The sequence below is a fragment of the Coregonus lavaretus genome (assembly GCF_964263955.1).
Source record: "Coregonus lavaretus genome assembly, chromosome: 8".
NCBI classification, from domain to species: domain Eukaryota; kingdom Metazoa; phylum Chordata; class Actinopteri; order Salmoniformes; family Salmonidae; genus Coregonus; species Coregonus lavaretus.
In genome coordinates, this window is record NC_139995.1 from 59,998,011 (window position 1) to 60,063,673 (window position 65,663).

The 65,663-nt window shown below is 44.2% G+C and overlaps 2 protein-coding genes across 2 annotated transcripts in view; one reads left to right on the forward strand and one right to left on the reverse strand.

Annotated features, from left to right (window-relative positions):
• LOC311134186 (deoxyribonuclease gamma-like) overlaps positions 1-9,018 on the forward strand; it is a 27,798-nt gene extending 18,780 nt beyond the window's left edge. Inside the window, exons 6-8 of the mRNA XM_084167798.1 lie at positions 743-900; positions 1,189-1,285; positions 5,302-9,018. Of these exons, the coding sequence (XP_084023924.1) occupies positions 743-900; positions 1,189-1,285; positions 5,302-5,379 (333 nt within the window). The 3' untranslated portion in view covers positions 5,380-9,018. The remainder of the gene's footprint in view (positions 1-742; positions 901-1,188; positions 1,286-5,301) is intronic.
• A 21,373-nt stretch (positions 9,019-30,391) lies between these two features.
• Positions 30,392-58,851, reverse strand: LOC311134117 (filamin-B-like; the record flags this gene model as incomplete). The annotated part of the gene is made up of 13 exons (XM_084167702.1): positions 30,392-31,561; positions 32,439-32,642; positions 34,677-34,895; positions 38,326-38,502; positions 40,511-40,643; positions 44,168-44,283; positions 47,715-47,852; positions 48,013-48,279; positions 52,695-52,817; positions 55,142-55,294; positions 57,547-57,750; positions 57,909-58,064; positions 58,845-58,851. 13 exons carry the CDS (start codon positions 58,849-58,851, stop codon positions 31,374-31,376), a joined length of 2,085 nt encoding a protein of 694 aa, XP_084023828.1. The 3' UTR covers positions 30,392-31,373.
• Positions 58,852-65,663: the final 6,812 nt, after the last annotated feature.

Below are 65,663 nucleotides of genomic sequence, written 5' to 3' on the forward strand. Positions count from 1 at the left end.
TTTGTAACAATGGGATATTTGTAACAGTGGGATATTTGTAACAGTGGGATATTTGTAACAGTGGGATATTTGTAACAATGGGATATTTGTAACAGTGAGATATTTGTAACAATGGGATATTTGTAACAATGGGATATTTGTAACAGTGGGATATTTGTAACAGTGGGATATTTGTAACAATGGGATATTTGTAACAGTGAGATATTTGTAACAATGGGATATTTGTAACAATGGGATATTTGTAACAGTGGGATATTTGTAACAGTGGGATATTTGTAACAATGGGATATTTGTAACAGTGAGATATTTGTAACAATGGGATATTTGTAACAATGGGATATTTGTAACAGTGGGATATTTGTAACAGTGGGATATTTGTAACAATGGGATATTTGTAACAGTGGGATATTTGTAACAGTGGGATATTTGTAACAATGGGATATTTGTAACAATGGGATATTTGTAACAGTGAGATATTTGTAACAATGGGATATTTGTAACAATGGGATATTTGTAACACTATGGGTCTTGGCAGATATCATTTCTATAAATGGTGAATAAAAAAGGCCCTAAAATGGAACCTTACAAAACCCATTTTCTGTGTAAACTGTAATCGGTACAAGATTAAGACAGATTATTCTGGAGGAAAAAAATCTCAGTTGAGCATAAAAAATTTTTGGTCCACTGTACTTTGCACACCTGTGGTAGTTTCCATGCTCAATCTCACATCTCCTTTCTTTAGAATGTGATCATCATGGGGGACTTCAATGCGGACTGCGGCTACGTACCCAAGAAGCAGTGGAGCAGCATCCGCCTGCGGTCCGACAGCAGCTTCCTGTGGCTGACGGGCGACACCATTGACACCACCGTGAAGGAGTCCACAGACTGTGCCTATGACAGGTCAGGGGGTCAGAGGGCATCGCCATAGAAACATGCATCAGGGCTCGTACAATCATGTGCACATCCTATGGCTTCCCTTGAGTGTAACAAACGTGGTTAAGCTTTAGCTCAGCAGGTTAAAACAGTCTTGTGATGTGACCTAGGATCCAACCCGTTCAGTAAATTGAGCAGGTGCTGAATGTCAAAGTAACTGTTCATCAGCCAGAATGTCAACTTTAGGATTTATCTTTCTGCTGTATGGTTCTTCTGCTTCTGTCTGACCCCTCCTTGTTCCTCTGTCTGTCATAGGGTTGTCCTCCACGGGGACAAGATGATTCAGGCAGTCAACCCAACCTCTCTGGATGTGTTCAACTTCAGACTGGCCTTTGGACTCACCGAGCTACAGGTATAGCATAAAGACTAAACAGTATCAGTGTTAAAGACTCTAAACAGTATCAGTGTTAAAGACTCTAAACAGTATCAGTGATAAAGACTCTAAACAGTATCCGTGATAAAGACTCTAAACAGTATCAGTGATAAAGACTCTAAACAGTATCAGTGTTAAAGACTCTAAACAGTATCAGTGATAAAGACTCTAAACAGTATCAGTGTTAAAGACTCTAAACAGTTTCAGTGATAAAGACTCTAAACAGTATCAGTGTTAAAGACTCTAAACAGTATCAGTGATAAAGACTCTAAACAGTATCAGTGTTAAAGACTCTAAACAGTATCAGTGTTAAAGACTCTAAACGGTATCAGTGATAAAGACTCTAAACAGTATCAGTGATAAAGCCTCTAAACAGTATCAGTGTTAAAGACTCTAAACAGTATCAGTGATAAAGACTCTAAACAGTATCAGTGATAAAGCCTCTAAACAGTATCAGTGATAAAGACTCTAAACAGTATCAGTGATAAAGCCTCTAAACAGTATCAGTGATAAAGACTCTAAACAGTATCAGTGATAAAGCCTCTAATGGGTATCAGTGATAAAGACTCTAAACAGTATCAGTGATAAAGACTCTAAACGGTATCAGTGATAAAGACTCTAAACAGTATCAGTGATAAAGCCTCTAAACAGTATCAGTGTTAAAGACTCTAAACAGTATCAGTGTTAAAGACTCTAAACAGTATCAGTGATAAAGACTCTAAACAGTATCAGTGATAAAGACTCTAAACAGTATCAGTGTTAAAGACTCTAAACAGTATCAGTGTTAAAGACTCTAAACAGTATCAGTGATAAAGACTCTAAACAGTATCAGTGATAAAGACTCTAAACAGTATCAGTGTTAAAGACTCTAAACAGTATCAGTGTTAAAGACTCTAAACAGTATCAGTGTTAAAGACTCTAAACAGTATCAGTGTTAAAGACTCTAAACAGTATCAGTGATAAAGACTCTAAACAGTAACAGTGTTAAAGACTCTAAACAGTATCAGTGTTAAAGACTCTAAACAGTATCAGTGTTAAAGACTCTAAACAGTATCAGTGTTAAAGACTCTAAACAGTATCAGTGATAAAGCCTCTAAACAGTATCAGTGATAAAGCCTCTAAACAGTATCAGTGATAAAGACTCTAAACAGTATCAGTGATAAAGGCTCTAAACAGTATCAGTGATAAAGACTCTAAACAGTATCAGTGTTAAAGACTCTAAACAGTATCAGTGATAAAGACTCTAAACAGTATCAGTGATAAAGACTCTAAACAGTATCAGTGTTAAAGACTCTAAACAGTATCAGTGATAAAGACTCTAAACAGTATCAGTGATAAAGACTCTAAATAGTATCAGTGTTAAAGACTCTAAACAGTATCAGTGTTAAAGACTCTAAACAGTATCAGTGTTAAAGACTCTAAACAGTATCAGTGATAAAGACTCTAAACAGTAACAGTGTTAAAGACTCTAAACAGTATCAGTGTTAAAGACTCTAAACAGTATCAGTGTTAAAGACTCTAAACAGTATCAGTGTTAAAGACTCTAAACAGTATCAGTGATAAAGACTCTAAACAGTATCAGTGATAAAGACTCTAAACAGTATCAGTGATAAAGCCTCTAAACGGTATCAGTGATAAAGACTCTAAACAGTATCAGTGATAAAGACTCTAAACAGTATCCGTGATAAAGACTCTAAACAGTATCAGTGATAAAGACTCTAAACAGTATCCGTGATAAAGACTCTAAACAGTATCAGTGATAAAGACTCTAAACAGTATCAGTGATAAAGACTCTAAACAGTATCAGTGTTAAAGACTCTAAACAGTATCAGTGATAAAGACTCTAAACAGTATCAGTGATAAAGACTCTAAACAGTATCCGTGATAAAGACTCTAAACAGTATCAGTGATAAAGACTCTAAACAGTATCAGTGATAAAGACTCTAAACAGTATCAGTGATAAAGACTCTAAACAGTATCAGTGTTAAAGACTCTAAACAGTATCAGTGTTAAAGACTCTAAACAGTATCAGTGTTAAAGACTCTAAACAGTATCAGTGATAAAGACTCTAAACAGTAACAGTGTTAAAGACTCTAAACAGAATCAGTGTTAAAGACTCTAAACAGTATCAGTGTTAAAGACTCTAAACAGTATCAGTGTTAAAGACTCTAAACAGTATCAGTGATAAAGACTCTAAACAGTATCAGTGATAAAGACTCTAAACAGTATCAGTGATAAAGCCTCTAAACGGTATCAGTGATAAAGACTCTAAACAGTATCAGTGATAAAGACTCTAAACAGTATCCGTGATAAAGACTCTAAACAGTATCAGTGATAAAGACTCTAAACAGTATCCGTGATAAAGACTCTAAACAGTATCAGTGATAAAGACTCTAAACAGTATCAGTGATAAAGACTCTAAACAGTATCAGTGTTAAAGACTCTAAACAGTATCAGTGATAAAGACTCTAAACAGTATCAGTGATAAAGACTCTAAACAGTATCCGTGATAAAGACTCTAAACAGTATCAGTGATAAAGACTCTAAACAGTATCAGTGATAAAGACTCTAAACAGTATCAGTGTTAAAGACTCTAAACAGTATCAGTGATAAAGACTCTAAACAGTATCCGTGATAAAGACTCTAAACAGTATCAGTGTTAAAGACTCTAAACGGTATCAGTGATAAAGACTCTAAACAGTATCAGTGATAAAGACTCTAAACAGTATCAGTGATAAAGCCTCTAAACAGTATCAGTGATAAAGACTCTAAACAGTATCAGTGATAAAGACTCTAAACAGTATCAGTGATAAAGACTCTAAACAGTATCAGTGTTAAAGACTCTAAACAGTATCAGTGATAAAGACTCTAAACAGTATCAGTGATAAAGCCTCTAAACAGTATCAGTGTTAAAGACTCTAAACAGTATCAGTGATAAAGACTCTAAACAGTATCAGTGTTAAAGACTCTAAACAGTATCAGTGATAAAGACTCTAAACAGTATCAGTGTTAAAGACTCTAAACAGTATCAGTGATAAAGACTCTAAACAGTATCAGTGATAAAGCCTCTAAACGGTATCAGTGATAAAGACTCTAAACAGTATCAGTGATAAAGACTCTAAACAGTATCCGTGATAAAGACTCTAAACAGTATCAGTGATAAAGACTCTAAACAGTATCCGTGATAAAGACTCTAAACAGTATCAGTGATAAAGACTCTAAACAGTATCAGTGATAAAGACTCTAAACAGTATCAGTGTTAAAGACTCTAAACAGTATCAGTGATAAAGACTCTAAACAGTATCAGTGATAAAGACTCTAAACAGTATCCGTGATAAAGACTCTAAACAGTATCAGTGATAAAGACTCTAAACAGTATCAGTGATAAAGACTCTAAACAGTATCAGTGTTAAAGACTCTAAACAGTATCAGTGATAAAGACTCTAAACAGTATCCGTGATAAAGACTCTAAACAGTATCAGTGTTAAAGACTCTAAACGGTATCAGTGATAAAGACTCTAAACAGTATCAGTGATAAAGACTCTAAACAGTATCAGTGATAAAGCCTCTAAACAGTATCAGTGATAAAGACTCTAAACAGTATCAGTGATAAAGACTCTAAACAGTATCAGTGATAAAGACTCTAAACAGTATCAGTGTTAAAGACTCTAAACAGTATCAGTGATAAAGACTCTAAACAGTATCAGTGATAAAGCCTCTAAACAGTATCAGTGTTAAAGACTCTAAACAGTATCAGTGATAAAGACTCTAAACAGTATCAGTGTTAAAGACTCTAAACAGTATCAGTGATAAAGACTCTAAACAGTATCAGTGTTAAAGACTCTAAACAGTATCAGTGATAAAGACTCTAAACAGTATCAGTGATAAAGACTCTAAACAGTATCAGTGATAAAGACTCTAAACAGTATCAGTGATAAAGACTCTAAACAGTATCAGTGATAAAGCCTCTGATGGTGTGTGTTTCTCTGTTTCAGGCCCTGGCGGTGAGCGACCACTACCCAGTGTGCATCACTGTGAAGGCCGCTCCGAGGAAAGGGGGCAGAGGGGGTTAAAGTCTTGTCCTACTCCCGGTGTCACCCTGGTGGTGTGTGTGCGTACTGCAGTGTGTGCTTTGCTCCATTAGGCCCCCTGTAAGCCCAATGAATCACTCGGGACTTCAAGGACTCCACACAATCATGGTCACTGAGCTGCAGTGTGTGCTTCAAGGTTATTATAGTTTAGTGGTTTTATTTTTATTAGTTTAAAAAAAAAACTTGATTTAGTTCGTTTTTATTCAGTTTTAGTTTTATAAAAACATTTCTATTTCTATTTCAGTTTTAGTGTTAGGGACAGAAAGTCGCCTATTCATGGGTGGCTAGTAGCTAGGAGGCAAGAATGTGTTGTAGGTTGTATTTATAGTAGTCTCAGAAATCCCAGACCTAGAGCAACAGACCTAGACCTAGAGCAACAGACCTAGACCTAGAGCAACAGACCTAGAGCAACAGGCTTAGAGCAACAGACCTAGACCTAGAGCAACAGACCTAGACCAACAGGCTTAGAGCAACAGACCTAGAGCAACAGACCTAGAGCAACAGGCTTAGAGCAACAGACCTAGAGCAACAGACCTAGAGCAACAGACCTAGAGGCACAGGCCTAGAGCAACAGACCTAGACCTAGAGCAACAGACCTAGAGCAACAGACCTAGAGCAACAGACCTAGAGCAACAGACCTAGAGCAACAGACCTAGACCTAGAGACCTAGACCTAGAGCAACAGACCTAGAGCAACAGACCTAGACCTAGAGCAACAGACCTAGAGCAACATACCTAGACCTAGAGCAACAGACCTAGAGCAACAGACCTAGACCTAGAGCAACAGACCTAGAGCAACAGACCTAGACCTAGAGCAACAGACCTAGACCTAGAGCAACAGACCTAGAGCAACAGACCTAGAGCAACAGACCTAGACCTAGAACAACAGACCTAGAGCAACAGACCTAGAGTAACAGACCTAGAGCATCAGGCCTAGAGCAACAGACCTAGAGTAACAGACCTAGACCTAGAGCAACAGACCTAGAGCAACAGACCTAGAGCAACATACCTAGACCTAGAGCAACAGACCTAGAGCAACAGACCTAGAGGCACAGGCCTAGATCAACAGACCTAGACCTAGAGCAACAGACCTAGAGCAACAGGCTTAGAGCAACAGACCTAGAGCAACAGACCTAGAGCAACAGGCTTAGAGCAACAGACCTAGAGCAACAGACCTAGAGACCTAGACCTAGAGCAACAGACCTAGAGCAACAGACCTAGACCTAGAGCAACAGACCTAGAGCAACAGACCTAGACCTAGAGCAACAGACCTAGAGCAACAGACCTAGACCTAGAGCAACAGACCTAGACCTAGAGCAACAGACCTAGAGCAACAGACCTAGAGCAACAGACCCAGAGCAACAGACCTAGACATAGAGCAACAGACCTAGAGCAACAGACCTAGACCTAGAGCAACAGACCTAGAGCAACAGACCTAGACCTAGAGCAACAGGCCTAGAGCAACAGACCTAGACCTAGCGCAACAGACCTAGAGCAACAGACCTAGACCTAGAGCAACAGACCTAGAGCAACAGACCTAGACCTAGAGCAACAGACCTAGAGCAACAGACCTAGAGCAACAGACCTAGAGCAACAGACCTAGAGTAACAGACCTAGAGCATCAGGCCTAGAGCAACAGACCTAGAGCAACAGACCTAGAGCAACAGACCTAGACCTAGAGCAACAGACCTAGAGCAACAGACCTAGGCCTAGAGCAACAGACCTAGACCTAGAGCAACAGACCTAGAGCAACAGACCTAGAGCAACAGACCTAGAGCAACAGACCTAGACCTAGAGCAACAGACCTAGAGCAACAGACCTAGACCTAGAGCAACAGACCTAGACCTAGAGCAACAGACCTACAGCAATAGACCTAGACCTAGAGCAACAGACCTAGACCTAGAGCAACAGACCTAGACCTAGAGCAACAGACCTAGAGCAACAGACCTAGACCTAGAGCAACAGACCTAGAGCAACAGACCTAGACCTAGAGCAACAGACCTAGAGCAACAGACCTAGAGCAACAGACCTAGAGCAACAGACCTAGAGTAACAGACCTAGAGTAACAGACCTAGAGCATCAGGCCTAGAGCAACAGACCTAGAGCAACAGACCTAGAGCAACAGACCTAGACCTAGAGCAACAGACCTAGAGCAACAGACCTAGGCCTAGAGCAACAGACCTAGACCTAGAGCAACAGACCTAGAGCAACAGACCTAGAGCAACATACCTAGAGCAACAGACCTAGAGCAACAGACCTAGAGTAACAGACCTAGAGCAACAGGCCTAGAGCAACAGACCTAGAGCAACAGACCTAGACCTAGAGCAACAGACCTAGAGCAACAGACCTAGACCTAGAACAACAGACCTAGAGCAACAGACCTAGACCTAGAGCAACAGACCTAGAGCAACAGACCTAGAGCAACAGACCTAGACCTAGAGCAACAGACCTAGAGCAACAGACCTAGAACAACAGACCTAGAGCAACAGACCTAGAGCAACAGACCTAGACCTAGAGCAACAGACCTAGAGCAACAGACCTAGAGCAACAGCACTACGTCTGGGGAGGATGTCAGATTCTCTTGGACATAAAAAAAAATAAAAATTCCAGGGAGGGTCCTCTTCAGACAGACAACTCTCCCAACAAATCACGGGTTTGGGTAGGCGGGCCAAGCCTGAAAAATCTAATTCTTTCCATAGCATGTAGGCAGACATCTCAGAACATAATGTTTCAAAACCAACATTTTTATTTAGTTTAATTTTGGATTTAAGATTATAGTTTCAATATAGTTTTAGTTTTTAAAAAGGCTTTCTTAATTATTTTATTTTTGTTTACTAAATCGTTTTTTTTCATGATTAGTTTTAGTTTACCATAATAACCTTGGCTCCAGCCAGCACTCAGAGGTTAATGTGTGGGTTTCCTTGTTGCTAGGAGACCAGCTATGCATGTGACCAGCTCATTTGGAGCATCTTGCTTCCTCCTTCTGCTGCTGCTTTGTTTACTGCATCACATGGCAGCTTTTTCCTACTAGGTGATAGGACGCCAGGAAAAAGCTGCCATGTGATGCTATAAACAAAGCAGGCCCCTATGTGGGCCCTGGTCAAAAGTAGTGCACTATATAGGGAATAGGGTGCCATTTGGGACACAAACGGTGTATTTTCGCAGAGTCGTGTTAAAAACACCTGGCAGGACATACAAATGGCCTATCCAAATATAACTGATTATTTTCTCCAACAGTTGTAACAGTTTGTAATATGTAGTGTGTGCAGTGTTCTTTTAAGGAACATTATTTACAGCTAACGTACTGTACGTCTTGTATGTCCCATATCAGAGAATGTATTTGGTATAAATCAAACACAGATAGCATACTCATACAGTAATAGATCATGAAAGTTGTTGTTTTATTAATATCAAGAGAATTGTAATAATAAAGGGAAAATTAAAGATTCCATTCCTCACAACTCCTGATCTACCATTGGCCGCTGGACTGTATTCTCTTTTATGGTCACCATGGAGACACACAGAATGTTGATCATCCAAATTAATGCACACTGTATTTGAAAGTATGTCTTTTGCTATGCATTGCTTTGTGATAAACATGCTCAAACAAACATAAAGCTAGCATGGTGTGTAGTTTCCATTTGTAATCTTTTCAAAACGTATGTTTACAAATGTTATTCTATTCTACAATTGAAAGCCCAAATTCAAGAACATTGGGAAACTGCGCCACTGCAAAATGTTTTTAACAAAAAGGACAAAAAGACGTCACCTCATTTCACCTTTTTTTATTTTCGGCAGGGCAGGCTAACGCGTTTCATCAGTTATGCCTTCATCAGACCATCAAGAGATGTGCCAAAGACTAGGTGATAATTACAGTTGCCCGTAACTGTGTGAGGGCGGTGCATAGTGGTTTTCAAAACATTAGTCAACAAATAATTGTTACAGTATACAGTCGAAGTCGGAAGTTTACATACACCTTAGCCAAATACATTTAAACTCAGTTTTTCACAATTCCTGACATTTAATCCTACAAAAAATTCCCTGTCTTAGATCAGTTAGGATCACCACTTTATTTTAAGAATGTGAAATGTCAGAATAATAGTAGAGAGAATTATTTATTTCAGCTTTTATTTCTTTCATCACATTCCCAGTGGGTCAGAAGTTTACATACACTCAATTAGTATTTGGTAGCATTGCCTTTAATTGTTTAACTTGGGTCAAACGTTTCGGGTAGCCTTCCACAAGCTTCCCACAATAAGTTGGGTGAATTTTGGCCCATTCCTCCTGACAGAGCTGGTGTAACTGAGTCAGGTTTGTAGGCCTCCTTGCTCGCACATGCTTTTTCAGTTCTGCCCACATATTTTCTATAGGATTGAGGTCAGGGCTTTGTGATGGCCACTCCAATACCTTGACTTTGTTGTCCTTAAGCCATTTTGCCACAACTTTGGAAGTATGCTTGGGGTCATTGTCCATTTGGAAGACCCATTTGCGATTCGACCAAGCTTTAACTTCCTGACTGATGTCTTGAGATGTTGCTTCAATATATTCACATAATTTTCCTTCCTCATGATGCCATCTATTTTGTGAAGTGCACCAGTCCCTCCTGCGGCAAAGCACCCCCACAGCATGATGCTGCCACCCCCGTGCTTCACGGTTGGGATGGTGTTCTTCGGCTTGCAAGCCATCCCCTTTTTCCACCAAACATAACGATGGTCATTATGGCCAAACAGTTCTATTTTTGTTTCATCAGACCAGAGGACATTTCTCCAAAAAGTACGATCTTTGTCCCCATGTGCAGTTGCAAACCGTAGTCTGGCTTTTTTATGGTGGTTTTGGAGCAGTGGCTTCTTCCTTGCTGAGCGGCCTTTCAGGTTATGTCGATATAGGACTTGTTTTACTGTGGATATAGATACTTTTGTACCTGTTTCCTCCAGCATCTTCACAAGGTCATTTGCTGTTGTTCTGGGATTGATTTGCACTTTTCGCACCAAAGTACGTTCATCTCTAGGAGACAGAACGCGTCTCCTTCCTGAGCGGTATGACGTTTATACTTGCGTACTATTGTTTGTACAGATGAACCTGGTACCTTCAGGCGTTTGGAAATTGCTCCCAAGGATGAACCAGACTTGTGGAGGTCTACAATTTTCTTTCTGAAGTCTTGGCTGATTTCTTTTGATTTTCCCATGATGTCAAACAAAGAAGCACTGAGTTTGAAGGTAGGCCTTGAAATACATCCACAGGTACACCTCCAATTGACTCAAATGTTGTCAATTAGCCTATCAGAAGCTTCTAAAGCCATGACTTCATTTTCTGGAACTTTCCAAGCTGTTTAAAGGCACAGTCAACTTAGTGTATGTAAACTTCTGACCCACTGGAATTGTGATACAGTGAATTATAAGTGAAATAATCTGTCTGTAAACAATTGTTGGAAAAATTACTTGTGTCATACACAAAGTAGATGTCCTAACCGACTTGCCAAAACTATAGTCCTTGGGCTCCCGAGTGGCGCAGCGGTCTAAGGCACTGCATCTCAGTGCTTAAGGCGTCACTACAAACCCCCTGGTTCGATTCCAGGCTGTATCACAACCGGCCGTCCCATAGGGCAACGCACAATTGGCCCAGCGTCGTCCGGGTTTGGCCGGTGTAGGCCGTCATTGTAAATAAGAATTTGTTCTTAACTGACTTGCCTAGTTAAATAAAGGTTAAATAACAAAATAAAAATAGTTTGTTAACAAGAAATGTGTAGAGTGGTTGAAAAACGAGTTTTAATGACTCCAACCTAATTGTATGTAAACTTCCGACTTCAACTGTTCATACACACAGATCAGCAGAATAAACTCGACAAATAGCACTTCGGTATCATGATTGCATGTAGGAAATTTGAGACATTTTGGCGCAATTAGTTACTTCCTAGTGCACAATAAAGCCAGCAAAAATAGATGCTTTGAGGTATGAAAAATAGACGTCTGGATAGAAAGATTGTGATTGAATGTCGGCAAATATAGCCAACATGAGCATACAAATGACAGCGCAGCCAAATAGGCCTAGTATACAAACATGGTCTGAATGAGAAATCATCGTTTAGACCTCGAGGATGCATGTATTTGATATTGCCAGGGTGGATCGTTTCTTTTTTGTTCAGATATTATTTTTTTAAACATATTTTTGTTTAGCCCGCATAGGCTTTACCACATTGGAACGTAAACATATACAATCTAATCAAACGTTTATTGGTTGCGTACACATGTTCTAGCCGGGGCAGCGAAACCTACTAACGTTGTGTGAAGTATTTACAGTTTGCTGTGTTGCTAAATTGAGCACATCTTCCACACTTATAGTTCCCCTTGTAGAGATAGCAAGTTTGATTGTTTGGTTTGTAGGTAGAATTTGTCATCATACTTGAAATAGTTATTTGTAAGCACCATGTTCAAGAGCTATAACAGAAAGTCATCAGGGGGATACACTGAACCGTCACGTGACTTTGGGAGTTTGGCAATCGATAGAAGGCCTTCAGCAGGTCTACAGACTGACCACATCTAGCTTAATGAGGAGTGCACCTGAATCCATTGGACAGTCGTTTAGGCAGTTGAATAGATATTTATAAAAAGGATGGCGACTTAACATTTACATTACATTTAAAAAGCATATCTTTCAGAAAAAATAATATGAATTTGGAAAGGGATCTGTGACTGATCCTGTACCACTGATAATAGGACTGGTAGAGGCTGAGTAGACACTGATAATAGGACTGGTAGAGGCTGAGTAGACACTGATAATAGGACTGGTAGAGGCTGAGTAGACTGATAATAGGACTGGTAGAGGCTGAGTAGACACTGATAATAGGACTGGTAGAGGCTGAGTAGACACTGATAATAGGACTGGTAGAGGCTGAGTAGACACTGATAATAGGACTGGTAGAGGCTGAGTAGACTGATAATAGGACTGGTAGAGGATGAGTAGACACTGATAATAGGACTGGTAGAGGCTGAGTAGACTGATAATAGGACTGGTAGAGGCTGAGTAGACACTGATAATAGGACTGGTAGAGGCTGAGTAGACACTGATAATAGGACTGGTAGAGGCTGAGTAGACACTGATAATAGGACTGGTAGAGGCTGAGTAGACACTGATAATAGGACTGGTAGAGGCTGAGTAGACACTGATAATAGGACTGGTAGAGGCTGAGTAGACTGATAATAGGACTGGTAGAGGCTGAGTAGACACTGATAATAGGACTGGTAGAGGCTGAGTAGACACTGATAATAGGACTGGTAGAGGCTGAGTAGACACTGATAATAGGACTGGTAGAGGCTGAGTAGACACTGATAATAGGACTGGTAGAGGCTGAGTAGACACTGATAATAGGACTGATAGAGGCTGAGTAGACTGATAATAGGACTGGTAGAGGCTGAGTAGACACTGATAATAGGACTGGTAGAGGCTGAGTAGACACTGATAATAGGACTGGTAGAGGCTGAGTAGACACTGATAATAGGACTGGTAGAGGCTGAGTAGACACTGATAATAGGACTGGTAGAGGCTGAGTAGACACTGATAATAGGACTGGTAGAGGCTGAGTAGACACTGATAATAGGACTGGTAGAGGCTGAGTAGACACTGATAATAGGACTGGTAGAGGCTGAGTAAACACTGATAATAGGACTGGTAGAGGCTGAGTAGACACTGATAATAGGACTGGTAGAGGCTGAGTAGACACTGATAATAGGACTGGTAGAGGCTGAGTAGACACTGATAATAGGACTGGTAGAGACTGAGTAGACACTGATAATAGGACTGGTAGAGGCTGAGTAGACACTGATAATAGGACTGGTAGAGGCTGAGTAGACACTGATAATAGGACTGGTAGAGGCTGAGTAGACACTGATAATAGGACTGGTAGAGGCTGAGTAGACACTGATAATAGGACTGGTAGAGGCTGAGTAGACACTGATAATAGGACTGGTAGAGGCTGAGTAGACACTGATAATAGGACTGGTAGAGGCTGAGTAGACACTGATAATAGGACTGGTAGAGGCTGAGTAGACACTGATAATAGGACTGGTAGAGGCTCAGTAGACACTGATAATAGGACTGGTAGAGGCTGAGTAGACACTGATAATAGGACTGGTAGGGGCTGAGTAGACACTGATAATAGGACTGGTGGTTCTTATGCTCTTTCTGAAGGGAATAGGGTCCTTTTAGGAACTCGTTTTCTCGCTTGGTGATTCCGTTTTGGTCAAACGCATGTTGTAACAAGCTATCAATTGGCTCACTTTGCAAGGGTCGATAGGAGCGAGACAGCTTGTACTGGATCTGTTCAGAGGGGAAAGTAAACATTTCAAGTGCAATTGTCGCCTGAATTTGTAGGTATCCACTTTCAATGTTAAGGCATTCATGTTTTGAGTGGTGGAGAAAGACTTACTTAACATTGACTCCTGCATCGGTGTCAGAGATGTTTTGGAGAGGTTCAGGACAGGAACTTGCACGTCCTTGGTGACCGCCTTGGGGGACCCCTATCACATTGATATCGACATCCCTATTCTAGTCTATTTATTATTTAACCAGGGAAATCACATTGATATCGACATCCATATTCTATTCTATTCTATTTATTATTTAACCAGGGAAATCACATTGAGATCGACATCCCTATTCTATTCTATTCATTATTTAACCAAGGAAATCACATTGAGATCGACATCTCTATTCTTTTCTATTCATTATTTAACCAGGGAAATCACATTGATATCGACATCCCTATTCTATTCTATTCATTATTTAACCAGGGAAATCACATTGATATCAACATCCTTATTCTATTATATTCATTATTTAACCAGGGAAATCACATTGAGATCAACATCCCTATTCTATTCTATTCATTATTTAACCAGGGAAATCACATTGAGATCAACATCCCTATTCTATTCATTATTTAACCAGGGAAATCACATTGAGATCGACATCCCTATTCTATTCTATTCATTATTTAACCAGGGAAATCACATTGATATCGACATCCCTATTCTATTCTATTTATTATTTAACCAGGGAAATCACGTTGAGATCGACATCCCTATTCTATTCTATTCTATTCTTTTCATTATTTAACCAGGGAAATCACATTGAGATCGACATCCCTATTCTATTCTATTCATTATTTAACCAAGGAAATCACATTGAGATCGACATCCCTATTCTATTCTATTCTATTTATTATTTAACCAGGCAAATCACATTGAGATCGACATCCCTATTCTATTCTATTCATTATTTAACCAGGGAAATCACATTGATATCGACATCCCTATTCTATTCTATTTATTATTTAACCAGGGAAATCACGTTGAGATCGACATCCCTATTCTATTCTATTCTATTCTTTTCATTATTTAACCAGGGAAATCACATTGAGATCGACATCCCTATTCTATTCTATTCATTATTTAACCAAGGAAATCACATTGAGATCGACATCCCTATTCTATTCTATTCTATTTATTATTTAACCAGGCAAATCACATTGAGATCGACATCCCTATTCTATTCTATTCTATTCTACTTATTATTTAACCAGGGAAATCACATTGAGATCGACATCCCTATTCTATTCTAGTATATTCATTATTTAACCAGGGAAATCACATTGAGATCAACATCCCTATTCTATTTATTATTTAACCAGGGAAATCACATTGAGTCCTCTGTAGCTCAGCTGGTAGAGCACGGCGCTTGTAACGCCAAGGTAGTGGGTTCGATCCCCGGGACCACCCCATACACACAAAAAAATGTATGCACGCATGACTAAGTCGCTTTGGATAAAAGCGTCTGCTAAATGGCATATTATTAATATTAATTTAACCAGGGAAATCACATTGAGATCGACATCCCTATTCTATTATATTCATTATTTAACCAGGGAAATCACATTGATATTGACATCCCTATTCTATTCTATTTATTATTTAACCAGGAAAATCACATTGAGATCGACATCCCTATTCTATTCTATAATAATAATAATAATATGCCATTTAGCAGACGCTTTTATCCAAAGCGACTTACAGTCATGTGTGCATACATTTTTGCGTATGGGTGGTTCCGGGGATCGAACCCACTATCCTGGCGTTACAAGCGCCGTGCTCTACCAATTGAGCTACAGAGAACCACATATTCTATTCTATTCATTATTTAACCAAGGAAATCACATTGATATCGACACCCCTATTCTATTCTAGTCTATTCATTATTTAACCAGGGAAATCACATTGAGATCAACATCCCTATTCTATTCTATTTATTATTTAACCAGGGAAATCACATTGATAACGACATCCCTATTCTATTCTATTCATTTATTATTTAACAAGGGAAATCACATTGATATCGACATCGCTATTCTATTTTAATCTATTTATTATTTAACCAGGGAAATCACATTGAGATCGACATCCCTATTCTATTCTATTCATTATTTAACCAGGGAAATCACATTGATATCGACATCCCTATTCTATTCTATTCATTATTTAACCAGGGAAATGACATTGAGATCGACATCCCTATTCTATTCTATTCATTATTTAACCAGAGAAATCACATTGAGCTCGACATCCCTATTCTATTCTAGTCTATTCATTATTTAACCAGGGAAATCACATTGATATCGACATCCCTATTCTATTCTATTCTATTTATTATTTAACCAGGCAAATCACATTGAGATCGACATCCCTATTCTATTCTATTCTACTTATTTTTTAACCAGGGAAATCACATTGAGATCGACATCCCTATTCTATTATATTCATTATTTAACCAGGGAAATCACATTGAGATCGACATCCCTATTCTAGTCTATTCTATTTATTATTTAACCAGGGAAATCACATTGAGATCGACATCCCTATTCTTTTCTATTCTATTTATTATTTAACCAGGGAGATCGACATCCCTATTATATTCTATTATATTCATTATTTATCCAGGGAAATCACATTGAGATCGACATCCCTATTCTATTCTATTCATTATTTAACCAGGGAAATCACATTGAGATCGACATCCCTATTCTAGTCTATTCTATTCATTATTTAACCAGGGAAATCACATTGAGATCGACATCCCTATTCTAGTCTATTCTATTCATTATTTAACCAGGGAAATCACATTGAGATCGACATCCCTATTCTATTCTATTCATTATTTAACCAGGGAAATCACATTGAGATCGACATCCCTATTCTAGTCTATTCTATTTATTATTTAACCAGGGAAATCACATTGAGATCGACATCCCTATTCTTTTCTATTCTATTTATTATTTAACCAGGGAGATCGACGTCCCTATTATATTCTATTATATTCATTATTTATCCAGGGAAATCACATTGAGATCGACATCCCTATTCTATTCTATTCTATTCATTATTTAACCAGGGAAATCACATTGAGATCGACATCCCTATTCTATTCTATTCTATTTATTATTTAACCAGGGAAATCACATTGAGATCAACATCCCTATTCTATTCTATTCATTATTTAACCAGGGAAATCACATTGATATTGATATCCCTATTCTATTCTATTCTATTTATTATTTAACCAGGCAAATCACATTGAGATCGACATCCCTATTCTATTCATTATTTATCCAGGGAAATCACATTGAGATCGACATCCCTATTCTATTCTATTCTATTCTATTTATTATTTAACCAGGGAAATCACATTGATATTGACATCCCTATTCTATTCTATTCATTATTTAACCAGGGAAATCACATTGATATCGACATCCCTATTCTATTCTATTCATTATTTAACCAGGGAAATCACATTGATATCAACATCCTTATTCTATTATATTCACTATTTAACCAGGGAAATCACATTGAGATCAACATCCCTATTCTATTCTATTCATTATTTCACCAGGGAAATCACATTGATATCAACATCCCTATTCTATTTATTATTTAACCAGGGAAATCACATTGAGATCAACATCCCTATTCTATTCATTATTTAACCAGGGAAATCACATTGAGATCGACATCCCTATTCTATTCTATTCATTATTTAACCAGGGAAATCACATTGAGATCGACATCCCTATTCTATTCTATTCTATTTATTATTTAACCAGGGAAATCACATTGAGATTGACATCCCTATTTTATTCTATTCTATTCTATTCATTATTTAACCAGGGAAATCACATTGAGATCGACATCCCTATTCTATTCTATTCATTATTTAACCAGGGAAATCACATTGAGATCGACATCCCTATTCTAGTCTATTCTATTTATTATTTAACCAGGGAAATCACATTGAGATCGACTTCCCTATTCTTTTCTATTCTATTTATTATTTAACCAGGGAGATCGACATCCCTATTATATTCTATTATATTCATTATTTATCCAGGGAAATCACATTGAGATCGACATCCCTATTCTATTCTATTCATTATTTAACCAGGGAAATCACATTGATATCGACATCCCTATTCTATTCTATTCTATTTATTATTTAACCAGGGAAATCACATTGAGATCGACATCCCTATTCTATTCTAGTCTATTCATTATTTAACCAGGGAAATCACATTGAGATCGACATCCCTATTCTTTTCTATTCTATTTATTATTTAACCAGGGAGATCGACATCCCTATTATATTCATTATTTATCCAGGGAAATCACATTGAGATCGACATCCCTATTCTATTCTATTCTATTCATTATTTAACCAGGGAAATCACATTGATATCGACATCCATATATTTTTTCAATGAGCCCTGCCCAGTGTGCAAAACCTCTGAAGATCAGGCTGTAAAAGTATCTTACCCGGTCTCCATCCATAGCCAGGAAGACAGTAACGTCCCAGGAAGACAGTAACATCCCAGGAAGACAGTAACGTCCCAGGAAGACAGTAACATCCCATGAAGACAGTAACATCCCAGGAAGAAAGTAACGGATAATCAAACTTCTCCTCTTGTCCTTTTTGAGGGACCTGGGACAGGGGTAACAAGGACCACCATGTCGCTAAACTTTCATTTTTAATCCTCAATTATTTTTTTATATGAAATTGTACTGTATATTGTTCTAAAACATCCTCATCTGGTGATTTCTGAGCCTGTGTAGGGGAAACTGGCCCATCTTAAAAGTTGACTTCCTTCTCCTCACTAAACAGAAGGTGGCGTAGTCTAGTCTGGTGGTCCTATAGCTTTAGGTTACCACACATTTTGGTGTAGTCGGCAGGATCAAGTGTTGTTGTACTCCAACGGATGTATTTCAAATGTGTCAAATATATTCATTCATTCATTCATTTATTCACTCACCTGTCCATGGGCACCGCACCCTATCTCCTCCTCTCCAGGGTGGATAACACAGGAGGCAGGACAGTCTTGTTGGTGAAGGTGGAGCTGGTGGTCAGGGGGAGTTTAGGAAGAGGCCCAGCCTTAGCTGCTCTTGGTCCTGCGAGGGTACGAAGCTGGTGGGGTAGTCTCGTCCTTAATGGCTCTTCCAGGCCATTCTCGATCTGCTACCAGAACAGTTCTGGTTCTGGGTGGTCAGGAGGTTCCTCATCCTCAGGCCTGCGGTTCTAGAATGCCCTTTACTGTTCTAGACTGTTCTGTCCTGTTCTAGAATGTTCTGTCCTTTTCTAGAATGTTGTCCTATTCTAGAATGCCCAGTATTGTTCTAGAATGCCCAGTACTGTTCTAGACTGTCTGTAGAACAGGCTGTTCCTGCACTGGTTGGCTGGTTCTGCTGTTCTAGACTGTCTGTAGAACAGGCTGTTCCTGCACTGGTTGGCTGGTTCTGCTGTTCTAGACTGTCCTGTACTGGGTGGCTGGCTTCAGAGTGGAGAGACTGACTGAAAGAGCAGTATAACCTCTCTCTCAATTCAATTTCAATTCAAGGGGCTTTATCGGCATGGGAAACATATGTTAACGTTGCCAAAGCAAGTGAAATAGATAATAAATAAAAGTGAAATAAACAATAACAAATTAACAGTAAACATTACACTCACAATAGTTCCAAAAGAATAAAGATATTTCAAATGTCATATTATGTCTATATACAGTGTTGTAACGATGTGCAAATAGTTAAAGTACAAAAAGGAAAATAAATAAACATAAATATGGGTTGTATTTAAAATGGTGTTTGTTCTTCACTGGTTGCCCTTTTCTTGTGGCAACAGGTCACACATCTTGCTGCTGTGATGGCACACTGGGGTATTTCACCCAATAGATATGGGAGTTTATCCAAATTGGATTTGTTTTTTAATTATTTGTGGGTCTGTGTAATCTGAGGGAAGTATGTGTCTCTAATATGGTCATACATTTGGCAGGAGGTTAGGAAGTGCAGCTCAGTTTCCACCTCATTTTGTGGGCAGTGTGCACATAGCCTGTCTTCTCTTGAGAACCAGGTCTGCCTACAGCGGCCTTTCTCAATAGCAAGGCTATGCTCACTGAGTCTGTACATAGTCAAAGATTTCCTTAATTTTGGGTCAGTCACAGTGGTCAGGTATTCTGCCACTGTGTACTCTCTGTTTAGGGCCAAATAGCATTCTAGTTGGCTGTTTTTTTGTAAATTCTTTCCAATGTGTCAAGTAATTATATTTTTGTTTTCTCATGATTTGGTTGGGTCTAGTTGTGTTGTTGTTGTTGTTGTCCTGGGGCTCTGTGGGGTCTGTTTGTGTTTGTGAACAGAGCCCCAGGACCAGCTTGCTTAGGGGACTCTTCTCCAAGTTCATCTCTCTGTAGGTGATGGATTTGTTATGGAAGGTTTGGGAATCCCTTCCTCTTTCTCTCTCTCTCTCTGGTTAGCCAATCAGAGACCAATATGTTCCAGGCAGGTGCCTCTGTGTGTGAGTGTGGAAAAAGAGTTGAGGAAGTTTCACCAGTTAGCCGGCCTCACAGCGCCCCCATCTGACAGAACTGCAGAACAGCATGGAACACAGCACGAGACAGAGCAGTTCTGCTTCCTGTCCAGATGATGGCGCTGTAGTACTAGAGTAGCGTTGTCTCACTGTGAGGAAGCGCTTTACAAGAATCTCCACTGCAAATGATTTTTTTAGTCCAGGAATAGGCTTAATCTGGATCTGAGAAACCGGTGGTTTTGGCTGATTGATCAGGAGTAAAAAGGTCCTGCCCCCAAAGCTGCTCAAAGAATCTCTTTCTACAAATGTACAAAACTTTCTACAAGTTTACAAATCTCTTGGTAAAGTGACAACAGTGACAGAACTCAGAGCGTGCGCAGCAAGTGTATTTTTGATTCACAGCAGAATATTCATAGTCGTAAATGGACTTGCAATAAATCTGATTCAAATGTCAAATTAACCAGGTGGCGAATCGCATCTCTGCATGTCTGGCAGACATATCAGTATGGATGACGGATCACCACCTCAAACTGAACCTTGGCAAGACGGAGCTGCTCTTCCTCCCGGGGAAGGACTGCCCGTTCCATGATCTCACCATCACGGTTGACAACTCCGTTGTGTCCTCCTCCCAGAGTGCAAAGAGCCTTGGCGTGACCCTGGACAACACCCTGTCGTTCTCCGCTAACATCAAGGCGGTGACCCGATCCTGTAGGTTCATGCTCTACAACATTCGGAGAGTACGGCCCTGCCTTACACAGGAAGCGGCACAGGTCCTAATCCAGGCACTTGTCATCTCCCGTCTGGATTACTGCAACTCGCTGTTGGCTGGGCTCCCTGCCTGTGCCATTAAACCCCTACAACTCATCCAGAATGCCGCAGCCCGTCTGGTGTTCAACCTTCCCAAGTTCTCTCACGTCACCCCGCTCCTCCGCACACTCCACTGGCTTCCAGTTGAAGCTCGCATCCGTTACAAGACCATGGTGCTTGCCTACGGAGCTGTGAGGGGAACGGCACCTCTGTACCTTCAGGCTCTGATCAGTCCCTACACCCAAACGAGGGCATTGCGTTCATCCACCTCTGGCCTGCTGGCTCCCCTTCCTCTGCGGAAGCATAGTTCCCGCTCAGCCCAGTCAAAACTGTTCGCTGCTCTGGCACCCCAATGGTGGAACAAGCTCCCTCACGACGCCAGGACAGCGGAGTCACTCACCACCTTCCGGAGACATTTGAAACCCCACCTCTTTAAGGAATACCTGGGATAGGATAAAGTAATCCTTCTACCCCACCCAAAAAAAAAAAAAAAAAAACATTGTAAAGTGGTTATCCCACTGGCTATAAGGTGAATGCACCAATTTGTAAATCGCTCTGGATAAGAGCGTCTGCTAAATGACGTAAATGTAAATGTAAGTTACAAGTTTACGATCATCGCTAAATGTTTCACACATCATGATACAAGCTTGAAATGTATTTACACATTCCTATCTTACTGACCACGAATCTCAAACTACAAACTCACAGGGTTCTGTCATCGTTATTTCCCATATTATGTTCTACATAGTTTAGCGCAGAAAACTTGATCATTAACTACAATGGCCATAATCCATTGCGCGGCTACTTTCCGGTCTGTCTTTCTTTTAGGCCTGCTACATATGAGACAGAATGCGCGATCAAGAGGGAACACATAAAGAAGAGCAGTTGCTTGGAGAGGTATTGGTATTCATCAGTCATAAAAGTCTGCTTTATTTACTTTGAAGAACTACTAAAATAGTGATTTAGTCAGACAGCACAGGCAGCTGCTCTATAGAGATGAGATGATGACTTGGAATTAAGTAAAGTCTTTAAATAATAAAACAAACGTAATATACACAACTGAAATATTTTATTAAAATAATGTGAATAACTGATGGTTAATAAGTGTTCAGCAGTCATGGATAGTCACTACCATCATGGGACTTGTATTAATGGTTTTATTCTGTGTTGTTACATAATGCATAGTGCATTTCATGTTTAAAAAAAAAAAATCAAAACCGAAATCGTGATCATTTAAAAAATAAACTAACCGAAACCAAACCGACCTCAAAAAGCACTAATCGCTCAGCACTAGAAACCGGTGGGTGCATACGTCTATCTAGAAGAGTACTGATCTGCCCGGAAACAATGTACTACAGAAATAGTTTTATTACCAGAAGGATCGAAGAAAATGCAATTCATTAAATGTCATATTAATAGGGAAAAAACAAAGATCAACAGTGTTCCTAAATCCCTGTTATATAATAGCATCCAGGAAGCTTGAATCCGTTCCCGAAGCATTCTAATCTGAAATACAGGGAAGCTATTCATTCACCCGGTGCATCCCAAATGGCACCCTATTCCCTAGAAGGTGCACACATGGTCAAAAGTAGCGCACTATATATAGGGTGCCGTTTGGGATACAGCCGCTTATTATTCCATGTACGATGATATCATTAGAATTATGATTGTAGAGTAAAATAGGGACTTCATTGTTGATGATTTAGGAAGAAGGGGGAAAAAAAGGTTCCATATTTAGCAGCACAGTGAATGGGGGCAGATGTTCAGATGACTCAAATCTTTTTTTTTTTTGGACTGTGCAGATTTTGATCCTGCCCTTCAATTGAATGCTCAAATGTCCCAAATGGCACCCTTTTCCCTTTATAGTTCACTACTTTTGACCAGGGCCCATAGTCAGGGGTTAAGTTATAAAAAGTTAACTGGGGGGGGTATGCTATGGTCTGAGGGAGGGGTGGTGGGGGGGTCTAGGGCGGTCCAGGTGACTAACATAATTAATGGGGGCCCCCTGGAGGTCAGGGCCCCCTGGAGGTCAGGGCCCCCTGGAGGTCAGGGCCCCCTGGAGGTCAGGGCCTCCTGGAGGTCAGGGCCCCCTGGAGGTCAGGGCCCCCTGGAGGTCAGGGCCCCGGGGCACGTGCCCTGGGCGCCCGGTCAGTATTCGGCCATGATTACTACAAGTTTAGATAACTGGCTAGACTAACTACCAATCTATAAAATGTTATCTGACATGGCTAATTAAGTGACTGTCAGTGACTGACGTAACAAGAGGAAAACTGCTGACGCACAACCAAATATCTAAATTGCATGTGTATTCTACTATCTTAACTAACAGTAAGGCCGGCCTTACACTACACCATTTTAGCCCGGTCCACGGGTTACTGTTCAGCTCCTGGGGATTTTAGCCCAGTCTACGGCTACCGTTCAGCTCCTGGGGATTTTAGCCCAGTCTATGGGTTACTGTTCAGCTCCTGGGGATTTTAGACCGGTCCACGGGTTACCGTTCAGCTCCTGGGGAGTTTAGCACATACCCGATTTGGGGTTTCAGGGGCACTAAGTGATAATTTAATAAAGACAAACTCTCAAATCAAATACAATATAAAACCAGACAAATACAGCACAACACAAATATTCAAGAAAAACTATTACATTCCTCAATAAGAAGGTCCCCAGTCAATATTTTTAATATATTTTTAATTGCCTGAGCGGCACCAGAACATCTAATTCTAATGTATTTTGTAGTTGGTTCCAGCAATGAGATGCTTTAAAACTAAAAGCGGATTTATCTGGTTCTGTGGAGACGAACCAACCTTGTGAACGGGTTTGGTATCTAATCTTTAAGAGTCTAAGCCGGGGGGGGGGGGGCGTTTTCAGCACCACAATAAATAGACTACGTCAATCTGGACACACAAACCTCCCTACCTTGTAGGCTTACCCAGTATCGAAGGCTTGGCTTGACAATCTCTGAATGTCATTAAACTTTTTGGTGTTTTGTAACAGATGTCACAGGGTAAATGTCCATAGGGGTGAGGGCAGGGTAAATGTCCACAGGGGGGTGAGGGCAGGGTAAATGTCCATAGGGGTGAGGGCAGGGTAAATGTCCACAGGGGGGTGAGGGCAGGGTAAATGTCCATAGGGGTGAGGGCAGGGTAAATGTCCACAGGGGGGTGAGGGCAGGGTAAATGTCCATAGGGGTGAGGGCAGGGTAAATGTCCATAGGGGGGTGAGGGCAGGGTAAATGTCCATAGGGGGGTGAGGACAGGGTAAATGTCCACAGGGGGGTGAGGGCAGGGTAAATGTCCACAGGGGGGTGAGGGCAGGGTAAATGTCCATAGGGGTGAGGGCAGGGTAAATGTCCACAGGGGGGTGAGGGCAGGGTAAATGTCCATAGGGGTGAGGGCAGGGTAAATGTCCATAGGGGGGTGAGGGCAGGGTAAATGTCCATAGGGGGGTGAGGACAGGGTAAATGTCCACAGGGGGGTGAGGGCAGGGTAAATGTCCACAGGGGGGTGAGGACAGGGTAAATGTCCACAGGGGGGTGAGGGCAGGGTAAATGTCCATAGGGGGGTGAGGACAGGGTAAATGTCCACAGGGGGGTGAGGGCAGGGTAAATGTCCACAGGGGGGTGAGGGCAGGGTAAATGTCCATAGGGGGGTGAGGACAGGGTAAATGTCCATAGGGGTGAGGACAGGGTAAATGTCCATAGGGGTGAGGACAGGGTAAATGTCCATAGGGGGGTGAGGGCAGGGTAAATGTCCAATCTGAGGTGCAGTTAACTCTAAATAACTTATCCTCTGCAGCTGAGGTAACTACATATTTGGATTTGTTTAACACTTATTTGGTTACTACATGATTCCATATGTGTTATTTCATAGTTTTGATGTCTTCACTATTATTCTACAATGTAGAAAATAGTACAAAATAAAGAAAAACGCTTGAATGAGTAGGTGTGTCCAAACTTTTCACTTGTACTGTATATTTTTTAAATGATCTGTCCTGTCTTATTTTTGACGAGGTTGAAGCACTTCTGACATCATGTTATGATCTCAGTCAGATATGACCGTCCTGTGCAGCAGAGCACGAGCAAATGGCTCAGCTTCAAAATGTTAGTGATCAATTTAGTGATACCCGAGCCCTACCCCGTGCCCTAGTTATTAATGAAAAAACAGGAACTACCCGGCCCTAACCCGATGTATAAAGTTGGGGCCCATCGGGCTCGGGGCAGCAGAGCTCTACCAAGTATTCCAAGTGGTGAGAGCAGAAGCTCGCAACTTCCTGTACGTTTCCCCCTTGCACCACTTGTCATGAAGCCGCCTTTGTTCTTGCCAGAGAGAGCCCGCTTCCTATCCGCTCGATGAACTGTAAAACCCGCTGGTTGTATATAACCCATTTGGATGTTGGAGGAAAGCCAAGTCTCAGAAAAACGGAGTATGTTGCAGAATCTGATCCTCACAACATTGGCAAGTAGTATGCTCGGTAATGGAGTAAGGGTCTCAATATCACCAAGACCCCTCCACGTCTGCCTCTCCGTTCCCCAAGACCCCTCCACGTCTGCCTCTCCGTTCCCCAAGACCCCTCCACGTCTGCCTCTCCGTCCCCCCAAGACCCCTCCACGTCTGCCTCTCCGTCCCCCCAAGACCCCTCCATGTCTGCCTCTCCGTTCCCCAAGACCCCTCCACGTCTGCCTCTCCGTCCGTTCCCCAAGACCCCTCCACGTCTGCCTCTCCGTTGACCAAGACCCCTCCACGTCTGCCTCTCCGTCCCCCCAAGACCCCTCCACGTCTGCCTCTCCGTTCCCCAAGACCCCTCCACGTCTGCCTCTCCGTCCGTTCCCCCAAGACCCCTCCACGTCTGCCTCTCCGTCCGTTCCCCCAAGACCCCTCCACGTCTGCCTCTCCGTCCCCCCAAGACCCCTCCACGTCTGCCTCTCCGTTCCCCAAGACCCCTCCACGTCTGCCTCTCCGTTCCCCAAGACCCCTCCACGTCTGCCTCTCCGTCAGTTCCCCAAGACCCCTCCACGTCTGCCTCTCCGTCCGTTCCCCAAGACCCCTCCACGTCTGCCTCTCCGTCCGTTCCCCAAGACCCCTCCACGTCTGCCTCTCCGTCCGTTCCCCAAGACCCCTCCACGTCTGCCTCTCCGTCCGTTCCCCAAGACCCCTCCACGTCTGCCTCTCCGTCCCCCCAAGACCCCTCCACGTCTGCCTCTCCGTCCGTTCCCCAAGACCCCTCCACGTCTGCCTCTCCGTTCCCCAAGACCCCTCCACGTCTGCCTCTCCGTCCGTTCCCCAAGACCCCTCCACGTCTGCCTCTCCGTTGACCAAGACCCCTCCACGTCTGCCTCTCCGTCCCCCCAAGACCCCTCCACGTCTGCCTCTCCGTTCCCCAAGACCCCTCCACGTCTGCCTCTCCGTTCCCCAAGACCCCTCCACGTCTCCCTCTCCGTCCGTTCCCCAAGACCCCTCCACGTCTGCCTCTCCGTCCGTTCCCCAAGACCCCTCCACGTCTGCCTCTCCGTTCCCCAAGACCCCTCCACGTCTGCCTCTCCGACCGTTCCCCAAGACCCCTCCACGTCTGCCTCTCCGTTCCCCAAGACCCCTCCACGTCTGCCTCTCCGTCCGTTCCCCAAGACCCCTCCACGTCTGCCTCTCCGTCCGTTCCCCAAGACCCCTCCACGTCTGCCTCTCCGTCCCCCCAAGACCCCTCCACGTCTGCCTCTCCGTTCCCCAAGACCCCTCCACGTCTGCCTCTCCGTTCCCCAAGACCCCTCCACGTCTGCCTCTCCGTCCCCCCAAGACCCCTCCACGTCTGCCTCTCCGTTCCCCAAGACCCCTCCACGTCTGCCTCTCCGTTCCCCAAGACCCCTCCACGTCTGCCTCTCCGTTCATGACTGTAACTAGGCCACTCAGGAACTTTCAACTGTAGTGCCTTATTGCAAACAGGACGTCTTAGTATACTTTTATTCTGTACAGGCGTCCTTCTTTTCACTCTGTCATTAAGTTAGTATTGTGGAGTAACTACACTGAATCAAAATATAAACGCAACATGTAAAGTGATGGTCCCATGTTTCATGAGCTGAAATAAAAGATCCAAGAATTCTTCCATATGCACAAAAATCTTATTTCTCTCAACTGTTTTGCACAAATCTGTTTACATCCCTGTTAGTGAGCATTTCTTCTTTGCCAAGATAATCCATCCACCTGACAGGTGTGGCATTTCAAAAAGCTGATTAAACGGCATGATCATTACACAGGTGCACCTTGTGCTGGGTACAATAAAAAGCCACTCTAAAATGTGCAGTTTTGTCACACAACACAATGCCATAGATGTCTCAAGTGTTGAGGTAGTGTGCAATTGGCATGCTGACTGCAGGAATATCCACCAGAGCCAGAATTGAATGTTCATGTCTCTACCATAAGCCACCTCCAACATAATTTTAGAGAATTTGGCAGTACATCTAACCGGCCTCACAACCGCAGACCACGTGTAACCACACCAACCCAGGACCTCCACATCCGGCTTCTTCACCTGCGGGATCGTCTGAGACCAGCCACCTGGACAGCTGATGAAACTGTGGGTTTGCACAACCAAAGAATTTCTGCACAAACTGTCAGAAACCGTCTCAGGGAAGCTCATCTGCGTGCTCGTCGTCCTCACCAGGGTCTTCACCTGATTGCAGTTCTGCATCGTAACCGACTTCAGTGGGCAAATGTTCACCTTCGATGGCCACTGGTATGTTGGAGAAGTGTGCTCTTCATGGATGAAACCCGGATTCAACTGTACCGGGCAGACGTGTAGGCGAGTGGTTTGCTGACGTCAACATTGTGAATAGAGTGCCCCATGGTGGCGGTGGGGTTATGGTATGGGCAGGCATAAGCTACGGACAATGAACACAATTGCATTTTATCGATGGCAATTTGAATGCACAGAGATACCTTCACGAGTTCCTGAGGCCCATTGTCGTACCATTCATCCGCGGCCATCACATCATGTTTCAGCATGATAATGCATGGCCCCATGTTGCAAGGATCTGTACACAATTCCTGGAAGCTGGAAACGTCCCATTTCTTCCATGGCCTGCGTACTCACCAGACATGTCACACATGAGCATGTTTGGGATGCTCTGGATCGATGTGTATGACAGCATGTTCCAGTTCCCGCCAATATCCAGCAACTTTGCACAGCCATTGAAGAGGAGTAGAACAACATTCCACAGGCCACAATCAACAGCCTGATCAGCTCTATGCGAAGGAGATGTGTCGCGCTGCATGAGGCAAATGGTCACACCAGATACTGACTGGTTTTCTGACCCACACCCCTACTTTTTTTTTTTAAGGTACACTATATATCCAAAAGTATGTGAACCCCTTCAAATTAGTGGATTTTACTATTTCAGCCACACCCGTTGCTGACAGGTGTATAAAATCGAGCACACAGCCATGCAATCTCCATAGACAAACATTGGCAGTAGAATGGCCTTACTGAAGAGCCCAGTGACTTTCAACGTGGCACTATCATAGGATGCCACCTTTCCAACAAGTCAGTTCGTCAAATTTCTGCCCTGCTAGAGCTGACCTGGTCAAATGTAAATGCTGTTATTGTGAAGTGGAAACGTCTAGGAGCAACAACGGCTCAGCCGCGAAGTGGTAGGCCACACAAGCTCACAGAACGGGACCGCTGAGTGCTGAAGCGCGTAGCGCTTAAAAATTGTCTGTCCTCGGTTACAACACTCACTACTGAGTTCCAAACGGCCTCTGGAAGCAACATCAGCACAAGAACTGTTTGTCGGGAGCTTCATGAAATGGGTTTCCATGTCCGAGCAGCCGCACACAAGCCTAAGATCACCATGCGCAATGCCAAGCGTCAGATGGGGTGGTGTAAAGCTCGCCGCCATTGGACTCTGGAGCAGTGGAAATGCGTTCTCTGGAGTGATGAATCACGCTTCACCATCTGGCAGTCCGATGGACGAATCTGGGTTTGGCGGATGCCAGGAGAACGCTACCTGCCCGAATGCATAGTGCCAACTGTAAAGTTTAGTGGAGGAGGAATAATTATGGTCTGGGGCTGTTTTTCATGGTTCGGGCTAGGCTCTTAGTTCCAGTGAAGGGAAATCTTAACGAGCAGGTGCCCACATACTTTTGGTCATGTAGTGTATCTGTATTCCCAGTCATGTGAAATCCATAGATCAGGGCCTAATTTATTCATTTCAATTGACACATTTCCTGTAACTAACACAATAAACGCCACATGCAACAATTTCAGTGTACAACGTTGTTGATTCATCCTCAGTTTTCTCATATCACAGCCATTCAACTTGTGAAATCCCTGAGCAGTTTCCTTCCTCTCCGGCAACGGAGTCAGGAAAGATGCCTTTATCTTTGTAGTGACTGGGTGTATTGATACACAATCCAAAGTGTATTTAATAACTTCACCATGGTCAAAGGGATATTCAATATCTGCTTTTTACCCATCTACCAATAGGTGCCCTTCTTTGCGAGGCATTGGAAAACCTCCCTAGTCTTTGTGGTTGAATCTGTGTTTGAAATTCACTGCTCGACTGAGGGACCTTACAGATCATTTTATGTGTGGGGTACAGATAATTCAAAAAAATCAGGTGTAACACTATTATGCACACAGAATGAGTCCATGCAACTTGTGACTTTCTAAGCACATGTTTACTCCTGAATGTATTTAGGCTTGCCATAACAAAAGGGTTGAATACTTAATGAATCAAGACATTTCAGCTTTTAATTTTTAATTTGTAAAAACATTATGGGGTATAGGCCAGTGACAATCTCAATTGAATCAATTTAAAATGCAGGCTGTAACAACAAAATGTGGAAAAAGTCAAGGTCTGTGCATACTTTCTGAAGGCACTGTATCATGTATGTGTTCCACGTCACCATCTTGTGTTCCACGTCACCATCTTGTGTTCCACGTCACCATCTTGTGTTCCACGTCACCATCTCCGAACACAGTCCATATTATAATTGCTGGGCCGTCTTCCTATTCATTCCAATGTGCATATTGTCCATAACGTTGTGAATACTCTAATAGGAGATGGGTGTCAGTAAGCCACAGACCAGCTTGTTGTGGAGGGTCCTCCCGCACAACCAGTTTATTTTAACGATCAAATGTACATCATTTCTGGGCATGTATTTTCACATTAAGCCACCCAATACTAATACAAAATGACAAAAGCTCTCTCTTTTAAAAACACTTTTACAAAAAGACTTGAATCCCTTGTGTATCTAAACTAGCACTGACTAAACAAAATAATAACACACAACAGACATCAGAAGTACAAATACATCTTTATTTCTCAAAATAGTTATTGCTGAAGATACAGGTTATAAAGGACAGGGAAGGCATAGTCCTCGAGACAGACAGATTGTTTTTTGGTAAGAGAAGAGTTGACGTACACAGTTTAAGTTCAAATTCAAAAGCTGAACAGAAACCAGTCAGATTACTACAAAGTCCATTGTTAAAGAGAGTAGACTTCCATTTAGTTCAGTTGCATCTCTTTACCTACAGCACACACATGGCTACAACACGTAAGAGCTTAAACCAAGAACATATCTGAATACGACAGTTCAAACCAAGAACATATCTGAATACGACAGTTCAAACCCAGAACATATCTGAATACGACAGTTCAAACCAAGAACATATCTGAATACGACAGTTCAAACCCAGGACATTCCAGCTTTTGCAGAGCGCATTTTAACCCACCATACATAAAGACAGTCACATAGACATCACAGTCCAGTTAAAAAAAAAAACAGCAGTTTGAAGAAGCAGAACAATTAGAGATTGATTGAATAGTTATCTTGTGCAGCAGTTAGCGTAGTTAGACCTGGAATCATAGGTGGTTAGGCTAAAAACATAGGATAACATCTATAGTGTTGCTGTACATTCTTAGGACCACAACCATCAGTAGTAAATAAAACGTAGTCTTGACTTAATCATTTGGGTTCTGTTAACCTGTTTGACATATTTATGTAAAATGAGTCGATAACAATATCATCAATTTTCTTAAAGTATATTATAAAATATTGTTGAGTGCAAATTTTTCCATTCATAATATTGGGTGTATTAATTAAGTGTGGAAGGGGTTCTGTGTTTTAACAACAAATATGTAGCTCCTCCCCTCGACAGTCTGGTAGACACTCGGGATAGGGGGGAATAGAGGACAGTAAGGTGCACCCTATTCCTCATGCAGTACTGGTCAAAGTAGTGCACTACATAGGGAATAGGGTGCCATTTGGGACTTCCCCCAGGTCTCTAGGGGACGGTGACATGGAAGGGGGAGCCGGGGATGTGGTCCTCACCCCACTTGACAGCCAGGACGTAGTTGCCCTTCTCCTTTAGGATATAGGAGACGTTGTACTGCATGTTGCCCATGTGTTTGACTGATACCTCCTCACAGGGGATGTGGGGGCCGTGGACTCCCACCAGCAGCATGTTCTTACCTACAGGACACAGAGATTACATGATTTATTTGATTATTAACTGATCGATTGATTGATTGATTGATTATGTTGCCAATGCATATGTTACCCAGAACCAATGTACAAAGCAGCGTTGGAATGCTCTACCACATCGCATTACGGATGACACAGTAGTATGACAATATTAGTAAGAAACAGAGGGATCCAGCACAGTAACCAGAAGGATCCAGCACAGTAACCAGAGGGATCCAGCACAGTAACCAGAGGGATCCAGCACAGTAACCAGAGGGATCCAGCACAGTAACCAGAGGGATCCAGCACAGTAACCAGAGGGATCCAGCACAGTAACCAGAGGGATCCAGCACAGTAACCAGAGGGATCCAGCACAGTAACCAGAGGGATCCAGCACAGTAACCAGAGGGATCCAGCACAGTAACCAGAAGGATCCAGCACAGTAACCAGAGGGATCCAGCACAGTAACCAGAGGGATCCAGCACAGTAACCAGAGGGATCCAGCACAGTAACCAGAGGGATCCAGCACAGTAACCACATTCTAACCCAAATCTAGTAGCCAAACAAGTCTGTCATGTAGTCTGTCATAACTAATAATAATAATAATAACAATAGTTATAATAACTAACAATAATAATAATAAGTTATTATAATAATAATAACAATAGTTAGAACAATAATAGTAGTTACAATAACAATAGTTATAATAATAATGTTATAATAATAATAAAAATAAAAATAGTAATAATAATAACTAATAATCGTAATAATAATATCTATAATAATAATAGTTATAATAATAATAATAATAATAATAATAATAATAATAATAATAAGGACTTTTCAAGGACCCAAAGTCGCTTTTAGTAATATAATGTCTCCTCACCAGCCTTGCTGCAGTCGACAGAGAAGCTGGCCCTCTGGCCCAGGTAGGCCTTGCTGAGCCCTGGGCCACGGGTGACCACCTTACTTGCGTCGGAGGCAGAGCGAGGCAGGGCGCTGTGGGAGTTGGTCATGGATGATTTGGTTACTGACTCCACCATCAAGGAGGACGTCTCACTGGCGTTACTCACATTCACCAGGCGCTGACCTGAGAGGAGGGAAGAGATTGATTCAAGTCAATAACCTGTGTCTGAAAAGGCACCCTATTCCCTATGGCTCTGGTAAAAAGTAGTGCACTCCATAGGGAATAGGGCTCTATTGCAGACCTAGTTAAGACGTTCTATTGCAGACCTAGTTAAGACGTTCTATTGCAGACCTAGTTAAGACGTTCTATTGCAGACCTAGTTAAGACGTTCTATTGCAGACCTAGTTAAGACGTTCTATTGCAGACCTAGTTAAGACGTTCTATTGCAGACCTAGTTAAGACGTTCTATTGCATACCTAGTTAAGACGTTCTATTGCAGACCTAGTTAAGACGTTCTATTGCAGACCTAGTTAAGACGTTCTATTGCAGACCTAGTTAAGACGTTCTATTGCAGACCTAGTTAAGACGTTCTATTGCAGACCTAGTTAAGACGTTCTTTTGCAGACCTAGTTAAGACGTTCTATTGCAGACCTAGTTAAGACTTTCTATTGCAGACCTAGTTAAGACTTTCTATTGCAGACCTAGTTAAGACGTTCTATTGCAGACCTAGTTAAGACGTTCTATTGCAGACCTAGTTAAGACGTTCTATTGCAGACCTAGTTAAGACTTTCTATTGCAGACCTAGTTAAGACGTTCTATTGCAGACCTAGTTAAGACGTTCTATTGCAGACCAAGTTAAGACGTTCTATTGCAGACCAAGTTAAGACGTTCTATTGCAGACCTAGTTAAGACGTTCTATTGCAGACCTAGTTAAGACGTTCTATTGCAGACCTAGTTAAGACGTTCTATTCCAGACCTAGTTAAGACGTTCTATTGCAGACCTAGTTAAGACGTTCTATTGCAGACCTAGTTAAGACGTTCTATTGCAGACCTAGTTAAGACGTTCTATTGCAGACCTAGTTAAGACGTTCTATTGCAGACCTAGTTAAGACGTTCTATTGCAGACCTAGTTAAGACGTTCTATTGCAGACCTAGTTAAGACGTTCTATTGCAGACCTAGTTAAGACGTTCTATTGCAGACCTAGTTAAGACGTTCTATTGCAGACCTAGTTAAGACGTTCTATTGCAGACCTAGTTAAGACGTTCTATTGCAGACCTAGTTAAGACGTTCTATTGCAGACCTAGTTAAGACGTTCTATTGCAGACCTAGTTAAGACTTTCTATTGCAGACCTAGTTAAGACTTTCTATTGCAGACCTAGTTAAGACTTTCTATTGCAGACCTAGTTAAGACGTTCTATTGCAGACCTAGTTAAGACGTTCTATTGCAGACCTAGTTAAGACGTTCTATTGCAGACCTAGTTAAGACGTTCTATTGCAGACCTAGTTAAGACTTTCTATTGCAGACCTAGTTAAGATGTTCTATTGCAGACCTAGTTAAGACGTTCTATTGCAGACCTAGTTAAGACGTTCTATTGCAGACCTAGTTAAGACGTTCTATTGCAGACCTAGTTAAGACTTTCTATTGCAGACCTAGTTAAGACGTTCTATTGCAGACCTAGTTAAGACGTTCTATTGCAGACCTAGTTAAGACGTTCTATTGCAGACCTAGTTAAGACGTTCTATTGCAGACCTAGTTAAGACGTTCTATTGCAGACCTAGTTAAGACGTTCTATTGCAGACCTAGTTAAGACGTTCTATTGCAGACCTAGTTAAGACTTTCTATTGCAGACCTAGTTAAGACGTTCTATTCCACGTTCTATTCCAGACCTAGTTAAGACGTTCTATTCCAGACCTAGTTAAGACGTTCTATTGCAGACCTAGTTAAGACGTTCTATTGCAGACCTAGTTAAGACGTTCTATTGCAGACCTAGTTAAGACGTTCTATTGCAGACCTAGTTAAGACGTTCTATTGCAGACCTAGTTAAGACGTTCTATTGCAGACCTAGTTAAGACGTTCTATTGCAGACCTAGTTAAGACGTTCTATTGCAGACCTAGTTAAGACGTTCTATTGCAGACCTAGTTAAGACGTTCTATTGCAGACCTAGTTAAGACGTTCTATTGCAGACCTAGTTAAGACGTTCTATTGCAGACCTACCTGTGACTTTGGCCTTGAAGGGGCTGCCAGTGATGTGGTTGGGTCCTCCATATTTGATGGAAACCAGGTAGTTCCCGGGGGCCATAGGAGTGTACTGGACCTTGTATCCCTCCGGACACTCCTGGCAGTCCATCTTGACCTTGGACGGGCCCTCGATGGTCACCGCCAGGGCCCCGGGGCCCGCCTTGGTGTTGTTGATGATGAACTCTGACTGCTGGCCTAGAGACAAGACAGAGAAAGGGTTAAGGTAGGTTTAGGACAGGGGTGGAGCAGAATCCGGACCGCAGGAGGTTTGAGTATTGGTTAGGACAAGGTTAAAGAGACGTTACACTCCAAAATGAAAGTTTGTCAGGTGTTTTCAGAACCCAAGAGGTCTTATGCTGAGGGAAACCCCAAGTCCCAGGTCATCTGTTCAGTAGATCCAGCCATATGCCACAATCAGTTCCAGATCCACAGTCCTTACTTACCCTTTCCATTTATTTGGGCCTGAGGTATGTATGTATGTATATATATATATATATCTGGATCTACTATTGTTACCATGTGACTCATCCACACCCATACTCCAATGATTTAACCTCACCAGCCATGTGACACACAGACATATGTACTGTACTGAGATCAGAAGAAGAGGTATAAACCTGTCTATCTGGCATGTCTGCTCACTAAACATAAAATATATAAATCTGTCTGACACTGATCTACTGTAGTATGTAGTGTATATATCCAGCGCTGCCTGGGCAGTATCTACTGTATATATCCAGCGCTGCCTGGGCAGTATCTACTGTATATATCCAGCGCTGCCTGGGCAGTATCTACTGTAGTATGTAGTGTATATATCCAGCGCTGCCTGGGCAGTATCTACTGTATATATCCAGCGCTGCCTGGGCAGTATCTACGGTAGTATGTAGTGTATATACCCAGCGCTGCCTGGGCAGTATCTACAGTAGTATGTACTGTATATATCCAGCGCTGCCTGGGCAGTATCTACTGTAGTATGTAGTGTATATATCCAGCGCTGCCTGGGCAGTATCTACTGTATATATCCAGCGCTGCCTGGGCAGTATCTACTGTAGTATGTAGTGTATATACCCAGCGCTGCCTGGGCAGTATCTACAGTAGTATGTAGTGTATAAATCCAGCGCTGCCTGGGCAGTATCTACTGTAGTATGTAGTGTATATATCCAGCGCTGCCTGGGCAGTATCTACAGTAGTATGTACTGTATATATCCAGCGCTGCCTGGGCAGTATCTACTGTATATATCCAGCGCTGCCTGGGCAGTATCTACTGTAGTATGTAGTGTATATACCCAGCGCTGCCAGTCAAGCCCAGCTTAATTATTTGAAATGATTTAGAATAGTATTTGAACCCAGGTCGTCTGTACAGAGCTGGGTCTGCTTCCCAAATGCCACCCTATTCCCTACGTAGTGCACTACTTATAACCAGATCCCTATGGGCCCTAGTCAAAAGTAGCGCACTATATATATTGAATGTAAAGGCTGGGAGTTCAGACCATGAGGCCACCAGACCACCGTAACGACCTGATTTATGTTTCCTCCATAACAAGCCTGTTCTTCTTCACCCTCCATTCAAACGCTACAGCTCTCATAAACATTGGTTGCGTTCCAAAATGGCACCCTATTCCCTACATAGTGCACTACTTTTAACTAGGGCTCATAGCACACTACTTTCTGACGATCGCCCTATGTAGGAAACGGGGACCCATTTGGGACGCAGCCCAACGGTTATGTGGCGCCAGGTGTTATCCAGACCTCTGGCCTTTTCTACTCCATTGTGTTTCATTGCTTGTTATTGAAATCTGTGTTCAACACTAATCGAGGAATGTTTGATACGTTTTCTAGACGTAACTTTGACATTGCATCGCGGCAGTTTTTAAAGAGATTATGTTTCAGAGTGTCAGTGAATGTATGGCTTGTTGTTTTTCAATGTCACGGGCTCTGGTCAACAGTAGCACAGTTGGCACGCAGCCCTCAAACTGGGCTAGATACAGAAACAGGAATAGAGATTAATATTACATTATAACCCAAACAGTAACATAACACTAGTTTCATGTGGACACATGAATGTGTTACCAGGATGTGATGGTGAGCGTCTGTGTGCAGACAATTAAATAAAACACGCCTTAGAAACCACTGACTGACGACGTGCTTGGATCAGATCCATATATAACAAACTGGGTAACATGATCCAGATCTGATCTAATCTGACTATTAGCACAATAACCAGGGATGGGAGGGAGAGAGAGAGATGGAGGGAGGGAGAGAGATGGAGGGAGGGAGAGAGAGAGAGATGGAGGGAGAGAGAGAGAGATGGAGGGAGATAGAGAGCTGGAGGGAGAGAGAGAGAGATGGAGGGAGGGAGAGAGAGATGGAGGGAGATAGAGAGCTGGAGGGAGATAGAGAGCTGGAGGGAGAGAGAGAGATGGAGGGAGAGAGAGAGAGATGGAGGGAGAGAGAGAGAGAGATGGAGGGAGGGAGAGAGAGAGATGGAGGGAGAGAGAGAGAGAGATGGAGGGAGAGAGAGAGAGATGGAGGGAGAGAGAGAGAGATGGAGGGAGAGAGAGAGAGATGGAGGGAGAGAGAGAGATGGAGGGAGGGAGAGAGAGAGATGGAGGGAGAGAGAGAGAGATGGAGGGAGAGAGAGAGAGATGGAGGGAGAGAGAGAGAGATGGAGGGAGAGAGAGAGAGATGGAGGGAGAGAGAGAGAGATGGAGGGAGAGAGAGAGATGGAGGGAGAGAGAGAGAGAGATGGAGGGAGGGAGAGAGAGATGGAGGGAGGGAGAGAGAGAGATGGAGGGAGAGAGAGAGAGATGGAGGGAGAGAGAGAGAGATGGAGGGAGAGAGAGAGAGATGGAGGGAGGGAGAGAGAGAGATGGAGGGAGAGAGAGAGAGAGATGGAGGGAGAGAGAGAGATGGAGGGAGAGAGAGAGAGATGGAGGGAGGGAGAGAGAGAGATGGAGGGAGAGAGAGAGATGGAGGGATGGGAGGGAGTAGTAGTAGTGGTAGTGGTAGTAATAGTAGTAGTAGTAATAGTAGTAGTAGTAGTGGCAGTAGTAGTAGTAGTAGTAATAGTAGTAGTAGTAGTGGCAGTAGTAGTAGTAGTGGTAATAGTAGTAGTAATAGTGGTGGTAGTAGTAGTGGTGGTGGTGGTGGTGGTGGTGGTAGTAGTAATAATAGTAGTAGTAATAGAAATAGTAGTGGTAGTAGTGGTAGTAGAAGTAGTGGTGGTGGTAGTAGTAGTAGTAGTAGTAGTAGTAGTAGTAGTAGTAGTAGTAGTAGTAGTAGTAGTAGTAGTAGTAGTAGTAGTAGTAGTAGTAGTAGTAGTAGTAGTAGTAGTAGTAGTAGTAGTAGTAGTAGTAGTAGTAGTAATAATAATAGTAGTAGTAGTGGTAGTAGTAGTAGTAGTAGTAGTGGTAGTAGTAGTAGTAGTAGTAGTAGTAGTGGTGTTAGTAGTGGTAGTAGTAGTAGTAGTAGTGGTAGTAGTGGTAGTAGTAATAATAGTAGTAGTAGTAGTAGTAGTAGTAGTAGTAGTAGTAGTAGTAGTAGTAGTAGTAGTCCCATTGCTTAGGAGAGAATGAAGAAAGGCTGTGTTAAGGTTAGAGTAAGGTGGTATCAATAACAAGGTCACCTGTGGTCCCTCTCTCCAGTCCAGCTCCGTGTGCAGTGACCAGCCCTGCGTCGCCACTCTGCCCAGGCTCTCCCACCCGCACCTGGAAGGGGCTGCCGGGGATGTGGCTGCCGTTGAACTTGACATCGATGGAGTGGAGCCCGTTCTCACGCGGGATGAACCGGATAGCATACTTATCTGGGGGGGGAGGGAACAGATACATGGTTTAATCAAGACTCCTAATAAGGGATTGGACATATACATATACTGAGCCTTCAGAAAGTATTCCCCTTGACTTATTCCACATTGACTAGGTGTACTGATACACCATCCAAAGTCTAATAACTACACCATGCTCAAAGGGGATATTCAATGTCTGCATTATTTTTACCAATCTACCAATAGGTGGCCTTCTTTGCGAGCCATTGGGAAATCTCCCTGGTCATTGTGGTTGAATCTGGTTTTGAAATTCACTGTTCGACTGAGGGACCTTTCAAATAATTGTACGTGTGGGGTACAGAGATGAGGTAGTCATTCAAAAATCATGTCCATGCAACTTATTTTGTGACTTGTTAAGCAAATTCTTCCTCCTGAACTTATTTAGGCTTGCCATACAAAGGGGTTGAATACTTACTTCAGCTTTACATTTGTAATTAATTTGTACAAATTTCAAAAAACATAATTCCACTTTGATAAAATTGAGATTTGTTGTCACCCCATAATGTCAAATTTAAATTCAGGCTGTAACACAACAAAATGTGGAAAAAGTCAAGGGGTGTGAATACTTTCTAAAGGCAATAACAATGAGGGTCATATCAACAGCTATACATATAACATAATGAGGGACATATCAACAGCTATACATATAACATAATGAGGGACATATCAACAGCTAGACATATAACATAATGAGGGACATATCAACAGCTTTACATATAACATAATGAGGGACATATCAACAGCTAGACATATAACATAATGAGGGACATATCAACAGCTAGACATATAACATAATGAGGGACATATCAACAGCTTTACATATAACATAATGAGGGACATATCAACAGCTTTACATATAACATAATGAGGGACATATCAACAACAGCTAGACATATAACATAATGAGGGACATATCAACAGCTTTACATATAACATAATGAGGGACATATCAACAGCTAGACATATAACATAATGAGGGACATATCAACAGCTAGACATATAACATAATGAGGGACATATCAACAGCTTTACATATAACATAATGAGGGACATATCAACAGCTTTACATATAACATAATGAGGGACATATCAACAACAGCTAGACATATAACATAATGAGGGACATATCAACAGCTTTACATATAACATAATGAGGGACATATCAACAGCTAGACATATAACATAATGAGGGACATATCAACAGCTAGACATATAACATAATGAGGGACATATCAACAGCTAGACATATAACATAATGAGGGACATATCAACAGCTTTACATATAACATAATGAGGGACATATCAACAGCTTTACATATAACATAATGAGGGACATATCAACAGCTAGACATATAACATAATGAGGGACATATCAACAGCTTTACATATAACATAATGAGGGACATATCAACAGCTTTACATATAACATAATGAGGGACATATCAATAGCTAGACATAACATAATGAGGGACATATCAACAGCTATACATATAACATAATGAGGGACATATCAACAGCTATACATATAACATAATGAGGGACATATCAACAGCTTTACATATAACATAATGAGGGACATATCAACAGCTAGACATAACATAATGAGGGACATATCAACAGCTTTACATATAACATAATGAGGGACATATCAACAGCTAGACATATAACATAATGAGGGACATATCAACAGCTAGACATATAACATAATGAGGGACATATCAACAGCTAGACATATAACATAATGAGGGACATATCAACAGCTAGACATATAACATAATGAGGGACATATCAACAGCTATACATATAACATAATGAGGGACATATCAACAGCTTTACATATAACATAATGAGGGACATATCAACAGCTATACATATAACATAATGAGGGACATATCAACAGCTATACATATAACATAATGAGGGACATATCAACAGCTATACATAACATAATGAGGGACATATTATTATTCCCCTTAGGAAGCCTCACCTTGCTCCAGTTGAGACACAGCACATTCCTCCAGAGCTCCGGAGGGTGAGTGGACCTTGGCGTCGATGGTTCCCTTGGCACCGTTCAGATGTACCGCAAAGGATGCTGGGTGGTTTACCTTGAGGCCTGACTCCTGGAGGCAGCCAATCAACAGGTTAGTGAAGCCCCTCCCACATGCTCTACACACCCAATCAGAGGGAGTGTCCCATGGAGAACCAATCATCAGCGCGGGTCTGATTGGTCAGCCAAGGTTGTGGCTTGCATTGCCACCTCAGACCCAAGAATACAAGGCCATTATAATTTTCGTTACCATTTTATAAATCAAGGTACTCCCCATGTTGGAGACAGTCAGCCCGAGTACTCTTGCTGCACAGAATCTACAAATCACCTTGCACTCTGAACAACTTCTCATGCAATGCTCCTTTCACATGAACAAAGATGAACAAAAAATCTGCCACAGCACCTTGGCTCAGGCTGATCTCCTCTCGGATGTGAACACTTGCATCATTTTTTTTTTTTTTTTTTTTTTTTTTCTCCATACCACTTTAGAACACAGAATACCACTACAGATCTAATAACTACCATTGTATTTTTACCTGTGCTCACCTTGGACCGGCTAATGCCTAGAGAGGTAGACCTCAGTCCTCGTAGGGACTCTACTATAGACAGTACAGGTCTATAGGGTTAGGACAGGATTACTACAGAGCTAGAATAAAGTTACTAAAAAGGTTCTAGAAGACTAAACCAGGTGGGGGCGGGGTCTACAGGTATGAGGAGTGGGCGGGGTCTACAGGTATGAGGAGTGGGCGGGGTCTACAGGTATGAGGAGTGGGCGGGGTCTACAGGTATGAGGAGTGGGCGGGGTCTACAGGTATGAGGGTGGGCGGGGTCTACAGGTATGAGGAGTGGGCGGGGGCTACAGGTATGAAGGGGTGGGCGGGTCTTCCTCTCTCTGCTTTAGCCAGCCAAGCAGAGAGCCAGAATGATGTTGATGATGCTGTTAAAAGCCTTTAAATGAAACACAAGAGAAACACCACAGAGTTCCACACCAGAGTATGAAGGATGTCCCGCAGCTATTCACAACAAGATAAAACTAAGCTCTAGATTAGCTCACACTTTATTTGGATAATTCCCAATCGATGGTCCATAGATTGCAGCTAATATACAACAGCTTGGCTTACTAGGTGGGGACTATCAAGATCAAGTGAAAAATGAATATGGGATTCACCTCCTCCATGTTTGCTGTAAGTACATGGAGTATGTGTGTGTAAGTCTGTATAAAGTGCACCTTCTAGCTCCAACAGGAAGTTGGCTTTAAAGGGTTTAAGTGACATTGTTGGTCATTTGGAGTCCAGTGGGTCCAGTCCATAACCCTAACATGATACCATTTGGAGTCCAGTGGGTCCAGTCCATAACCCTAACATGATACCATTTGGAGTCCAATGGGTCCAGTCCATAACCCTAACATGATACCATTTGGAGTCCAATGGGTCCAGTCCATAACCCTAACATGATACCATTTGGAGTCCAATGGGTCCAGCCCATAACCCTAACATGATACCATTTGGAGTCCAGTGGGTCCAGTCCATAACCCTAACATGATACCATTTGGAGTCCAGTGGGTCCAGTCCATAACCCTAACATGATACCATTTGGAGTCCAGTGGGTCCAGTCCATAACCCTAACATGATACCATTTGGAGCCCAATGGGTCCAGTCCATAACCCTAACATGATACCATTTGGAGCCCAATGGGTCCAGTCCATAACCCTAACATGATACCATTTGGAGTCCAATGGGTCCAGCCCATAACCCTAACATGATACCATTTGGAGTCCAGTGGGTCCAGTCCATAACCCTAACATGATACCATTTGGAGTCCAATGGGTCCAGTCCATAACCCTAACATGATATCATTTGGAGTCCAGTGGGTCCAGTCCATAACCCTAACATGATACCATTTGGAGTCCAATGGGTCCAGCCCATAACCCTAACATGATACCATTTGGAGTCCAATGGGTCCAGTCCATAACCCTAACATGATACCATTTGGAGTCCAGTGGGTCCAGTCCATAACCCTAACATGATACCATTTGGAGTCCAATGGGTCCAGTCCATAACCCTAACATGATACCATTTGGAGTCCAATGGATCCAGTCCATAACCCTAACATGATACCATTTGGAGTCCAGTGGGTCCAGTCCATAACCCTAACATGATACCATTTGGAGTCCAGTGGGTCCAGTCCATAACCCTAACATGATACCATTTGGAGTCCAGTGGGTCCAGTCCATAACCCTAACATGATACCATTTGGAGCCCAATGGGTCCAGTCCATAACCCTAACATGATACCATTTGGAGTCCAATGGGTCCAGCCCATAACCCTAACATGATACCATTTGGAGTCCAATGGGTCCAGTCCATAACCCTAACATGATACCATTTGGAGTCCAGTGGGTCCAGTCCATAACCCTAACATGATACCATTTGGAGCCCAATGGGTCCAGTCCATAACCCTAACATGATACCATTTGGAGTCCAATGGGTCCAGCCCATAACCCTAACATGATACCATTTGGAGCCCAATGGGTCCAGTCCATAACCCTAACATGATACCATTTGGAGTCCAATGGGTCCAGTCCATAACCCTAACATGATACCATTTGGAGTCCAGTGGGTCCAGTCCATAACCCTAACATGATACCATTTGGAGCCCAATGGGTCCAGTCCATAACCCTAACATGATACCATTTGGAGTCCAATGGGTCCAGCCCATAACCCTAACATGATACCATTTGGAGTCCAGTGGGTCCAGTCCATAACCCTAACATGATACCATTTGGAGTCCAATGGGTCCAGCCCATAACCCTAACATGATACCATTTGGAGCCCAATGGGTCCAGTCCATAACCCTAACATGATACCATTTGGAGTCCAATGGGTCCAGTCCATAACCCTAACATGATACCATTTGGAGTCCAGTGGGTCCAGTCCATAACCCTAACATGATACCATTTGGAGCCCAATGGGTCCAGTCCATAACCCTAACATGATACCATTTGGAGTCCAATGGGTCCAGCCCATAACCCTAACATGATACCATTTGGAGCCCAGTGGGTCCAGTCCATAACCCTAACATGATACCATTTGGAGCCCAATGGGTCCAGTCCATAACCCTAACATGATACCATTTGGAGTCCAGTGGGTCCAGTCCATAACCCTAACATGATACCATTTGGAGTCCAGTGGGTCCAGTCCATAACCCTAACATGATACCATTTGGAGTCCAGTGGGTCCAGTCCATACTAGTGATGCCTCATTAAGATATGGGAGTAGGGCTTTGGAACATACAGTAGTTCTTTATTCCCATTTAAAACACATTATTCAATCTGATAGAAGATAATACAGCTGATTGGCCCACCACTATCTTATATCTCCATTCAATCTATTTTAAGTTGATGTAACAATTTGAGTCCCATTTGAGATACAAATCTCTTTTTACAAGGGAGCTCTGGAAATGTTGAAACTGAATAGATTTGTTGTGCAACTCACAAACTAATAAGTGTTAGGAGCTTGCAAACATTCTTCTTTTTTTTTTTCCTAACTAAATAGCTGCGGACATGGTGCAGGTGTGGAGGTGTCTCCTCGTGTCTCACCTGAAGACTAGCAACAGTGAGGCGGCGGGCGTCGTCCGTTGGCGCCGTGACGGGCACGAGGTACGGGCTGTCTGGGATATGCTCCTCGTTGAACTTCACAGACACCTCATAGTCACCTGCAGAGAAAGATGTGTGTGTTGACAACAACAAAAGGTATAGTACTGTATAGACCATGGCTGTCTGAAATCTGGCTTGTGTATTACCTACATAAACGACATACTATTTACAACGTTTAGGGAAAAAACGAATGCAGTAAACAACAAATATCATCATACTAGGCTCCTCCTACTGAGAATATGATTATACTAGGCTCCTCCTACTGAGAATATCATCATACTAGGCTCCTCCTACTGAGAATATCATCATACTAGGCTCCTCCTACTGAGAATGTGTCATTAATGCGCAACTGCATTGATTCCCGTCATTGGTTCATTTTTGGTACAACGCTTCCCCTCAGCTCACCGACAACGATGAGACAGCCTATAGGGAGGAGGTCAGAGACCTGGCCGTGTGGTGCCAGGACAACAACCTCTCCCTCAACGTGAGCAAGACAAAGGAGATGATCGTGGACTACAGGAAAAGGAGGGCCGAACACACCCCCATTCTCATCAACGGGGCTGTAGTGGAGCGGGTCGAGAGTTTCAAGTTCCTTGGTGTCCACATCACCAACAAACTATCATGGTCCAAACACACCAAGACAAACACACCAAGACAGTCGTGAAGAGGGCACGACAACGCCTATTCCCCCTCAGGAGACTTTTTTTTTTTACCCCATATGTAACTCTGTGTTGTTTTTGTTGCACTACTTTGCTTTGTCTTGGCCAGGTCGCAGTTGTAAATGAGAACCTGTTCTCAACTGGCTTACCTGGTTAAATAAAGGTGAAATAAAAAATAAAAAAAAATAAAAAAAAGATTTGGCATGGGTCCTCAGATCCTCAAAAAGTTCAACAGCTGCACCATCGAGAGCATCCTGACTGGTTGCATCACCGCCTGGTATGGCAACTGCTCGTCATCCGACCGTGAGGCGCTACAGAGGGTAGTGCGTACGGCCCAGTACATCACTGGGGCCAAGCTTCCTGCCATCCAGGACCTACACTACCAGTCTAAAGTTTGGACACCCCTACTCATTCAAGGGTTTTTATTTTTACTATTTTCTACATTGTAGAATAATAGTGAAGACATCAAAACTATGAAATAACACATACGGAATCATGTAGTAAACAAATCAAAATATATTTTATATTTGAGGTTCTTCAAATAGCCACCCTTTGCCTTGACAGCTTTGCACACTCTTGGCATTCTCTCAACCAGCTTCACCTGGAATGCTTTTCCAACAGTCTTGAAGGAGTTCCCACATATGCTGAGCACTTGTTGGCTGATTTTCCTTCACTCTGCCTTCCGACTCATCCCAAACCATCTCAATTGGGTTGAGGTCGGGGGATTGTGGAGGCCAGGTCATCTGATGCAGCACTCCATCACTCTCCTTCTTGATAAAATAATCTTTACACAGCCTGGAGGTGTGTTGGGTCATTGTCCTGTTGAAAAACAAATGAGTCCCACTAAGCCCAAACCAGATGGGATGGTCTAATGTCCATTGCTCGTGTTTTTTGGCCCAAGCAAGTCTTTTCTTCTTATTGGTGTCCTTTAGTAGTGGTTTCTTTGCAGCAATTCAACCATGAAGGCCTGATTCACACAGTCCCCTCTGAACAGTTGATGTTGAGGTGTGTCTGTTACTTGAACTCTGTGAAGCATTTATTTGGGCTGCAATTTCTGAGGCTGGTAACTCTAATTAACTTATCCTCTGCAGCAGAGGTAACTCTGGGTCTTCCATTCCTGTGGCGGTCCTCATGAGAGCCAGTTTCATCATAGTGCTTGATGGTTTTTGCGACTGCACTTGAAGAAACGTTCAAAGTTCTTGAAATGTTCCGTATTGACTGACCTTCATGTCTTAAAGTAATGATGGACTGTCGTTTCTCTTTGCTTATTTGAGCTGTTCTTGACATAATATGGACTTGGTCTTTTACCAAATAGGGCTATCTTCTGTATACCCCCCCTACCTTGTCACAAAACAACTGATTGGCTCAAACACATTAAGAAGGAAATAAATTCCACAAATTAACTTTTAAGAACGCACACCTGTTAATTGAAATGCATTCCAGGTGACTACCTCATGAAGCTGGTTGAGAGAATGCCAAGAGTGTGCAAAGCTGTCATCAAGGCAAAGGGTGGCTATTTGAAGAATCTCAAATATAAAATATATTTTCATTTATTTAACACTTTTTGGGTTACTACATGATTCCATGTGTGTTATTTCATAGTTTTGATGTCGTCACTATTTTTCTACAATGTAGAAAATAGTAAAAATAAAGAAAAACCCTTTAATTAATAGGTGTGTCCAAACTTTTGACTGGTAGTGTATATACTAGGCGGTGTCAGAGGAAGGCCCAAGTCATAGACTGTTCTCTCTGCTACCGTATGGCAAGCGGTACCGGAGCGCCAAGTCTAGATCCAAAAGGCTCCTTAACAGCTTCTACCCCCAAGCCATAAGACTCCTGAACAATTAATCAAATGGCCACCCAGACTATTTACATTGACCCCCCCCCCCCCCCCTTTGTTTTTACACTGCTGCTACCCACTGTTTATTATCTATGCATAATCACTTTACCCCTACCTACATGTACAAATGACCTCGACTAACATGTACCCCAGCACATTGACTCGGTACCGGTACCCCCTGTATATAGCCTCGTTATTGTTATTTTATTGTGTTACTTTTTATTTTATACTTTAGTTTATTTAGTAAATATTTTCTTAACTCTTTCTTAAAACTCCATTGTTGGTTAAGGGCTTATAAGTAAGCACTTCACAGTAAGGTCTACACCTGTTGTATTCGACGCATGTGACAAATAAAATGTGATTTGATTTGATTATCAGCTGTTGTCAGACACATGTCGGTCTCGATAGACGATTCTGTTCCTCAATAGTGTTCAGTGAATTCTACTAGATGAGAAGCTGAAATGAGTATGACATCCTGGCATTTAAAGTATACTCATAAAAATAAAAATAAAAATCACATACTATAAAACGTTACTTATTCGCATACCCAAAATACCTACCATTTAGAACGCAAGTACAGGTATTGGGACACAACCAGTTACACTATTACCTTTATAAGACCCATTCAACTATACCTTAAGATACGCAGGAAAACTCAGGGAAACTAAATATGCAGTAAAACTCAGGGAAACTAAATATGCAGTAAAAACTCAGGGAAACTAAATATGCAGTAAAACTCAGGGAAACTAAATATGCAGTAAAAACTCAGGGAAACTAAATATGCAGTAAAAACTCAGGGAAACTAAATATGCAGTAAAACAACATTTGAGCATAGAGAAGAATTCAATCTGTCGATGTGCCCTTGAGCAAGGCACTTAACCCTAATTGAATAAATGACTAAAATGTAAATGTAAATGTAATTCAACATGACATTTGAAACTGTAATGTCTGATAGATTGTTGATCCAGTGACCAGGTGGCTGGGTCCTTACCAGGCTCTTGAGCTATGTAAGACACCCCACAGGATCCATCTTTCCTGTCTTCAAAGGAGATCTCAGCTCTGCTGGGCCCCTCTACCGCGACGGACAGACCACCGGCACCAGCCTCCCGCGTCCAGATACTGAACTCCGCTATGGAGGAGAAGGAGACATAGTTATCAATATTATATAGAGTCATATTTGCCCCCCATGTGGAGAGAGATGTGGAAAGATGGAACGATTTAGAGACAGATGGAGAGGATCAAGAGATGGATAAAGAGAGAATAAGAGAGCTATACATCTATATCTCTACCTGGTACTCCACACTCTGCCTTCTCCAGGCCTGGCCCCCCTGCCTGGACCTTCCCAGCCCCTCCCTCTCCCAGGGGCCCCACAGTGAACTGGAAGGGGCTCCCAGGAATGTGCTGGTCCCTGTATTTCACAGCCACGGTGTGAATGCCCATCTCATTGGGCACGAAGCGTACGCAGTAGGTGCCGGGCCCCACCGCCTCCATGTCTGCCTTCTCTGTGGTGCCAGAGGGACTGGTTACCTGGGCTGACACATCATGGATGTCTATCTCTGAGGAGGTAGAGAAGGAGAGAGAGAGGTAGAGAAGGAGAGAGAGAGGTAGAGAAAGAGAGAGAGAGAGGGGAGGGAGAGAGGAGAGGGGAGAGAGAGAGGAGGGGAGAGAGAGAGGAGGGGAGAGAGAGGGAGAGAATGGAGGGAGGGAGAGGCAGAAGGAAGGAGGGGGGAGAAGGAGGGGGAGAAGGGAGAGGGAGAGAGGTGATGTATATACTATTATATTATTATTATTATTATTATTATTATTATTATTATTATGTATTAGTCCACAGCACAGAGAGAGAAACAGGCTGTAGGGAGACTCACAGTCAGTCAGTCAGAGAGAGAAACAGGCTGTAGGGAGACTCACAGTCAGTCAGTCAGAGAGAAACAGGCTGTAGGGAGACTCACAGTCAGTCAGTCAGAGAGAGAAACAGGCTGTAGGGAGACTCACAGTCAGTCAGAGAGAGAAACAGGCTGTAGGGAGAGTCAGAGTCAGTCAGTCAGAGAGAGAAACAGGCTGTAGGGAGACTCACAGTCAGTCAGAGAGAGAAACAGGCTGTAGGGAGACTCACAGTCAGTCAGAGAGAGAAACAGGCTGTAGGGAGAGTCAGAGTCAGTCAGTCAGAGAGAGAAACAGGCTGTAGGGAGACTCACAGTCAGTCAGAGAGAGAAACAGGCTGTAGGGAGACTCACAGTCAGTCAGAGAGAGAAACAGGCTGTAGGGAGACTCACAGTCAGTCAGTCAGAGAGAGAAACAGGCTGTAGGGAGACTCACAGTCAGTCAGTCAGAGAGAGAAACAGGCTGTAGGGAGACTCACAGTCAGTCAGAGAGAGAAACAGGCTGTAGGGAGACTCACAGTCAGTCAGTCAGAGATAGAAACAGGCTGTAGGGAGACTCACAGTCAGTCAGAGAGAGAAACAGGCTGTAGGGAGACTCACAGTCAGTCAGAGAGAGAAACAGGCTGTAGGGAGACTCACAGTCAGTCAGTCAGAGAGAGAAACAGGCTGTAGGGAGACTCACAGTCAGTCAGTCAGAGAGAGAAACAGGCTGTAGGGAGAGTCAGAGTCAGTCAGAGAGAGAAACAGGCTGTAGGGAGACTCACAGTCAGTCAGAGAGAGAAACAGGCTGTAGGGAGACTCACAGTCAGTCAGAGAGAGAAACAGGCTGTAGGGAGAGTCAGAGTCAGTCAGTCAGAGAGAGAAACAGGCTGTAGGGAGACTCACAGTCAGTCAGAGAGAGAAACAGGCTGTAGGGAGACTCACAGTCAGTCAGAGAGAGAAACAGGCTGTAGGGAGAGTCAGAGTCAGTCAGTCAGAGAGAGAAACAGGCTGTAGGGAGACTCACAGTCAGTCAGAGAGAGAAACAGGCTGTAGGGAGACTCACAGTCAGTCAGAGAGAGAAACAGGCTGTAGGGAGACTCACAGTCAGTCAGTCAGTCAGAGAGAGAAACAGGCTGTAGGGAGACAGTCAGTCAGAGAGAGAAACAGGCTGTAGGGAGACTCACAGTCAGTCAGTCAGAGAGAGAAACAGGCTGTAGGGAGAGTCAGAGTTTCACTCCCCCTCGCTCCCTCTCCCCCTCCAGAAAGTCAGGTAATGTCGATATTTCACTTTTAAAAGCAGAACATAAAAGAAACCAAACAAACATGCAGCTTTAAATACAATGGAATAATCTTAAGAGACTGTTGGTGCATGTGAAGGCACATACACACTGGTGACATGTAATGAAGATGGAGTGCGTTCATTCTGCCAACCTCGCCGTCCGAAAGCCCAGTGCTATCAACGCACCCTCCAGCCCTGTGGGCCTCGCCAGGGGGGTAGCAGCGCTCCACATGCCCACCGCCCTGCACCGTACCAGGGTAGTAGCAGTGGAGTCCCTGCCTAGAACCAGGGTGGCACCAGAGGTCCTCCACGTGCCCGGGGCCCTGCCCAGTACTAGGCCAGACAGCCTGGACACCACCCTGCCTCTGCCACCAGGGGGCCCTCCACGGCTCCCCAGCCACACAGAGCAGTGGGAGCGACATATAGGAGAGACACCATAGAGGATTTCCTGGGATAGAGCCAGAAGGAACCACGTCACTATAGGAGGAGAAACAGGGAGAGGGAGGAGGAGGAGGAGGAGGTGGAGGAGGAGGAGGAGGAGGAGAAACAGGGAGAGGGAGGAGGAGGAGGAGGAGGTGGAGGAGAAACAGGGAGAGGGAGGAGGAGGAGGGGGTGGAGGAGGAGAAACAGGGAGAGGGAGGAGGAGGAGGGGGTGGAGGAGGAGAAACAGGGAGAGGGAGGAGGAGGAGGGGGTGGAGGAGGAGAAACAGGGAGAGGGAGGAGGAGGAGGGGGTGGAGGAGGAGAAACAGGGAGAGGGAGGAGGAGGAGGGGGTGGAGGAGGAGAAACAGGGAGAGGGAGGAGGAGGAGGGGGTGGAGGGGGTGGAGGAGGAGAAACAGGGAGAGAAGAAACAGGGAGAGGGACGAGGAGGAGGAGAAACAGGGAGAGGGAAGAGAAGTCAGGGCTGGAAAGAAAGAGGCCCAGGTACAGTAAACAGTAACAGAAAGAAAGAAAGAGGCCCAGGTACAGTAAACAGTAACAGAAAGAAAGAGGCCCAGGTACAGTAAACAGTAACAGAAAGAAAGAGGCCCAGGTACAGTAAACAGTAACAGAAAGAAAGAGGCCCAGGTACAGTAAACAGTAACAGAAAGAAAGAGGCCCAGGTACAGTAAACAGTAACAGAAAGAAAGAGGCCCAGGTACAGTAAACAGTAACAGAAAGAAAGAGGCCCAGGTACAGTAAACAGTAACAGAAAGAAAGAGGCCCAGGTACAGTAAACAGTAACAGAAAGAAAGAGGCCCAGGTACAGTAAACAGTAACAGAAAGAAAGAGGCCCAGGTCCAGTAAACAGTAACAGAAAGAAAAGAGGCCCAGGTACAGTAAACAGTAACAGAAAGAAAGAGGCCCAGGTACAGTAAACAGTAACAGAAAGAAAGAGGCCCAGGTACAGTAAACAGTAACAGAAAGAAAGAGGCCCAGGTACAGTAAACAGTAACAGAAAGAAAGAGGCCCAGGTACAGTAAACAGTAACAGAAAGAAAGAGGCCCAGGTACAGTAAACAGTAACAGAAAGAAAGAGGCCCAGGTACAGTAAACAGTAACAGAAAGAAAGAGGCCCAGGTCCAGTAAACAGTAACAGAAAGAAAAGAGGCCCAGGTACAGTAAACAGTAACAGAAAGAAGTCAAGGAAATAGTAACATCAGGAAAAAACATTTAATAGAAAAGTAGATGAAAAAGCAAAGTAGGAAAAATAAAACATATTTTGAAAGCTAGAATGAGGACCCATGTAGAATGGGGACATCAGTAGTATAGGGAACCCCGTGACCAAAAGGTTAACTGACAGTTGGTTGAGTCCACACCCAGAGCACGATATCAGCAAACTGCTACAGAGAAAGGGCTTCCACTATATTGGGGATATAACCCTGCTGTCATCGATACGTTAGCTTCCAGCCCTTCCGCTATATTGGGGATATAACCGTGCTGTCATCGATATGTTAGCTTCCAGCCCTTCCGCTATATTGGGGATATAACCGTGCTGTCATCGATATGTTAGCTTCCAGCCCTTCCGCTATATTGGGGATATAACCGTGCTGTCATCGATACGTTAGCTTCCAGCCCTTCCGCTATATTGGGGATATAACCGTGCTGTCATCGATACGTTAGCTTCCAGCCCTTCCTACTCCTTGGGATAGCCAGCAGTAAATCCTCTACGGTCCAATTCTCATACTACAGTTTTGGCCAACCCTCTATCTCTCTGGCCTATATAAACATGGACGGGCGTGTGGCTACAGAACCACAATATATGAGAGAGCGTGAGAGACAGTGAGAGAGAGAGAGTGAGTGAGTGAGTGAGTGAGTGAGTGAGTGAGTGAGTGAGTGAGTGAGTGAGTGAGTGAGTGAGTGAGTGAGTGAGTGAGTGAGTGAGTGAGTGAGTGAGTGAGTGAGTGAGTGAGTGAGTGAGTGAGAGAGAGAACCACTGGTCTGTAGGTTATATACAACAGGATGGGAACCACTGGTCTGTAGGTTATATACAACAGGATGGGAACCACTGGTCTGTAGGTTATATACAACAGGATGGGAACCACTGGTCTGTAGGTTATATACAACAGGATGGGAACCACTGGTCTGTAGGTTATATACAACAGGATGGGAACCACTGGTCTGTAGGTTATATACAACAGGATGGGAACCACTGGTCTGTAGGTTATATACAACAGGATGGGAACCACTGGTCTGTAGGTTATATACAACAGGATGGGAACCACTGGTCTATAGGTTATATACAACAGGATGGGAACCACTGGTCCGTAGGTTATATATAACAGGATGGGAACCACTGGTCTGTAGGTTATATACAACAGGTTTGGAATATATTCTACAGGTGTTCTTACCTGGTATCTTGAGGTTGAGGTCACAGACACTACCGACGGTAGCGATGGAAGCAGCCTTCTGTCTCCTGGTGACGCTCTCTCTGATACGGCCTTCTCCGGTCACCTTCACTGTGAACGGGCTGCCTGTGGCCACAAACACACACAGCAGGGCCAATAGTCACTATAACCTCATTTTATATTAAAATCAAATCATTGTACCATTTTAAAATTAGATCACACTGACATTTCACAACTACAAGCTCTGCTGCACCACCATAGGGGTATGTTAGTTACGAAGCAAGCTGGATCTACTCAGGGTTTTCTAAGAGCTAACCAGCTTCAGTTAGTTTCACATTCCAGCTCAGGCTTTATCCGTTCTACGACGGTAGAAATGACTTTCCCGCCTGCCACCAACTCTAGCAGGCATGTAGCACCTAGCTAGTCGAACGCCCAACTCGTCATTGAGAACGCTGAAACATTCATCCGTGGGCAAGTCTGTGCCACATTTTCATTTTGTGCAAAAAAACAGGAATCAGGAGGATAGAAATGTACCTGACTAAAAGGTGAGCCACATTCGTATGACCGGTTATCCCGTGTTGAACTCTACCTCGCTAACTCCTCAAACCTGACTGGTAGGATACCCCTCATGGCATTACGAACGTTGACACTAATCACTCTTGGTAGAGAGCAGCAGAGCTAAGTGTCTGGTACATTAAGTTAGCTACAGTGGGGGAAAAAAGTATTTAGTCAGCCACCAATTGTGCAAGTTCTCCCACTTAAAAAGATGAGAGGCCTGTAATTTTCATCATAGGTACACGTCAACTATGACAGACAAAATGAGAAAAAAAATCCAGAAAATCACATTGTAGGATTTTTTATGAATTTATTTGCAAATTATGGTGGAAAATAAGTATTTGGTCAATAACAAAAGTTTCTCAATACTTTGTTATATACCCTTTGTTGGCAATGACACGGGTCAAACGTTTTCTGTAAGTCTTCACAAGGTTTTCACACACTGTTGCTGGTATTTTGGCCCATTCCTCCATGCAGATCTCCTCTAGAGCAGTGATGTTTTGGGGCTGTCGCTGGGCAACACGGACTTTCAACTCCCTCCAAAGATTTTCTATGGGGTTGAGATCTGGAGACTGGCTAGGCCACTCCAGGACCTTGAAATAATTATTACGAAGCCACTCCTTCGTTGCCCGGGCGGTGTGTTTGGGATCATTGTCATGCTGAAAGACCCAGCCACGTTTCATCTTCAATGCCCTTGCTGATGGAAGGAGGTTTTCACTCAAAATCTCACGATACATGGCCCCATTCATTCTTTCCTTTACACGGATCAGTCGTCCTGGTCCCTTTGCAGAAAAACAGCCCCAAAGCATGATGTTTCCACCCCCATGCTTCACAGTAGGTATGGTGTTCTTTGGATGCAACTCAGCATTCTTTGTCCTCCAAACAAGACGAGTTGAGTTTTTACCAAAAAGTTATATTTTGGTTTCATCTGACCATATGACATTCTCCCAATCCTCTTCTGGATCATCCAAATGCACTCTAGCAAACTTCAGACGGGCCTGGACATGTACTGACTTAAGCAGGGGGACACGTCTGGCACTGCAGGATTTGAGTCCCTGGCGGCGTAGTGTGTTACTGATGGTAGGCTTTGTTACTTTGGTCCCAGCTCTCTGCAGGTCATTCACTAGGTCCCCCTGTGTGGTTCTGGGATTTTTGCTCACCGTTCTTGTGATCATTTTGACCCCACGGGGTGAGATCTTGCGTGGAGCCCCAGATCGAGGGAGATTATCAGTGGTCTTGTATGTCTTTCATTTCCTAATAATTGCTCCCACAGTTGATTTCTTCAAACCAAGCTGCTTACCTATTGCAGATTCAGTCTTCCCAGCCTGGTGCAGGTCTACAATTTTGTTTCTGGTGTCCTTTGACAGCTCTTTGGTCTTGGCCATAGTGGAGTTTGGAGTGTGACTGTTTGAGGTTGTGGACAGGTGTCTTTTATACTGATAACAAGTTCAAACAGGTGCCATTAATACAGGTAACGAGTGGAGGACAGAGGAGCCTCTTAAAGAAGAAGTTACAGGTCTGTGAAAGCCAGAAATCTTGCTTGTTTGTAGGTGACGAAATACTTATTTTCCACCATAATTTGCAAATAAATTCATAAAAATCCTACAATGTGATTTTCTGGATTTTTTTTTCTCAATTTGTCAATCATAGTTGACGTGTACCTATGATGAAAATTACAGGCCTCTCTCATCTTTTTAAGTGGGAGAACTTGCACAATTGGTGGCTGACTAAATACTTTTTTCCCCCACTGTATAGGTAGAGTGTCTTACCTGGCACGTGTTTTCCCCCACTGTATGTGTAGAGTGTCTTACCTGGCACGTGTTTTCCCCCACTGTATGTGTAGAGTGTCTTACCTGGCACGTGTTTTTCCCCACTGTATGTGTAGAGTGTCTTACCTGGCACGTGTTCGTCAGCGAAGCGTATGGAGACGATGTAGGAGCCTGGTTCTGATGGGCAGTAAGAGACGCCACACGTCCCATCCTCCATGTCCTGGGTCTGGATGTCCACTTTACTGGGCCCCTCAACAGATAAGGCCAGACCCCCGTAACCTGGGGGAGAGGATGACAACACCAGTCAGACCCTGGAAGGACAGGCCCAGACCCCCGTAACCTAGGGGACCACAACACCCGTCAGACCCTGGATGGACAGGCCCAGACCCCCGTAACCTAGGGGACCACAACACCAGTCAGACCATGGAAGGACAGGCCCAGACCCCCGTAACCTAGGGGACCACAACACCAGTCAGACCCTGGATGGACAGGCCCAGACCCCCGTAACCTAGGGGACCACAACACCAGTCAGACCATGGAAGGACAGGCCCAGACCCCCGTAACCTAGGGGACCACAACACCAGTCAGACCCTGGATGGACAGGCCCAGACCCCCGTAACCTAGGGGACCACAACACCAGTCAGACCCTGGATGGACAGGCCCAGACCCCCGTAACCTAGGGGACCACAACACCAGTCAGACCCTGGATGGACAGGCCCAGACCCCCCGTAACCTAGGGAACCACAACACCAGTCAGACCCTGGAAGGACAGGCCCAGACCCCCGTAACCTAGGGGACCACAACACCAGTCAGACCCTGGAAGGACAGGCCCAGACCCCCGTAACCTAGGGGACCACAACACCAGTCAGACCCTGGAAGGACAGGCCCAGACCCCCGTAACCTAGGGGACCACAACACCAGTCAGACCCTGGAAGGACAGGCCCAGACCCCCGTAACCTAGGGGACCACAACACCAGTCAGACCCTGGATGGACAGGCCCAGACCCCCGTAACCTAGGGGACCACAACACCAGTCAGACCCTGGATGGACAGGCCCAGACCCCCGTAACCTAGGGGACCACAACACCAGTCAGACCCTGGATGGACAGGCCCAGACCCCCGTAACCTAGGGGACCACAACACCCGTCAGACAGATAATTCTGGGAGTGAGCAATGCATTCAGGAGTCGTGTCAGTTCCCGAATGGTCAGGAAACCATTGTGACTAAATCAAATGATGCTTTCTAACAAACCATGACGCTGTAGATGATGGACACTTTGGAAAAACAAATCAGGATGTAAAATCCACACATTATTGTGTTCACATCATACAGCCAATGAAAACAACAAAAGCAAATTTCTGGTTTCCAGAAAGAATAGTGTTGGTTTCCCGTAATACAGTGTTAAAAGGTTAAATAACTAAACCCATTCAGTTCATTCTCTTCCTGTATATCCATTCTCTTCCTGTATATCCATTCTCTTCCTGTATATCCATTCTCTTCCTGTATATCCATTCTCTTCCTGTATATCCATTCTCTTCCTGTATATCCATTCTCTTCCTGTATATCCATTCTCTTCCTGTATATCCATTCTCTTCCTGTATATCCATTCTCTTCCTGTATATCCATTCCCCTCTGAAGCCCTGTTCTGTTCTTCACCCTGTAGGAGGCTGTACTACTCTACCTAATTACAATGACTGCTTCCCAAATGGCACCCTATTTCCTATGTAGTGCACTGCTTCAGACCAGGACCCACATAGGGAATAGGGTGCCATTTGGGACACGGTCAGTCACTGACTCCTCAACATCCTAGTCCTACCTAATCACACTGTAGACTCCACAGCGTTATATCACATTAAATTAACCATAACATTTACCAGACGTTTTGGCTGAAACGGTTATTTCCTCACGTTATCCACCATTACCGGAACCTGAGACACCCCAGAGACTGCGTGTTACGTGTGTGTGTATGTGTGAAGGTGTGAGAATCAATAAAAAAAAATGGGGAACATAATTAAAATGCTGCGGTCAGCACGGCTCCCAACTGAACCAGAGAAGAACGACCGTGCTGCCCGCGTGTGTGTGTGTGTGTGTGTGTGCGCGTGCATGTGTGTGTGTGTGTGCTCTAACAGCTAACCGCACTCGCCACGTCATCGCCACACTATTAGGTCTTAAATCTCTAATGTATAGGAGTCATAGGCCAGCTATTGTATGTGCTACGTAACCATCCCTTTAAAAAGCACTGCTGCAATAATCCCCTTTAACTTTCCAAAGACGTAGAACCACCCCCCTGGGCCTCAGTAACTAGGCTTTGGTCAGGAACTCATCCTTGTAAGAACGTGAGGTTAAGCGTGAGAGGCATGCAGTGACGTATGAAGGCAGGACACCAATACCCCCAAATCAACACCCCCATGGCCTCTTAAAGAAAACGTTTTAATTGGAGACTAATTATTTTAGGTGGGTGGCGGTAACAGTGTCAGGCGGGGCGACCCTGGGCCGTTGTAATACCTATAACCATTTAAGACAGACACTCACCTGCTTCTCGTGTGTCGACCACAAAGTCGGACATGTCGAAGGTGTGTCCCTCGACCAGCCCCTGTCCGTACACCTTGACCTTGGAGGCGTCGCCGATCTCTGATTGCACAACCATGATGGTGATGGGGCTGTTGGCAACATGGCGGCCATTCTTCTTGATGCTCACCAGGTGCTCCCCAACCTCCCTCGGGATGAAGGAGATACCTGAGGGGGGAAGGGGGAGAGAGAGAGACAGAGAGAGACAGAAAGAGACAGAGAGAGAGAGAGAGACAGAGAGCGACAGAGAGCGAGAGCGAGAGAGAGTTAAAGCAAACCTACTTTACTATGCAAGATGGATGGAAGGGGTTGGGGTCAGGTCTTACCGATGTGGTTGTTGGGCTGTCTCTTGAGCAGGCAGGGTTCGTCGCGGCCAGAGGGGGCCTTGATGCTGGCGGTCAGTAGAGACAGGTCAGTCTCTGTAATGTCCAGGGAGAAGTCAGCTGCAGAACCCAACTTCAACTGGGAGCAACGCTTTTCCTCTGGAAAGAGACGCACAGACAGGGTTAGCGAGTGAGTGAGTCAGCAGCAGTCACATTGACCATTCAGGATGAGAGAAGTAGAGGAACTGTTTGTTCAGGTCATGGATGGGCCTTTTCACAGAGCTATAGTGTCAACAGGCTTCTGTTCCAGCCGAGCACTAAGACAGGCTTCTGTTCCAGCCGAGCACTAAGACAGGCTTCTGTTCCAGCCGAGCACTAACACACAGGCTTCTGTTCCAGCCGAGCACTAACACACAGGCTTCTGTTCCAGCCGAGCACTAAGACACAGGCTTCTGTTCCAGCCGAGCACTAAGACAGGCTTCTGTTCCAGCCGAGCACTAACACACAGGCTTCTGTTCCAGCCGAGCACTAAGACACAGGCTTCTGTTCCAGCCGAGCACTAAGACAGGCAACTTAACCAATAGTTTTCCAGACACCAGACAAACTATGATCAGCTTTATTGGAATCAGATACAGTGGTTCCTCAATTCAAAGGTTTGAGCTCATGCCGTGACCGTTTGTAGTAGATGGTGGCAGATGGTGGTAAATTGCGTCATTCTGTCATTGCACCACACTACCACAAGGGGGAGTTAGAAAACTGATCAAAACTTTGGCACAAATTGACTATCTTTTCGTAAATTTAATGGAGGTGTAAATGTTTCAGTCCGAGAGTCTCTCTCTTCTGGCACTAGAGTCTTGCTTCAGGCCAAAAAAATGTATAACTGGCGGGTGGTCCCCGAGTTGAGAGAGAACTTGGGTAAATACAACTGTGCAATTACACTTGACATGTGGACTGACGATTTTAGAAAAATAGGCACGGTGGGCTTTTGGTTTCTCTTCCTCTAAAAACAGACAGAAATAATTCTAAATAACAAACTGGCTTTATTTACCACAGTGTGAAAGAGTGACAGCTGCTCTATATAAAGGGAGTTTCTGAAACACAGTCCTTCTTTACTGATGGGAAGAAGAAACTGAATGAAAGAGTCCGGTGAGGACAGGAAGGACAGGGAGGACAGGGTGGACAGCGAGGACAGGGTGGACAGCGAGGACAGGGTGGACAACGAGGACAGGGTGGACAGGGTGGACAACGAGGACAGGGTGGACAGGGTGGACAGCGAGGACAGGGTGGACAGCGAGGACAGGGTGGACAGCGAGGACAGCGAGGACAGGGTGGACAGGGTGGACAGCGAGGACAGCGAGGACAGGGTGGACAGCGAGGACAGCGAGGACAGGGTGGACAACGAGGACAGCGAGGACAGGGTGGAGAATAAGGTTGCCCATATTTTCAAGACCTGAGGTACTTCATTTATTTATGAAATGTACTAGTTTATTTAGGCAATGTAATATATTAGTTTAGGCTTGGCTTATTTAGTCGGCTATTTCGCAGCATTAAGCCATACTTGTCAGCTTAAGCTGAGTGACTCACCCATTCATAAGACTGCTGAACAGCTAATCAAAACGGCTACCCGGACTATTTGCATTGGTGGCGAAGGTGCTTCAACAAAGTACTGAGTAAAGGGTCTGAATACTTATGTAAATGTGATATTTCAGTTTTTATTTGTAACACATCTGCAAACATTTCTCAAAACCTGTTTTTAGTTTGTCATTATGGGGTATTGTGTGTAGATTGATCATTAAATTTTTTTTTTTTTAATCCATTTTAGAATAAGGCTGTAACGTAACAAAATGTGGAAAAAGTCAAGGGGTTTGAATACTTCCCGAATGCACTGTATGCAGACAGACGGATTAAAAAGTGAATTTCCATTGTAATACTTCTAACTATCTAACTATCTGTCCATCTTCACCCATAACTTTATAACATTCCCAGAAGGCATGGATTATTATAACCTAATGAAAAATGACCCCGGTAATCTAATTTAATTTACTGCAGGCCTAAGACCTATGGGTTTAACCTTCTGAATTAATGATTATATTGAAGATAGAAGCCGCCTCTTAATGAGTTCCGAGAGCCGATCCGTTACCCAACAAAATAACATCAATTTATTTAGTCTAATTGTTGTTATGACTACAGACAGGCTGTTATTCCTCAATGCGGCACATTGACAACTAAAATCGCTTTAAAGAATCCTTCTAATATTATACAAATAAATATATTAAAACAAAAACTTCTAAAAGTCCATTCATCACTGGATTTCTTCAAATTGCTGTGCAGGAAAAGGATGTCATCCACCGTGCCCGGTCTCTCTGAAACCACACATCCATCTGAAGGTGATGCTGTATCCTTTGGAACCACACCATTACCAGGTGGACTGTAGGCCTCTTGAAGCATTTACATTACGTCATTTAGCAGACACTCTTATCCAGAGCGACTTACAAATTGGTGCATTCACCTTATAGCCAGTGGGATAACCACTTTACAATGTTTTTTTTTTTTTTTTTTTTTGGGGGGGTGGGTTGGGGTGGGGTAGAAGGATTACTTTATCCTATCCCAGGTATTCCTTAAAGAGGTGGGGTTTCAAATGTCTCCGGAAGGTGGTGAGTGACTCCACTGTCCTGGCGTCGTGAGGGAGCTTGTTCCACCATTGGGGTGCCAGAGCAGCGAACAGTTTTGACTGGGCTGAGCGGGAACTGTGCTTCAGCAGAGGAAGGGGAGCCAGCAGGCCAGAGGTGGATGAACGCAATGCCCTCGTTTGGGTGTAGGGACTGATCAGAGCCTGAAGGTACGGAGGTGCCGTTCCCCTCACAGCTCCGTAGGCAAGCACCATGGTCTTGTAGCAAGCGATAGAGAAAATCAACAAGATCCACAAGTATTCTTTCCCAATAGCTGGCCTTACGCTATCTGGTGGATAACATCTGCTCTTCGTTTATGTAACGGGCTTTAAAAAGTCACAAGTATACTATTTTTCGAAAATCGTCAGTCCACATGTCCAGTGTAATTGCGGCATTGTATTTACCCAAGTTCTCTCTCAACTCTGGGACCACCCGCCAGCGGATTGTTTTTGCCTGAGGCAGGACTCTAGTGCGATAGGAGACTGACTGAAACATTCACACCTCCATTCATTTACAGAAGGATAGTCTAATAGCTTGGCTAGGTGTGAAAATCCACCAATTTCTGCCACAGTTTAGGCTAACGATAGATGCTGCGGCCGGTCAGAGGTGAGTCCTGTTGTGAAGTGTAGCCTAATGGGTTTGACAGGCTATCAGCAGGACTTGAGATTAATTATCTTAATGAATGGATGTTTACGAGGCATGTCACTTCACCCATCTCTTTGCATAGTCCACCACATGCAGTGTTTTCTAACCACATCTGGATGGATCCATAATGAATTACTGTGGGAATAAATATCACTGAATGACAGACACATTGTAATAAAGTAGACTAATGCTAATGAAGACAACAAATTGTTGTTTACTGAAACTCCCAAAGGTCATCCAATTGTTATAATAGGATTTGAAGCAATAGCCTACCCACATGTGGTCAACTATTTCAGCACCGTTTCGCGCTGCTTTGAGACAAGCATGGGGGACTGTTCTTGATAAACCAATCATTTTTATTTTCACTGAATCTCCGTTTGGGTATTGGTTAGCCTACAATTAGGGTGTGGAAATGTTAGGATTATTTTGCTCTTCACTAGCAGTCCTAGTCCTACTCCCGACCGGTCGCTTAGTAACCTAGTCCTACTCCCGACCGGTCGCTTAGTAACCTAGTCCTACTCCCGATCGGTCGCTTAGTAACCTAGTCCTACTCCCAACCGGTGGCTTAGTAACCTAGTCCTACTCCCAACCGGTCGCTTAGTAACCTAGTCCTACTCCCAACCGGTCGCTTAGTAACCTAGTCCTACTCCCAACCGGTCGCTTAGTAACCTAGTCCTACTCCCGACCGGTCGCTTAGTAACCTAGTCCTACTCCCGACCGGTCGCTTAGTAACCTAGTCCTACTCCCGACCGGTCGCTTAGTAACCTAGTCCTACTCCCGACCGGTCGCTTAGTAACCTAGTCCTACTCCCGACCGGTCGCTTAGTAACCTAGTCCTACTCCCGACCGGTCGCTTAGTAACCTAGTCCTACTCCCGACCGGTGGCTTAGTAACCTAGTCCTACTCCCGACCGGTGGCTTAGTAACCTAGTCCTACTCCCGACCGGTCGCTTAGTAACCTAGTCCTACTCCCGACCGGTCGCTTAGTAACCTAGTCCTACTCCCAACCGGTCGCTTAGTAACCTAGTCCTACTCCCAACCGGTCGCTTAGTAACCTAGTCCTACTCCCAACCGGTCGCTTAGTAACCTAGTCCTACTCCCAACCGGTCGCTTAGTAACCTAGTCCTACTCCCAACCGGTCGCTTAGTAACCTAGTCCTACTCCCAACCGGTGGCTTAGTAACCTAGTCCTACTCCCGACCGGTCACTTAGTAACCTAGGCCTACTCCCAACCGGTCGCTTAGTAACCTAGTCCTACTCCCAACCGGTCGCTTAGTAACCTAGTCCTACTCCCGACCGGTCGCTTAGTAACCTAGTCCTACTCCCAACCGGTCGCTTAGTAACCTAGTCCTACTCCCGACCGGTCGCTTAGTAACCTAGTCCTACTCCCAACCGGTGGCTTAGTAACCTAGTCCTACTCCCAACCGGTGGCTTAGTAACCTAGTCCTACTCCCAACCGGTGGCTTAGTAACCTAGTCCTACTCCCGACCGGTGGCTTAGTAACCTAGTCCTACTCCCAACCGGTCGCTTAGTAACCTAGTCCTACTCCCAACCGGTCGCTTAGTAACCTAGTCCTACTCCCAACCGGTCGCTTAGTAACCTAGTCCTACTCCCAACCGGTCGCTTAGTAACCTAGTCCTACTCCCGACCGGTCGCTTAGTAACCTAGTCCTACTCCCGACCGGTCGCTTAGTAACCTAGTCCTACTCCCGACCGGTGGCTTAGTAACCTAGTCCTACTCCCAACCGGTGGCTTAGTAACCTAGTCCTACTCCCGACCGGTCGCTTAGTAACCTAGTCCTACTCCCGACCGGTCGCTTAGTAACCTAGTCCTACTCCCAACCGGTCGCTTAGTAACCTAGTCCTACTCCCAACCGGTCGCTTAGTAACCTAGTCCTACTCCCAACCGGTCGCTTAGTAACCTAGTCCTACTCCCAACCGGTCGCTTAGTAACCTAGTCCTACTCCCAACCGGTGGCTTAGTAACCTAGGGCTACTCCCGACCGGTCGCTTAGTAACCTAGTCCTACTCCCGACCGGTCGCTTAGTAACCTAGTCCTACTCCCGACCGGTCGCTTAGTAACCTAGTCCTACTCCCAACCGGTCGCTTAGTAACCTAGTCCTACTCCCAACCGGTCGCTTAGTAACCTAGTCCTACTCCCGACCGGTCGCTTAGTAACCTAGTCCTACTCCCGACCGGTCGCTTAGTAACCTAGTCCTACTCCCGACCGGTCGCTTAGTAACCTAAGCCTACTCCCGACCGGTCGCTTAGTAACCTAGTCCTACTCCCAACCGGTCGCTTAGTAACCTAGTCCTACTCCCAACCGGTCGCTTAGTAACCTAGTCCTACTCCCAACCGGTCGCTTAGTAACCTAGTCCTACTCCCGACCGGTCGCTTAGTAACCTAGTCCTACTCCCGACCGGTCGCTTAGTAACCTAGTCCTACTCCCGACCGGTCGCTTAGTAACCTAGTCCTACTCCCGACCGGTCGCTTAGTAACCTAGTCCTACTCCCAACCGGTCGCTTAGTAACCTAGTCCTACTCCCAACCGGTCCCTTAGTAACCTAGTCCTACTCCCGACCGGTCGCTTAGTAACCTAGTCCTACTCCCGACCGGTGGCTTAGTAACCTAGTCCTACTCCCGACCGGTCGCTTAGTAACCTAGTCCTACTCCCAACCGGTCGCTTAGTAACCTAGTCCTACTCCCAACCGGTCGCTTAGTAACCTAGTCCTACTCCCGACCGGTGGCTTAGTAACCTAGTCCTACTCCCGACCGGTGGCTTAGTAACCTAGTCCTACTCCCAACCGGTGGCTTAGTAACCTAGTCCTACTCCCGACCAGTCACTTAGTAACCTAGTCCTACTCCCGACCGGTGGCTTAGTAACCTAGTCCTACTCCCAACCGGTGGCTTAGTAACCTAGTCCTACTCCCAACCGGTGGCTTAGTAACCTAGTCCTACTCCCGACCAGTCACTTAGTAACCTAGTCCTACTCCCGACCGGTCGCTTAGTAACCTAGTCCTACTCCCAACCGGTCGCTTAGTAACCTAGTCCTACTCCCAACCGGTGGCTTAGTAACCTAGTCCTACTCCCAACCGGTGGCTTAGTAGCCTAGGCCTACTCCCAACCGGTCGCTTAGTAACCTAGTCCTACTCCCAACCGGTCGCTTAGTAACCTAGGCCTACTCCCGACCGGTCGCTTAGTAACCTAGTCCTACTCCCGACCGGTCGCTTAGTAACCTAGTCCTACTCCCGACCGGTCGCTTAGTAACCTAGTCCTACTCCCGACCGGTCGCTTAGTAACCTAGTCCTACTCCCGACCGGTCGCTTAGTAACCTAGGCCTACTCCCAACCGGTCGCTTAGTAACCTAGTCCTACTCCCAACCGGTCGCTTAGTAACCTAGTCCTACTCCCAACCGGTCGCTTAGTAACCTAGTCCTACTCCCAACCGGTGGCTTAGTAACCTAGTCCTACTCCCGACCGGTGGCTTAGTAACCTAGTCCTACTCCCAACCGGTCGCTTAGTAACCTAGTCCTACTCCCAACCGGTCGCTTAGTAACCTAGTCCTACTCCCGACCGGTCGCTTAGTAACCTAGTCCTACTCCCGACCGGTCGCTTAGTAACCTAGTCCTACTCCCGACCGGTCGCTTAGTAACCTAGGCCTACTCCCAACCGGTCGCTTAGTAACCTAGTCCTACTCCCAACCGGTCGCTTAGTAACCTAGTCCTACTCCCAACCGGTCGCTTAGTAACCTAGTCCTACTCCCAACCGGTCGCTTAGTAACCTAGTCCTACTCCCGACCGGTCGCTTAGTAACCTAGTCCTACTTCCGACCGGTCGCTTAGTAACCTAGTCCTACTCCCGACCGGTCGCTTAGTAACCTAGTCCTACTCCCGACCGGTCGCTTAGTAACCTAGTCCTACTCCCAACCGGTCGCTTAGTAACCTAGTCCTACTCCCGACCGGTCGCTTAGTAACCTAGTCCTACTCCCGACCGGTGGCTTAGTAACCTAGTCCTACTCCCAACCGGTGGCTTAGTAACCTAGTCCTACTCCCGACCGGTCGCTTAGTAACCTAGTCCTACTCCCGACCGGTCGCTTAGTAACCTAGTCCTACTCCCAACCGGTCGCTTAGTAACCTAGTCCTACTCCCAACCGGTCGCTTAGTAACCTAGTCCTACTCCCAACCGGTCGCTTAGTAACCTAGTCCTACTCCCAACCGGTCGCTTAGTAACCTAGTCCTACTCCCAACCGGTGGCTTAGTAACCTAGGCCTACTCCCAACCGGTCGCTTAGTAACCTAGTCCTACTCCCAACCGGTCGCTTAGTAACCTAGTCCTACTCCCGACCGGTCGCTTAGTAACCTAGTCCTACTCCCGACCGGTCGCTTAGTAACCTAGTCCTACTCCCGACCGGTGGCTTAGTAACCTAGTCCTACTCCCGACCGGTGGCTTAGTAA